The 72,089-nt window shown below is 40.9% G+C and overlaps 1 protein-coding gene across 2 annotated transcripts; it reads right to left on the reverse strand.

Moving 5' to 3' along the window:
- Positions 1-2,032: 2,032 nt before the first annotated feature.
- Positions 2,033-33,738, reverse strand: snphb (syntaphilin b). 2 transcript variants are annotated; one of them, XM_039801846.1, is made up of 6 exons: positions 33,557-33,738; positions 18,643-18,774; positions 6,900-7,079; positions 6,139-6,246; positions 5,066-5,215; positions 2,033-4,147 (listed from the first exon to the last, which is right to left on the reverse strand). In XM_039801846.1, the coding sequence occupies exons 2-6, from the start codon at positions 18,690-18,692 to the stop codon at positions 2,209-2,211; spliced, it is 2,427 nt and encodes an 808-aa protein (XP_039657780.1). In that variant the 5' UTR covers positions 18,693-18,774; positions 33,557-33,738; the 3' UTR covers positions 2,033-2,208. The 2 variants fall into 2 exon arrangements, with proteins under 2 accessions (XP_039657780.1, XP_039657781.1); XM_039801847.1 differs by lacking the exon at positions 6,900-7,079.
- Positions 33,739-72,089: the final 38,351 nt, after the last annotated feature.

Consider the following 72,089-nt stretch of genomic DNA (forward strand, 5'->3'; position numbering starts at 1 on the left):
ACACCAAGAGAGCACTAAGTTAGCAGAAATATACAGCACAGAGCACAGACTGAGCACAACCCGCTTCTTTCAGATCTACATCAAAGTGTCAAACTGAGCCAGTGAGTATCTACAGTACAAACAAGTGTCTGATCAGTATATGACTTTCCTATTAGATTTGATGAATTGAAGACATTCCCTACGTGTGTTATGTGAAATGAAAGCAACCCAAATCGAGTTCAATTATTTTCAATAACTCAATAGTTCAGCTGATTTGGCTTCGAATGCAAGCATGCAAGTATGACTGAGGACAGGGAAAAAAATCCACCTTAAAACAGAATGTCCATGTTGTTCATATTCTGAAACCCAAGAACAAAGACTTCCAGCACCTAACTCCACGTAAAACCACAACTTGTCGCTTACACTTAAGTTGTGTACGAATTACACAAGATTTAATTGAATTAGTGAGCTTTAGAGGTGCTGGTAGATGGATAGGACAGAGCCAGGCTAGCTGTTTCCCCTGCTTCTAGTCTTTATGTTAAGTTAAGCTAACCGCCTGCTGTTTGCAACTTCATAGCGTACAGGGACGACAGTGGTACTGATCTTCTCCTCTAACTCGCGGTAAGAAAGCAAATAAGTTTTCTCCGGCCAAATCTTTACCAGTCCAATCAGCGAACAGAGGGAGCGGCTGAGAATGATGACGTTGAGGTTGTGCGCTTGTTTGCGTTGTAGTTCCGTAGTGGCGGCGGAGAATGATGCGAGCGAAGCCATTCGGTTCGTTGTGGCAATGCTGCCGAATATCCAGAAGTTAAAGTCCGAGCAAGAACAATCTTTGCTGAGTTGTGTTGGTGGCCATGATGTCGTGGCACTCCTCCCCACGGGGTTCAGGAAAAGGTAGATTTTCCAGCTCGCTCCGTTAGTGGTGAAGGAGTTGGCTAAGGCTAACGCTAGCGATGCTAAGCCGACATAAGGCAGATCCAGAGTGGCTCTGGGCAGATCAAGGAAGTTAACACTTGTCAATGGAGAGAGGCCAGACTCTCTGTACAAATGAAATTTACGAGAGTCTGGTAGGACCAGGCTAGTGTTACTCATGTGGTCAAAAAGTACTGGTAAGTTAAGGCCATTTCAGGCACTGGATCTGCCCTCCAACAGCTGAGTGTTGAAAGTGTCTATGGTTCTTGGCAGCCTTGCTGTCGTGTGTTTCGGTGTGTTCTACCCTTAGAATCAACCTGATGTATGTGTCTACATTGTTGTTTCTTGATAGTAGATGAACTCCATGTTTTCAGTCTAGTAGATGTCGAAGACACAGTCAAAGGACTTCTGAATTAGGGTGGATTTTCCCTTAGTCACTGAGCAGTGTAGCTCATCCACTGCAGACAACGAGACCATTTGGGCACACATTGACTCACTCTTACATACACACACACACACACACACACACACACATACACATACACACACACACACACACACACACACACACACACACACACACACACACACACACACACACACACACACACCATATTTCTCGTACACATGCACCAAGACATGATCGTTAGAACACGTCAGAATTGAGACAGCCTGGTAGGTTGACAGATCAATGAACCTTTAACATTTCCCTGCATTTAAAAAGAAAAAAAAACAATCAGTGTTAAACATCCAAACGTAGATCATTAATTTCAATCAGCTCATTCAGTTTTGCACAAGTCAGTAGTGTTAGTAGACATCTTGGTATCAACAGCAAGGACCAGTGGGCGAGAGACAATAAGCAGCAGACAAAACAGAAGAAATTTTACTAGTCAGAGATCGTAGTCATAAATGCACATTTCCTGTTCCTGATGCTCCCCTCAGCTATTAACCTTGATGAGGAATGAAGGACAGGAAGTTTTTTTCGGGTTACACTTGGAGGTATCTACATAAGAGTGACATGACACTGTCATGAATGTGTCATAAACATTATAAATTATATAATTATAAACATGACATAACACTTCTTTTAGTAACTGTCATTCGGTTTTTGTCATGACAAGTTAGAGTTAGGGTTAGGGTTAGAGTTAGGGTTCGTGTCATGTTCATGACAGTGTCATGTCACTCTTATGTAGATACCTTTAAGTAATGTGTTACCGTTTTTTCTCTTCCTCTCCTCACACTACAGGTATCTTCCAACAAGCCAAGACCCATACAGGAGAGGCTAAGGACCACAGAGGTGCTAGACAGATTCTCCTGTTATATCTGTGATCCGCCCAGGTCACCCCCGCCTGCAGGGTAATGCCTCAACCCCCCTCCCCGGCGCAGCGAGTGCAGCGCCACAGTGCAACAGCCTCGCAACAGCGAGCCTATATGGTACATGGGCTGTCCGGCACGGATTGGGCCACGGCAGAACCACGCCACTGTTGGCACCACAGGGATGGCCACTGCCAGCAGATCAACCAGGAAGTGACGACTCCAGTAGCTTTTCTCAATTGTCCCAGAGCTGGTTGAATCTCCCTCCTCTGCTGCGGCGCCCCCTGTGGCGCCTTGCTCTTTAGTTTCATCTTCATCATCATCGTTCTCATCGTGCAACTCCACTACAGTGACACCAGCTATCTCCTCATGGGAAGAGGATCTCCTCGGCTGGGAGGTGTGAGGCTGTTCTACGTCTGGCGAGAATCCTGGGCTACTTGGGCTCAGCTGTGCTGTCTCTACCTGGGTCGATCGTACTGATAAACCAATGTCTCGCTGCCTGTCTTCCATGCTGAGGTTTTCCAGTGTCCCACCCTGTCTGCCTTCTCCACAGCATCCTCCAAACTGAAGCTCACCCTGTGTCCCTGCCGATGTCTCTGCAAAATCGCAGGGTTTTCCTGGTGCTACCTCCTCTTCTGCACTCTGAACTTCCACCTCCTTCCCTCCCTCTGAGCCCATTTGCATCCGCTGCTCTTCTTCTGCCAATCTAATCGCTGTCGTTTCCTCCTGTCCAGCTTCCTTCTCTCCCTTCTCTTTCTCCTGCTTTTCCTCTTCCTCTCCATATAGAGGACTTTCCATGGAACATGCCACAGTAGCGGACCGTGGTAAGGGAGGGACCAGAGGAGTCTTAGTAACCGGGATCGGCTCTGTGGCTGTACTCATCATCGTCGCTGTGGTTACTGAAGTTATGGTGGTGATGGAGTCCAGCTCCTCCTCCCCCTCATCAGACATCCAGGTAGAGGTGGGGCTGCAGGCCTGGGAGCGGAAAGTGCGTTGCTCCGCAATGGTATCCAGATCCGAGGGGTAAGCTGCCGTTGCAGGTATGGGGCAGCTTTCGGTCTGAATGCCTGTCTCCCGCAGGGGGTGCAGGTAGAGGTGGTGGTGGGATAGAGGGACAAGTGTTTTATGGATGGCGCGGGAGGGGGGGGGGGGGGGGCCTTGGGGGGGGGGGGTGGGGTGGGTGGGGGGGAAAGGGGAAGAATGAGGTAAGGTATGGGAGTAAGTGTGGGGCAGAGAGTGGGGCAGAGAATGGGGCAGAGAATGGGGTAGAGAATGGGGTAGAGAATGGGAAAAGGTCTGTGCGTAGGAGTTGAGTAAAGATGCTGTTTCCTCAGAGAGGAAGGCTGCCTCCAGCAGCAGGTCGGTCCGACTGGGGACGCTGCTCTCCCCACAGCACACAAAGCCGCTGTCCTGGGTGCCGTCCCCTGACAGACAAGGAAAGTCCAGGCCATTGCCGTTCCGGTCCGCAAGCGCCTGATCACTCAGCTTAGTGTAAGTGGAGCTCCGGGTCAGAGAACGGGCTGGCGAAGCATCGCAGGAGCAAGACCCCCTCCCTCCTACTGCCGGTTTGGGTATTCCCCCTGGACTTTCCCCTGATACCGATGCTGGTGCCGAACCTCCGACACGGGTCCGAAAGCCTGGAATGCCTTCCCCCTCCTTGGCTAATCCAGCCTGAGCTAGGTCCATACTCAGCAAAAGGTTCTCAAGCTTGTGGTTCTGAGTGTTGATGTCCTGAAAGTACTTCTGGACCCCTATGTCCCCGCTGAGCCCCCCAGCATCACTGAGACTGGCGCGAACAGTGTCCACAGCCTGTTTAAGCTGCTGGATCTCCTGACGCGCCTCCTTCAGGGCCAGCTGAGCCTCAACACGGTGACATTCCTCCTCAACCCAGTCCTCCTGCATCCTGTATAGCTGGCCTCTCAGCTCATCTATCTCTGTGTCCCTGAGAGGGGGGAAATGGAGAGGAGAAAGGGGAGAAAGAAGAGAAGAGAAGGGGAGAGAACAAAATAATTATGAGGATTCAGATATTAGGCCTAGTGTAAAACGGGATGTATGCTTCTGCGGAGGCGCCACACAGAGCTTTCACCATAGCCTACGTAAGTGGCCTGAAGTTTATACTTGTGCGTTGGTGGGTGCGTTATCTAGAGAATAGCAGAGCCGGCATGTGTGTGTGTATGCGTGGGGAGTGTGTGGTAGAGCGAATGAGAGAGTGACGGTGATCAGCTTCGGCACGAGTAGCGACTCTAGAGGCAAAGTGGGAGAAACAAAGTGTCTCCCCTGTGCTTTCTGATCATGGTAGGAAATCTGTAGCAGGAAAAGTTAACCTTCTCTCCTTGATTTCATGTTGTTTATGGAAAAGGAGAACCAGGAAATGAGTCGGGGGAAATGCAACGCTACCAAGCCACGGCCTAGCGGACAAATAACAGTTGTTGCGGTCTGCGTTGCCGCGACGTATAGTTATTTTTTTGAGAGGTGCACGTCAGGCTACGGCAAAGGATCCGACGTAGTGTCCGTATCTCCACGCACCGAGGTACGTACCCACAGCTTCGATTAAACGCAGAATCCTTGGCCCTAAGGGTTGGAGTTAAAACCTGGTACTTAACCCTTGTGTTGTCTTCCCGTCAACCTTGAAAAAAGGTTTTTGACGCCTTGTTTGTTTTCGCTTTTTCCATTGTTTTAAATTGTTAAATTTTTCTTCTACACATTTTCAGCACTTATTTCTACGTCCCATATTTTCTGATTAAAAAAGACTAAAACTGAAAACGGGTCAATGTGACCCGAAGTTAACACAAGGTTAAAGGAAAACCACATGACTTTCTGGCCAATATGGAAAATCTCTATTTCTATCGAAGTATCTCACCTGTCTTGTAGAGTGTTGATGGTTTCCTTCAGCCTGGCCCGCAGGTGTCGGATACACACCTCTTTCTGCTGCAGTGGTGTGAGGTACTGCTCTGGTGGAGGGGGCCGGATACCATGGTTGTCCGTACATGACGTGTACTTCTGATGACGTCTAGGACAATCATACGAAAGGAGTTTTTCCTAGTTCTTTTGAACGGATTACACTTGACCTTTAATTTATTTTGTTGATGTCTTTTAAGTAGGGCTGGTAATTGAAACTCAATACTTTTATATCCAGAGCCCTGATGATCGAAAAACTGTTGGTGCTGGTCAGGTATTAAAAGTTTACAGTGTTTTTTTTTAGAACTTGCTAAAACAGCTGCTTCCTGTCTCTGATGGGATAAGACTGGACTGTAAGACCAAAACAATGAGTTGGCTGATAATTCTCTGCGGGTTTGTCACTATGAGCAAGTCCTTTTACATAACGTATACTTGTTTGATCCACTATTATTATAAAATGATTTATCAGAGCAGCTTTAAAAGACTGAAAATGTACTTTCAATAAAACAGCTAGGGAATTGGAGGACTGAGCTCCTTCTGGACAGCTCTACTTGATGTCATCTCTTTTTGTTCTTCTGTTTCATCTCCTCTCTTCCCGTATCTCTATTAATTTGTCTAACTTTTGCACTTTTATCTTTTGATGTTGTGTGCCCTTACTGGTGTGTGGTTGTCAGTGTGCGAGGGTCTGTGTTGTTGTGTCCCCGTTTGTTTTGGACCCGAACTGGGTTGGTGTGTGGCTGAGTAGGGGAATTGAAGGGAAGTTACACACTGTTTTCACCATGGACTGTGCTGTACAGTATGTCACGTACTGTGAACATTTTAAATTTAAATAAAAAAAGTTGAAAAAAAAAAAAAAAGCTAGGGAATGTAAATACACGTTGTATTAGTTCTGCTTTTCACTGATGTGAGGAAAGTCTGCAAAGTTTTGATTTCTATTTGTAACTTTGGTTTGAAAGGAGTGCAATCAATCCTTCTATGGAGTATATTAGACAAGAGCACTTTACGGAACACACCATGCAGTGTCTAATGTCTTACCCTTTGGTGGGGCTGCAGTCGCTGCCTTTGCAAGAGCCTGAGTTGCTGCTGTTGCTAAGGGAGGTGTTGCCATGGGGATCTCTATTACTAGGCGCGGCCGGGGTCCGCCTGGTCCAAAGTAAGAGGAAACATGTTAACCTGTTCCCGCAACACCATGAAACCACACTCCAAACAACAAGGTGACAGTGGATTCTGTGAGCTGTTGAGCAAAACCATTATGAACAACTGTTCAAAATCACAAATCAAAGAAGACACGAATGGAGCACATGTCGATCCAGGTCCACTAACATGCCAAATACAACACCGAAATGCACAAATATACACAGACACATTATGAATACAGAGGCAAAAAGTTACTGCCAACAGACGACAGTTCTGCCTTAGAAACAAGGACACACACTCATTTGGGCAATGACAGTGATGTGGCAGTTTAAAAAAAAAAAAAAGGGAATGTGTTCTGCAAAGATGAAAAACCAAAGCAAGAATCCAAAGGAATTAGGAAGTCAATGATGTAACTGCAGGAAGCATTCCTCAAAAGAAATGACATGAGGATAGCGTTCACTAAAGGGTATAAAAAAAAAAGAGGCCAAACAAAGAGAAAAGAATAAGGGAGTAAGAGGTCAGGCTAGATATGATGCTGTGGAAACAATTCTGTCAGAAAAAAAAAAAAAACATTCAACACAGTGCAAAGGCTCTCATCATTCCCATGCTTGAAAAAGTCAACACTGATCGTGAGGAAAGAAGAGGGACTCAGAACAGACCGACAACGAGGGGTCGACGGAGAGTTCGTCGAACGGCTGTGGCGATCTGGAGACTTGGTGGAAGCGTATCCTTTAGTCGGCGACTTGTTCGATGCGTAGCCTTTAGTCGGGCGCATTGAGACCATATAGCCTGTCTCCATAGGAACGTAGTCTAGCTCTATGAACCTGCAGTAGTCAAACCTGACCAGGCAGAGACAACAAGGGTGTTAAATCACAGAGGACGGCAGAGGACCACGCCGGGCCGATGCAATGTGCATGCTTCAAACGTATGCACGCTATTGAGGTGAGACCAAGCTGTCTTAGGATTCTCCTAATTCATTCAGAGCATGAGATGCAGGTCGTCGCTAAATAGCAACAAGCACTCAAACACTGACCGGGGCCCAAGAGAGGTCTAAAAGCTTTACCAAAGGAAAGGAAGATAGCTCTGCTTTAATCGTTTTGGCTGCTCTCCTTGGCTTCCCATGTGAAACGTCTATGTGAAGTCTTTTGCAGCTACGAAGCGTTTACTGGCACAGAACACAAGCTAACACTCTGCATCCTGAAACACAATTCACAAGAGATAACAGTGTTCTGAGACTCTAATGATTAGAGAAGCAGCGGCAACAGCATTAGCATTAATTCACGAGAGCCTCATCATCCAGAGCATTTCACGCCAAACAAGCTTTCAGACAAGTGTCTCTACACACGGCCGATGTGCTTTGGAACATTGGGTAGATCTCAAAGACATACTCGAGCAGAAATTCAACCTCTGACACATCTGATACACAAATCCAAAGATTGTCAGAACGTTACAATATAATCTCTCTTATCACAACAAGTTAGATGTCCTTGCTAATATCTGGATAGATTTTTAGAAGGACAGAAAGGTTTGTTCAATTGTCTGAATGGTGTCAGATTTACCCAGCTGTGAATACCAATCCAACCCCTTTGGGCTATCCAACATCCCTGCTAGTCTCTCTCTCCACGCACCGCCAGGAAAGATTCTTCTTCTTCTGTAGAGTAACCGCTGCTAAAAATAACTACCCCCCTCCCCCATCAGCCCATAATATAAACAACATCATCCTGCACTATGAGGTCAGATTATAATCTATAATTTACAACAATTTGGAATATATGCTTATTTGCTCTTGTGCCAAGAGTGAGCGATTAAATGTAAAGCCAGAGCAAGGAGGTGATAAGCTTAGCTTAGCATAAAAACTGGAAGAAGTTAGCTTCACTCATTCCAAAGTGAGGTTGCCAGGCGACTTCAATTCAATTCAATTCAATTTATTTATAGTATCAATTCATAACAAGAGTTAATCTCAAGACACTTTACAGATAGAGTAGTTCTAGCTCACACTCTATAATTTACAAAGACCCAACAATTCCAGTAATTCCCCCAAGAGCAAGCATTCAGTGCGACTTGTGGAGAATCCAGGATGTCACCACAGCCCAGGAGAGACAGAAAGACCGAGCACTGTAGACGTTTGTAGACAGCAATGATTCCAGCTAAAATGTTGCTAAGGAATATTATGGATAACTTCGTTAAAATCACGAAGGTTTCAATGTCAAATAAAGTGCTGTAGTAGTTGCCAGTCAGAAATGCTCAATGAGGCGTTATTATGAAACCCATGCAACTTATTGGCAAGACTAGTGATGGTCAAATGAAGCTTCGCGAACCAGTGTCTTTACTTTCTGAGCTCACTAGATGGCGTCTCTGTTCAACAAAGAGTTTGAAAACCCATTGAATTGCCATTCATTTAACCTTTTTCTTTGAACAGAGAGCGGCATCTAGTGAGCTCAGAAAGTAAAGACACTGGTTCCCAAAGCTTCATTTGACCATCACTAGGCAAGACCCGCCCTTCGATAGCATTCACACACTACTTTTGGCCAGGCGTCCATGCTTTTGCAAAGTAACGTAACCTGATTTGTTCAGGTCCTATCCCCTGACCAATTGGCTATCCTAACCTTAACCACTCTAGGTCAATGCCTAACCCCAACCAATCGAGCTGCTTCGTAGGGCGGGACTTGCCTACAAGTTACGTAGGATCCATAATAACGCCTCAATGAGAGATTATATTGTGGAACAATGGCTAACCAGGATGTGATGTCAGGACTTTGTCCTTTCTAATGTTTCAACACTTAAGTAATTCCCCCATTTCTGTGTTCAGAAAGAGAGCTTTAGCAGTGCAGATGGATTTTCTAGCTTTTGAGTGAGCTGTTTCCCCGTGCCTACAGTCTTTATGCTAAGCTAAGCTAAGTAGCCCGCTGACTCAAGCTTCATGCTTGACGTTCAAACAAAAATAGAGTGGTATCGATCTTCTCATCGAACTCTTAGCAAGAGCATTTCCTAAAATGCCGAACTAATCCATGACAGGCAATGGACACTTTTGCAAAACTACCCTTAGAGACCAGGTAAAACCACACATATAAATAATAAGGTTAAAAAAAAAGTAAAATAAACATATTTTCACATTTAACCATTGCTACCATCCTGCTGTAGAAAATAAAGTTGAGTATCACAGAATAGTTACATCAGTAGTAGCCAGGAGAAGGAAGGGTGATCTGTGATGGGCAACTTCTAAAGAAATTAAAGAATTGTAAATGTTTTATAATCAGTGATATAATACAGTCACATAGCGAATGTTGTAATGACCTCTTATTTTAAAGAACATGACTGTTGCCCAATCACTGGCCTCCTCAGGGGGAGGAGGGGACAAGCAGGACCAATCGGAGCAGCCGTGAGGGATTTTCACACAGGACCCGATAACTCCACACCATCGTAGTGGCTACATTTGACTACATCTATTTATTTTTTGGGATACCCCAACCTCCCCAAGCTTCTAGCAAGAGTTGTGCCGAGTAAACGTGTCCTGTGTGATACAATAAGGGAGGAGGCCAGATATTGACTACTCGGTATTTCTTTGAAGATCAATATATGACAAAAGCCAAGACCAAACAGAAACAGGCAGAGGGAAGCAGCTGAAGCAGTGAGCCTGGAGTGGACAGTACAACAGTGTTTCAGGTCTGTCAGTTGGTCCCATCCATCTGCCGGGATGGAACCTGTGTCTGGGCTGTGGGTGCTGGGTGACAGTCTGCTGGAGGAACCTGTGTCTGGGCTGTGGGTGCTGGGTGACAGTCTGCTGGAGGAACCTATGTCTGGGCTGTGGGTGCTGGGTGACAGTCTGCTGGAGGAACCTATGTCTGGGCTGTGGGTGCTGGGTGACAGTCTGCTGGAGGAACCTATGTCTGGGCTGTGGGTGCTGGGTGACAGTCTGCAGGAGTCGAGTGTAGTGGGTGAAGTACATAAATAGTCCTTTATGCTGTGGTTTGTTCCTGGTAGAGACAGAGACGTCTTTTCAAGAAGCTGAAATCATTTTAGATTTCCAGCCATTTCTCCTTTTTCAATAAACCCAAAAGTACATTCCTATTTCTGGGAATGTCTGCGTCTCACCAACATTCTGCTGTCGAACTGGTTAGTGTTCGTAAACAAACAGGGTGCTGTTGATTTGAGCGGCTGTGGTGAACCAGTGATCGCATGTGATCACAGTTTGCTTCCAAAGCACAATGATAGCGCAATTTCTACCGTGCATGTAGCCTCTAAACACAACTTCATGCTACCAAAAATGACATGGAACGTGGACCAAATGATGTTACAAATTCTGGTGTTCAAATTTACCATAGACTGGAAAAATAGTGAACGTAGCAGCAGTGAATCAAAGGTTTTTATGCCTTTTTGCGACATACAATAATATGCCTTTTTTTCAACAAGTGCATTATAAATTAAATGTATTATTATTATTATTATTATTATTATTAGTGGTTAGCACTAATGAGTAGCATTACACAGTGAGTAGGCAATGCAAACTTTGACCCTTAGTTCAATTCCCAGCCTTTGTTGATTCTTTTTGTGTGGAATTTGCATATTCTTCTAGACTTTCTTTGACATAATATACTATAGCTTTATTATCACTTTTTACAGGACTTTTTTCGACATGCTATACTAGGACATGTTAGTGGCTTTTTTGACATACTACGCTATGATTGTTGTCAACCTATTTAATAGATGGTACAGTGAACTACAGGTTAGCGCTAAAGTAAATACCACTAGCAAGTAGACAGGGCAAACCTTGAACCTTGGTTCAATGTCTGGGCTGATTCTTTTTGTGTGGAGTTTGCATGTTCTTCTTGACTTTCTTTGACATACTATGCTAAGGCTTTATTATCACTTCTTTCGACATACTATACTATTACTTTTTTCGACATACTATACTATGACTTTTTTCAACATGCTATTCTATGATTTTTTGTATCACTTTTTTTCAATAAACTATACTATAACTTTTTCGACATGATATACCATGATTTTTTTATCACTTTTTTCGACATACTATATTTGACTTTTTTTCGACATGAATTACTAAGACTTTATTTTCACTCTTTTCGACATACTACACTATGACTTTTTAATGGCTTTTCGACATACTATGCTACGACTGTTTTTAATATTTTTAATAGCTGGTATGGTGGTCTTGTGGTTAGCACTGAAGCAAATACCAGCAGAAAGTATGCAGTGCAGACTTTGACTCCTGGTTCAATTCCCAGTCTGAGCTGATTCTTTTTGTGTGGAGTTTGCATGTTCTTATAGACTTTCTTTGACATAATATACTATGGCTTTACTATGACTTTTTTCGACATACTATACATTGACTTTTTTCGACCTACTACACTATGACTTTTTTATAACTTTTTTCGACATACTACACTATGACTTTTTTATAACTTTTTTCGACATACTATACTATGACTTTTTTCCACATACTATGCTATGACTTTTTTATGACTTTTTCAACATACTAGACAATGACTTGTTTTCGACAGACTATACTATGACTTTTTTCCACATACTATACTATGACTTTTTTCCATATACTATACTATGACTTTTTTCGACATACTATACTATGACTTTTTTAATAACTTTTTTCAACATACTATACCATGACATTTCAGTGTCTTTTTTCCACATACTACGCTACGACTGTTTTTAACAGATGGTACAGTGTTTATAGTCTGTCGACTTTTTTTCAACAGACTATACTATGACTTTTTTCCACAAACTATACTATGACTTTTTTCGACATATTATAGTATGACTTTTTTTCTCACTTTTTTTCAACATACTATACTATGACTTTTTTTCTCACTTTTTCCAAAAATAATATACAGACTTTTTGAGTATACTATACTTAGACTTTTGTCGACATCCTATAATATGATTTTTTACGACATGCTATTCTAAGACTTCTTTAACGTTTTTTTCGACATACTATACTATGACATTTTTTAATCACTTTTTTCAACATACTATACCATGACATTTCAGTGTCTTTTTTCCACATACTACGCTATGACTGTTTTTAATAGATGGTACAGTGTTTAGCACTAAAGCAAATATGAGCAGCCTGTAGGCAGGGTAAACTTTGACCCTTGGTTCAATACCCAGTCTGGGCTGATTATTTTTGCGTGGAGTTTGCGTGTCCTTCTGGACTTTCTTTGACATACTATGCTATGACTTTTTTATAACTTTTCTCGACATACTATTTTTGACTTTTTTCGACATGAAGTATTAAGACTTTATTTTCACTCTTTTCGACATACTACACTATGACTTTTTAATGGCTTTTCGACATACTATGCTAAGACTATTTTTAATATTTTTAATAGCTGGTACAGTAGTCTTGTGGTTAGCACTGAAGCAAATACCAGCAGCAAGTATGCAGTGCAGACTTTGACTCCTGGTTCAATTCCCAGTCTGAGCTGATTCTTTTTGTGTGGAGTTTGCATGTTCTTATAGACTTTCTTTAACATAATATACTATGGCTTTACTATGACTTTTTTCGACATACTATACTTTGACTTTTTTCGACCTACTATACTATGACTTTTTTATAACTTTTTTCGATATACTATACTATGACTTTTTTCCACATACTATGCTATGACTTTTTTATGACTTTTTCAACATACTATACAATGACTTTTTTTCGACAGACTATACTATGACTTTTTTCCACAAACTATACTATGACTTTTTTCGACATATTATACTATAACTTTTTTCTCACTTTTTTTCAACATACTATACTATGACTTTTTTTCTCACTTTTTCCAAAAATATTATACAGACTTTTTGAGTATACTATACTTAGACTTTTGTCGACATCCTATAATATGACTTTTTACGACATGCTATTCTAAGACTTCTTTAACGTTTTTTTCGACATACTATACTATGACTTTTTTATCACTTTTTTCAACATACTATACCATGACATTTCAGTGTCTTTTTTCCACATACTACACTACGATTAATGGATGGTACAGTGTACTAGTGGTTAACACTGAAGCAAATACCAGCAGCATGTAAGCAGGGCAAACTGTGACCCTTGGTTCAATACCCAGTCTGGGCTGATTCTTTTTGTGTGGAGTTTGCATGTCCTTCTCGACTTTCTTTGACTTACTATACTATGGCTCTTTTATCACATTTTTCAACATACTATACTATGACTTTTTTCAACATACTATACTATCACTTTTTTATCACTTTTTTTCGACATACTATACCATGACTTTTTTCACTTTCTCCATATAATATACTGACTTTTTGAGTATAATATACTTAGACTTTTTTCGACATCCTATAATATGACTTTTTTCAGTATACTATACTAAGACTTTTTTATCACTTTTTTCATTATACTATATAAAGACTTTTGTATCACTTTTTTTGACATACTATACTGTGACTTTTTTCGACGTACTATACTATGACACTATTTATCACTTTTTTGACATACTAGATAGAAAGAGTAGGTCTAGACCACACTATAATTTACAAAGACCCAACAATTCACCCAAGAGCGAGCATTTAGTGCAATACCTGTACTTAGAGCTGTCTACTTGTGATCCGGTCTCTCAAGATTTTAACACCAGGTCAAAACAGGGCTTCTCTCTACATTCTATAGGTCTATCGGTCGATCTCTGTCAATATGTCTGTCTGCTGTAAAGAAATAATGGCACAGATAGGCAAAACATTCGAACCCAATCATTTCTCACTTTTGTTTTGCATCCTTCATCCCTTTCCCACTTTTTTTTTTAGCTATTTATACTGCTTTAGCTGCTTTCCATGCTTAATCAAGTCTTATTTACGGATACATACTTAATTCAAGTCTAAAAATGTTCCACATCTTTCATTCATTAGGAGTTTTATATAAAGATATAATGCAGGTTGAAGGCACTTCCACATTGGCTTAACTTTGTAGACCCGGAAGCTTTGTCCATTATTTTTACAGTCTATTTTTGAGTCTATGAAATTTACCTACTGACTCTATTAATGTACACGTCAGTGATGCATTCAGTGCACACCCTTGTTTTTTTTCCTGCCATGGCATCAATAGACCTGAAGGTGATGTGACACAATTACACATTACACACACAAGTCTGTGCTGTTTGCTGTTGTTGATGCCAACATCTAAGCTGCATGTGAACACTGAGAGCTCCAGTTGGGATCTCAGTGTTGTTATCATGTTCATGAAGTTTCTTTCTTTTTTTTTTCTTTTCTTTTGAAAACCGTAAAAAGTTATAGTCAGGTAGCATCATCTTGCTCCAGTTCGTCGTTAATGCGTCTTAGCTTCAGTTTAGGAGGGCATTTATCTGTCTGTGACCGACACATAAATATATGGCTTGCAACATCTGGATGAGATTAAAACACTTTACCCACATTTAGTATAAATGGATTTTTGGCAATATGCAGTATATTTACCTATACTTAGCTGGTGATTCTTCAGATCAATATTAATGCCAAATTATCTCCATATTATTTAAGTGGTGACTGCGTAAAACTGGAGCACAGATGTAAATCAATGCAGAACAATCATATTGTATACATTAGGTATAAGACATACATCCTGTATACAACATTATTGCAGAGTTGAGAACATTTAGTCTGCGGCTTAATGGATGTGGAAAAAGTCTTCACTGGTCCCTGTGGACAACAGAACCTCAGGAACACGGGCCTTATCTTAACCTGTGTCCAGTAAACAGGCCACGGAAGCTGCTGGAGCTGTAGGAGAAAACATCAGTATCGTCAATAAGCTGTGATCAGGTTTCAGTGAACTAGCTGTTCACTGGTCAGTGTGCAGGAAGCAGCTGAACGCATGTAGCTTATTTGAAGTCCATCTTGTCACTAACACAACAAGCTCCTCCATCAGGAGCGTAATGAAAAAAAAGCACGGAAACAAATTGGGGTAATATGCTGACACGTTGAGTAAGAGTTGAGGGTACCACTGGCACGTTCTAAAATGGCACCTTTTACAGAGGGATTTTAGGTCGTAAATCATTATTTTATTAATGTTCAAAAACATAAATTCAAAGAACTTTTGGGTTGCCAGGTTGTGAAACCTCTCTCTGGCTTTTGAGTCATTAATAGTAAAGCCATTAATACAGTTGCTAATAAAGGATAAGGAGTATATCACATTTGTTTTATGTTTTTATGATTTATGATTATTTAATTAATTGTTGTTATTGTTTTTCTGAAAAGCAGATTGTAACCTTGTTAAGAAAAGTCCTATAGAAATAATTTTTCTTCTTCTTGTTCTTCTTCTTGTTCTTCTTCTTGTTCTTGTTCTTCTTCTTCTTCTTCTTCTTCTTCTTCTTCTTCTTTTTATTATTATAATAAGCCAAGCAGGCTGCAGATATAGATATTAATCCGTCATTAATATCAAGAGTCACAGGTTTCTTACTTTCTATACAGCCCACAGCAAAACATGTCTGTCATTAGTAATGTTATTAATTTGTTAGTAACTTTGCTCTATATGCTCTGGAAGGTCAGACTGCCTATTGGAGCAGTCTCCCTCATAAAGTAAAACGGTAAAGAGTCAAAGCAAGTGTCCTGCTGGAGGGGGATAAACACCAGCCAGGGAGATATTTCACAACCTGGCAACGCAACATTTGTTTTAATATATGGCTAATACCTGCTCAACACAGCTTTAGTAAATGCTTTGTTACCATTAATAAAGCAATTGGCTGCAGCTCATAAGCCCTTTATAACAGGCCCATAATTAGAAAGTGGAGTTGGGTAAGAGTTCTTAAAACAGCTGGTTCAACTGGAGGAAAGCTGTGCTCAGAAAGTGTTACAAATAATGATGCTGCACAAACATACACAGAGCACACAGTATTTTTGTCGTATACACACAAAATTATACTAATGCTATAAAGATCACGTCACAAGGTTTCATTTGTTAATCTGACAGGGAGCAACATAACAGAGCTACAGAAAACACGCACACACACACGCACGCACACAGACATAGACACAGGTTGATGAAAGGAAGAAAAAATGTAAATAAGGATAATATTAATAGAATAGAATAGAATAAGAATAAGGATGTATTAATACATGTGCGTCATTTGGGCAGCTCCAGCTGGGCCTTGCTGGAGAAAACATCCGGGCCTGTATTTATCAAGCGTCTCAGAATCCCTCCTAGGAATCCCGCTGAAAGTTCACCTACCACTCCTACTTTGGGGTGAGACTCTCAGTGAGTGTAATGTATGAAGCATCCTACGCTGACTTGCAGCAAGGGAAAGGACTCCTCCGAAGAGAGGGAGAGAGGGACACAGCTGTTTAACGACACACTCAGCCGCAAAAGAGAAATGATGATTATGTATTGTAGTTTTTATGTTTAAGATAGTAGACTTCCGAATGCAGAAAACATCAACATTTTATGTGTATGTGAGTTATGTGGACAGGTAAAAATGGGTTACTCAGTCAGTTAGTCTTAATGGTATTTCACACTTGTATTGTAGTCTGTATCTAAATAAAAAGCCACTCATATAGTTGAAGAAATGTATACAATTAAAAATAGCAGGCAACTTCACTTGGCTGCGTGACATATCCTCATGTTTTATAATATCTATATTAGTGCTGCATCTTGAATATATTGTGCAGTATAATTGTGCGTGCAGCAGGGATGTTGCAAAGCCTCTGTGCACTGCGAGGAACATGGAATCACTCTCTTTCACTATCCAATCCCTCTTTCAACAACACTACCTGTTAATGTTATTTCTGTAATGTTACTTAATATTAGGTAACAATATGAACTAGAGATGCACCGATAGACCGGCCGGTTTTCACGTGCTCGGCCATGACCGGCGACTGGCAGGTCAGTCTGACATATGCCAATTTCATGCAACATAAGTTATACGAGTTACAGTTCTCAAGGACGCACGCACACATGGAAGCGACAGCACAGTCTCTTTTCCTTTCTCTCAACTTTGTGTGTGGCGCGTACCCGCTCGCGGTGTGAAGCGCGTGTCCACGCTATTCTCGCACGTGTAGAGAACCTTGTGAATTAACCTGCAACATGTCAGCTGTTTGGAAATTCTTCAGCGTGTGTGCAGAAGATAACAAGTTTGCAATATGCAACACCTGCAAGGAGAAAGTAGGGCGTGGAGGGACGACACCAAAAACCAAAATCACATTTTTTTAGTTGGATATTGGATGTGAAAAGAAGGAAATGGTTCTAACTTTGCACTTTAGATGTGTGTGAATTTCCCACACCAGGAGTAATTTATAAAGTTCTATTTTATAGTGATCCATTATGTGTTGAAAAAATGTTCTATGTTCTGTGCAAAATGTTCTGTTAAAGAAAAGATAGAAAATAAATATTTGTGTGTGCTGTAAAAAAATCGGAATCGGCTAAAATCGGTATCGGCTGGCCTAACTCAATGAAAATCAGAATCGGCCTAGAAAGTTGTAATCGGTGCATCTCTAATATGAACAATATGAAGCAGCTTGTAGAAATGGAATGAATCTGTGTATTATGGATATATTAAGTTTGAATTTATTACTGCTGTAAATGTGGTTGTTACAGATCCAAATCATCACTGCTGCGAAACTACATTTTCTGTGTTGCTGTGAGTTTGGGAGGACATCTGGGTCCTCTTTTGCATTTTGCATGAGGTCAGTCGCAAAAATTATAATTTTTCAAGTTGTTGCCAAAACTATATCTGTCTATAAGCTCATTATTGAATGTCTCTCCTCCCTCTCCTCCCACTGAGCAGTGACTAGGGGTGGGGGAAAAAATCGATACAGCATAGTATCGCGATATTTTTCGTGGCAATACTGTATCGATACACAGACGCCAAGTATCGATCTTTTATTATATATGTGTTGGTCAGCCTGTCTGCTGACAATCCCCATTTTGCAGCAATACAATTGAAGTGAGATGAACAAACAGAGAAATGTATGTTTTTAGATAAAACAAATGTTGACAAAATTGTCCTTTGGGGACATCATTTGAAACTGGGAAAAATTTGAAGTTGGAAAAAAGGTAATAAATTGCAATATACCGCAGAATATTGCAATATGTTTCAAATCGCAATAATATTGTATCGTGAGGCCTCTGGTGATTCCCACCCCTAGCAGTGACTCCTAAATATCAGCAGAGATAGGAGTCATTTCCACAGTTTAGAAACTTGATAAAATGGTTTTACTCCTAGTCCCAAAAGTGGGACCAAAGTTGCATCACTCTAAGAATCTTTGGCCAGTTGGGAGTGATTTCCTACTCTGAGATGCTTTACCAAAAACAGGCCCTGGTCCCCTCCCGGAGGTTAACACTTTTCTTCCCTAGAGATGCTTCTTTTCAACTGTGGCTATCTTACTGAATACCCAAACAATGACAGGACCTTATTGGCTACCTACCGGCGAGAGCCCAACGCAGACCTCCGATTGGCTGGAGCAGGGGCAGACATGGGGCCAGACAGCCTCTTGTGCAACCTTCAGCTTGTTCTGTCCTCAGTTTGTCTCTCCGTTCTTCAGCTCAACACTGAGAGCCTGGAGGGAAACAAAGACATGACCAGTGAGTGACCACCAACCGCATGCGCACACACACACACCACACACACACACACACACACACACACACACACACACACACACACACACACACACACACACACACACACACACACACAAATCAGGGATGGGTTTTGCTGACAGCCTCTGCGTTCGGATCTGGATGCCTCAGCATGCAGCATGGTGCTGCTGACCCAAGCTGACACTTAGCTGGCAAAGACTGGACACGCAGCCAATCACCTCGTAGTCAGGTCGGAGGCTTAACCAATCATCACTTTTTTAAGTTCAATTCAATTAAATTTATTTATAGTATCAATTCATAACAAGAGTTATCTCAAGACACTTTACAGATAGAGTAGGTCTAGACCACACTCAATTTACAAAGACCCAACAATTCCAGTAATTCCCCCAAGAGCAAGCATTCAGTGGCGAGGAAAACCTCCCTGTCTCATCTCAGGCTGAATATTGGTTAGTGTTTGGTTTGTGTATGCGTGTAGGTGCCAGGCACCCGCTGTAAGTCACCTTCCTGCTGTAACACCTCTAAATGCTGCGTTGTCTCTGTGCCAACCATGACTGACACAATAAACCTCTCTCCCACTACAATCAGTGAATGAGGACAGGTGGATTAATGGAAATATAGCCTTATATTCTCATCTTTCTGCTGCCTCACTTAAACAGTTATTAATTCAAATGATGTGAATATAAAGCTACTTTCTGTATAACTTTATCCATATCTGAGCTCCACTTTAATGTATCTAGATTTCTTCCTCTGTTCTCTTTCAGTTCATGTTTTTAACAGCACTGCGTTACCTGTTTGCCCTAATTGGCTGAGCTGCAGCCCAGCGCTGGAGAAAGAGCCAAAATAAAATGTTCTTTCTTTTTTGCCATTGTGGCTGCAGCATTTCGATAAGCCGATCATTAGTAAAGTTAAATCAAACTAAATTGCTGTAGTCAAGTATGGGAATAAGCTATTTTCACCTATTTAACCAATGTGTTCACCATCCCAAATAAACCCAGGGAGTATCTGAAAGTCTACACTGCCAACTTCTACTTACAAGAAATATACCAATGTATTTTAAAACTACAACTCCCACTAGAGCTGCACCATAGAACATGATACGAAGATGGTATACTTGTAGTTCTTCCGGGGTGGCAGAATGTACCTGACGATATGTATTTGTGGCCCTGGAAAAATGAGTCCAGGGGTACGTATATCAGTGAGACCAGGTTGAAAACATCAGCGCCGCCTCTATCAGCAGGTTCAAACTTTTCTGACACGTTTCAGCTTAGATATGAGTCACTTCCTGTTTGGAGAGTTAATAAAATGTGTTTACTCTTTATCCTGAAAGAAGATAGAAGCATGCTGGGACTGATTTCCTCCTCTGAGGCGTTTCAATGAGTATGTCTTAATGACTCTTTCATGAAACAGAAAAACTCAAATGTCAAAGGTGGGATTTGAACTCACAACCTTCAGGATGTGGAGCAGTTTCTTTTCCAGCTGAGCTGTCAGAACTCTGAAAGCACCTCTCAATATTCTGATTAATTTTCAACTTCTTGGAGTCGCAGTGAAGCAGGTTTCAGTTTATTTAATGTATAGATAAATGTAGTGCACTATATTAAAGGGTTTAATTGTTAAATCACTTATGTCTTGGAAAGTGTTTAAAGCAAGGGTCTTCAACGTTTTTTAAGACAAGGACCGCTTAACTGAGAGAGATGGATCAGGTACCCCCTACTACACATATTGTATTAAATGAAGTTGTACAAACTGGGCCTACAATAATGTGTGGGTGGCCTTAAGCTGTTATATCTAACTTTTTAGTGCATAGAATACTAAGCTCATAAAATAATAGTTGTTGGCATGATTTAATAAATCATGTTTTAAACTGGCACAGTGGATCCTTAGGATCCAACTGAAATGTTGTCGCTCCGGAGAGCGGCAGACTCTTTTTTTCTTTTTCCCTTTTCTGCCGAGTGGCGCACGTGCCCGCGGCTATTCTCCGACATGCACTCTACAATCACAGCTGATAGACGGCTTTTTGTACACGCTCCGAAACGGACGTAAAAATATCACACTTTCTCTGTAGTCTAACCAAACGTAAAAGCGTAAAAGCATATTAACCATTCACTGCACGTGATCGCTAGTAAACATATTACACTTGCTCTGCTAGTCTATCGTTCAGGACAAGAGCCTGTAGCCTGGTGGTGGGGAAGCCGGGCAGCCTCCCCAAATTGTCTGCTCTTTCAGACTCCTGTGCAGGACCTGCCATAAGTCAGGAGAGGTGTTGTATATTGCCAGAGAAGGCAAATATGGTCATTTTTCTGCAAAAGAACTGCTAAAGTTTGAAGCTGGTTGGCATACCAACTCAACAACATTTATTTTGTTGTTACTTGTTAATAGTGTAACTGTTTTTTGTGAAATTATTGTAGTTATGTGTTAGGTAACTTAGGTTTACTTGTTATATATTTAAGTACTTTAAAACGTTAATATATTGTTAAATTTAAATCATTTTCAATTAAATTTTTTTTTTTCATTTTTCAGTTTTTCAAGAATCGGTTTAGGAATCGGAATCATTTTAAAAGTACCGGTTCGGCATCGGAATTGTAAAAATCCAAACGGTACCCAACCCTACATGGGAGCGTTTGTGATGATTGGATGTGGTTTCATTTGTATGAGTCAATCTTAACTTGCGGATTTACGAATTTCCAACATCGATTTCAACTTGAGAATTTCCAAATTTCCATAAAAAAAAATTGTTGTAATCACTTTATATTTCTTTTAATCTACAGAATAACATCACAGGTAACTACATTTTGTGTCATGTGACCTTCAACCGAAAGAGAGATGATTAATATTAAGAGACTTCCCCGATAAACGCTCCCTATATATCTATAGCTATATCTTTATACTGGTGGCTCCCTCGATTGTCCGTATAGTTATGATGGGAGCAAAGCAGGAAAATTCCTGTGTTACAAACATAGACAGTGAAAGAAATGGACACATCGACGCCATAGACTTCGACGGAGACCAGTGAAGTAATTAGAAGCACTTTTCCGGTGATGCGCAGCCTCAAACTGAGCTTGAAGACGTAGATGTGACGTGAGCAACCTGTCTGAAATTTGTGAGTCTTCTGGTAGCTGTGCCAAGAGAAATCTGTTTGTGGATAAAAGTTACAATTCACTTGCCAAATACCAAAGTATTTCCAATCCATCAAAACGTTGCAGAAATATTTTGTTCCGATGCTTTTCATGGACTCTCTATGGGCTTCTCCCTTGACTGTATTTGATTCAGAGGTTTTCAGGGGGTCCTAGGTGTCAAGACCCCTAGCCTAGAAATCTAGAGGCACCCTAGCGGCAGCAAATGTAATTTGCAGCCAGGGTCAGTCTAGCTACTCTCCGTTGGCTTGCGAGCTGGAAAAACCAAACTCTAGTCAGGCCAATCACAGCGTGCATAGAGTCGGTGGGCGGGCTTAACACAATGACGGCAGAGTTGCGACGGTTCCGTGTGAATTCCCTGCTACTTGAAAACAAAGAAGATGGCTGCTGCTGCTGCTGCTGCTGGCAGTCGGCGTGTCGACTTTGGCCGCGACTCTGGAAGACTTGGAGTTAAGCTTCTCTTTGAGAAAAGAACAAAGAACGGCACTGAAGTCATTCTTAAAAAAAGGAAGATGTGTTCAGAGTTTTGCCGACCGGATACGGCAAAAGTTTAATCTATCAACTAGCGTCGCTCTGGTTGGTTGTAGCGCTATCCTATTGCATGCAGAGAGAATTTGAAAGACAACCGGTTATCCCGCCCCTCAGATTGAGCCCTGCCAATGGTGAGTACCCAGACCCAACATCTTAATGTGGGTCTGGCTTGTCAGGCTACAAGACCCCCGAGACACTTCCCTATTTTGCACACGGTTTCAAAGCCTGACACTGGTGAGAACAAACACACCTGTGGTCTCATTTCTCATGATTGCCTTCTATATTTAGATCCATTTTCAGAATGATTAAAGGTCTAGGCACTGCTGTTTGATTACTGTACTATTATTAAAGTCCACGTCGGACTCAGTCTAGACTCACTATGAACAATCCGAGTAGTTATAGTTCAGAAACATTATCGACCCCAGACCAAGGTTATAATCGTTATAACGAAAACTAGGTGGGAAAAAAACATTGTCGTTACTAAGTATTTACTTAGTAAGTATGTTATGTACTGTATGTTTTGTTAATTTATGGTTGAATAAACGTATACATCTGTTTTGGTCAAACAAGGCTAAAGTCATGGAATTTATGAATGGGAACAAACCTGCAGCCATTACTTACATTTGATTGGCTGCTGGGACTGTTTAGATCAAAGCTACAGGGAGTATGATGGTTTCATGACGATTATGGAACAAATGAATAGCTTTCACATACGCACGCATATGGAAATGCGTACAAACAGACAAAGACAGAATAAAATCACGGTCATGCTTATTTTTTACTAGATTAAATGTACAAATCAAATGTACATTAATATGACTTGGAACATAATTATCATTTGATTATTATTATTTTTTTTTAAATGAATTGTGATTTTACAATTGTACTCTACACAGTGTGACATGCAGTAGGCTCGGGGAAGGCGGCATGTTCTCCAGCTCTGGCTGCTGTCACAACAGATGAAAGCCCATCACAGCACATCATACAGGATTTATTAAGTTAGACCTGTTATGTAACACCAGCCCCAGCCCCGGACAGCCTGAGTAAGGTAGACACGCAAAGCAGCTACTGTGCTGACAGGAAGGAAACACAGAGGTAAAAGAGATGAGGGGGTGAGAGAGGGGAGAAAGAGTGGTTTGAGGGAGAAAGAAGCGAAGAGAAGGAGAGGAGACAGAAGATAAGAGGAGAGGGAACAGGAGAGGAAACAGGAGAGGAGAGAGCCAATGAGATGAAAGGAGGAGGCGGCACATGTCAGGGACTTTGTGAAGGTGAGAAAGGAGAGAAAGACAGGTGGAGTAGGAGTAGATGAGGAAAGGATGTTAGATAGATGAAGATGGACAACAGCTTTTAATCTGGAAACACACGGAACTGTGGACAGACGTGATTTCACACACACACACACACACACACACACACACACACACACACACACACACACACACACACACACACGCGCGCACGCACGCACACACACTGTCTGCAGCAGAGGAGACACTGCGGTTTCTCTTATGAAAGAGTGCGTCCTTGCTGTCTATGATGATATGACCCTGACTAATCTCTGTATTGCTAAAACAACTGTTCTGCACAGTTGGAGCGTGTGTGTGTGTGTGTGTGTGTGTGTGTGTATGCATCAAAATCCATTTACAGTATATTGAAAGTAGAAAAAACAATCACAGGGTTGAATAGAGAGCACAATACTGGCTGTAGCAAAACATAATGCGAGAAAAGAGTACGATGCTGCCAGAGACACAAAGGTGTAACAAAGCTCCCCTCCTCGCCGGGACAGAGCAGACTGCAGTGGTAAAGAAACTCACGACGTGCACCCCATAGGTCGGACAGGGTGGGGGAGGGAGGGGTGTGTATCTGTGTGTGGGAAAGCGTGACTCACTCCTTGAATGCTCTGTGTAATCCCATTCGACAAAGAGGGAAATGCTGGCAAAGAGGTTTACAGCCCCGCAGTCTACAAGACTGAGTCACTGCTGTTAAACCAGGAGAGCCATTCACCACTGAGTGTGTGTATATATTTGTTTATATGTTTGTGTCTTGCGTGTTGCTCATCCAAAGCCCCTTTGGTCATTCCCAACACTTTCCCTATCTGAACGCTGATCTGTGAGGGGCACTGAATCATGGACAAACTCGATTTTCCTTACCTACTGTGTGTATTATCCTTTCATTTTTAGCGTTAACCTTTTTTTTATTCTTTATTTTAAACCCTTAAGCATTACAATTGTGCAAATAAACAGTAATACTCCTCTGTTTCATATTAAACACAGAGATCAGTTACAGATATGAGATGCATCTACTGTATTTGATGCTCTGTGGTTGAAAAATGTGTTTTAGAAAACAATAAAACATGGGCGCCCGGATAGCTCAGTTGGTAGAGCGGGCGCCCATAGATAGAGGTTTACTCGACGCAGCGGGCCTGGGTTTGACTCCGACCTGCGGCCCCTTTGTTGCATGTCGTTCCCCCCTCTCTCCCCTTTCATGTCTTCAGCTGTCCTGTCAAAATAAAGGCCGAAAAATTATCTTTCAAAATAAAACACATGGAACCACATACGTATCATGTTTCTTATCTTCCTCTCTTGGGGGTAAGAAATAATCAGACTATGCAAAATCTGGGAAATGTACAATCTTAACCATCATTCATTCTAATATTGTACACATGTACTTTTCCTACTGTGACGTGTCAAAAATGTCTTCTGTGGAAAAAGACCTATTGTGTCCACCACTCACAAGCTTTTTTGTGTTTGTGGTAGTGACCGCAGACTCAGCCCTAATAAATATATGTTTAAGGACCTGTTATCAACACTGATAAGAGCAAAGTGTTTAACCAGACTCCTCTTTTTCACTAGCAGAATAGCTTTCGGCCAGTGGAAACTCAGATATGATTGTGGCACAATAACGGTCTAATTGGTATCATCCTAAACACCGCATTTTAATCTCACTACTGGGTCGCACACATGTTTATTTTATAATTCACATTATCAAGTCATACTAATCCCAAAACAGATTAAAATGTGATGGGTTATATGAGGTTTAGGTTTTACCGATGGGAGCCCAAACTGTGCAGCGGACAGTAGGATGACAGAAACAGCTTGCGAGGAAGAGCCGACTGGTAGTATTTGAGCTCCAGCTGCATAACATTTCGGTGACTTTCACTGTCGACATACTGCAATGCACGTTGTGTTTGCATTTGTCAAGCGAGCAAAAACACTGGCTTGCAGTAGGCATCATAAAGAACTCATGCTGAAGCCCATACACATACTCACTCCACACACTGGGCCACTCTGTTTGCGTTTGAGCAGCTCATGTGCAATGCATTCTGGTATATGTAGACACTCACATTTAGACAGCCTTCACCGCAAATTGTTTTAATGGAAAACATAAACCACAAGTGCAGACTGGAGAGCAACACAATGAGCAGCTACACACTTTCCTTCCAGCCTCTGTTGCACCTAGACATGCAGGTAGGTTAAGAATGAAAAGTGCATAATTGTAAAAGCAGGGCATCGCTGGAGAAGGGTCAGGCATATACTCACACATTCATCAAATCTCTCCTCAGTAAACGCGAGATGGAAATAGCGTTCAGTAAAGAGCACAAACAGTGACTTTTTTTTTTTTTTTTTTACAGTGTATACAGATCAGGCCAATCCTGCAGAGTCACCCTACTGCTGCAGTGGATGCATACTAGCTTAGCTAAGATCCAGCAGAGCACAGCAATAAAACTACAGCACAGCTCTTACAGGACCATCAATCAGCACTTAACACAGAGGGCGAAAGCAAAAAAGGAGAGGCGAACGTAATGTCGCAAGTTCTACTAAAACTTGAACTTTTCTTGTTTATTTGTTCGATGTTAAGCCCGGCAAAGGGTTTCTTTTACAGTTTTCTTACACCATGGTCTCACAAGATTTGAACACGATTTAGCCCTCATTTGGCTGCAAGTTCTGGGTAGAAAAAAGGCACATGGCGTTACTTTAATCAGGTCAAACGCTCAAAATATCTTACACCATGGATTTGTCATTACTGAGCCAAGCAGCAGCGATTAAAAGCATGCCAGAGCGCTGCAGCCTAAGTGATCATGCTAATAGTCTGTGTGAACTAGAGGCAAGACAAGCAAAGAGCATATACAGTATAAAACAGGAGATCAATATTCACAATCATGTTAATGCTTTGTAATGAGGAGACCGAAGACTACACACAATGTCTTTCGCTCTCTCGGCTACATTTAGGATGAAGATGATATGATGCAATGATAGACTATGAAAGTCATTTTTAAAGTTTTAATCCTTTTCTTTGTGTTAAAAATAGCAATATATCCCTGTTATGTTATAGCAAACATGTAAGCCAACAGTTGCCTATTTACACATTCAGCTTTAGCATTTAAAGTTGTGTTTCGGTCCATTGGACAAATAGAAGACCAATATCCACTCTCCTTTTAGCTCTGTTTCGGTCTCGGTATAATACAGTGTTTATCAGAGCTTTTTTGTTGTTGCAAAAACAGTTGGAAATGAGGTTGAAGAAAATGGTAAGAAACCAAAACAGAAAAGTTGCGGACTGTCAAATCAAAACAATGAGCTCAAAAACACTAAAGTCACACACGTTGAATATTACAACTTTAAGAGAAAGGTTTTTAGCTGCTCTAACCAATATTTTTACAATAACAATGGATCACATTACCAGTGTTTTTTTGTTATATACAATACTAAATTATTGCTGTCTCTGTTTCAGAATTTTATGAAATGTCATGAAGTTGCAATCACAGACTCTCCACTTCCAAGCGCCACTGAACTCAAACGTACGGTCGTCTGCTGTCTCTCCACTTTGAGGATGAGCCACTGCAAGAGTGACGTCAATCACTTGCGAAGTCATGACAACCAAATGAAAAACAGCGCAATGAAGTACATAATTTTCTCCTCAGGCAGAGTGACAAACATGAACGAAAGTCTGGGCGGCTGCGGTCCCATGAAGACCGTGCTACACGGAACGCAAAATATGACAGCTACTGTAGCTTGAAAAATTGCGGTATGGAGCAAGTAATTAGATGCATTTACTGTTTATCAGACCACAAATGAGAAGAATTAGCTAGCATACGCCGGGGTCCCTCCGCCTCCCTCCCAGCTCCTAGGAGACAACTTCGGCAGGAGAACGGGCGGCAGCCTCGGAGAATGACCTTTAGTTAGCGGCGGTAGCAACTCAAATTCAGCCTGCAGCATGGGCCAGAGCGGGCCGTAGTCAGTGGTAGGGCTGGGTCTAACGGCAGCAACAGAAAGTTTTCTGATTCAGCAAGGAGTCATGGCGGTCCAGGATCCACACACTTTCTGTTATCCCTAACCCCTAACCCCTAACCCTAAAGCCACCTACAGTACACTTGATCAGAGGTAAAACCGTGAGGTAGGGCGCAGAGCCTCTGCTCCGCAAAGCATAGCTCAGGTATACATCATCATTGCTTCTGGCTTTGGTTGCGCCTTGAAAGGTCGGCAGAAACGAGGTCAAAGTTGAAATAATTTGAACTGATTAATTTGAGCGCAGCGCTCAGTGGCAATTTCAAGAAGTGCGCCCCGGCCACGCCAAGGGGCGCGCTTCCTCCGAGTTGTCCCCGCTGCTCTCCCCAAAGGAAAACAATGGCACAGCCAGCGCAGAGCGGTTTTACTGCGGATCATGTGTAGGTTTACATATCTTTATAGCAACTGTCAAGTTCATTGTTTTGATTTTCTGGCCTCCAACTTTAGTGTTTCGGTTCAGTCTTACTGTTCTACAGTAATTAGCCCCAGCAGGCAGATGTTTTCAGTGAAAAAGTACACTGTACGCTACCTTGTTTAGCGAACAAACAGACATACACAGTTAGCAACTAGCTGGTGAGCATTGGCAGTGAATGGCTGTCTGTCTCTACATCGCTAGAGACAGACAGCCATTCACACTCACAATCCTATAGTGATTAGGGTGACAATGAACCTGCATGTCTTTGGACTAAGGTAGTAATGCTTGCCTGGCTCCGCCCTCCTACGTACTTCCACTCAATTTTCATTTCCCTTCAGTACTCTGAGTTTGCGGTATATGTCGGTACACGATCCGTTCTGCCTGCACGATCCGTTCTCCGCATGCACAAGATAATACTGTTTTACCGAAGATACGACCTGCACGATCTGTTCCACGCTAGCCTATGGTTAGCCTCCACCGGGAAGCTAACGTTAGTTTAGCTAACAGCTAATTCGGCTAACCGCTAGCTGACAGCTAGATTCAGTCTAAAATAAGTCAAACTTAATGGGAAAAGCAGGCTACAGCGAAATTAAGACTTTACAGTAATAACAATAAAGACAAATATTGAGTGATTGTATTTTAAATGAGAAGAAGTAAAGTAGAACTGACGTAACAGCTGTTATATATGTTAACGCTTATTTTCAAGTTTTATTTTGAGGGTCTTTTAAAGTTATTACATGCTGTCTCAGCTAGCAGTTAGCCAAATTAGCTGTTAGCTAAACTAACGTTAGCTTGGCTGTCGACCAGAAGCGTGGAACAGATCGTGCAGTGTCGTAAATCCTCGTACAACAGCACATGCGCGAACATGTTGCGCATGTGCAGAACGGATCGTGCAGGCAGAACGGATCGTGGACCGACAGTATATTCTTGGGTTTTCTCCGGCCAAATATTTGGCGGTCCAATCAGCGAACAGAGGGAGTGGCTGAGAACGATGACGTTGAGGACGTGCGCTAGAAAGATGCGAGTGAAGCCATCCGGTCCGTTGTGGCAATGCTGCCCGAATATCCAGAAGTCAAAGCCCGAGCAAGAACAATCTTTGCTGAGTTGTGTTGGTGGCCATGATGTTGTGGCCCTCCTCCCGACGGGGTTCGGGAAACATTTTATTTTCCAGCTCGCTCTGTTAGGGGTGAAGGAGTTGGCTAAGGCTAACGCTAGCGATGCTAATGCTAAATATAAGCCAATAGTTGTTGTCGGTCTCCCCTCCTGTTGCACATGCACAAATGTTAGCGATTGGTTATGGCAGATCCAAAGTGGTTCTGGGCAGATCCAATAGTTTTAAACTTCAACAGAGTGGAGAGAGGCCAGACTCTCTGTACAAATGAAATGGACCAGAATCTGGTAGGACCAGGCTAGGATAATGCAGCACCTGGAAGAAACTCCACACAGAACGGCCCCATCCGGCATAAACCACTTAGATGGTTTAAATGTTTTTTAATACAAAGTATCACTGTGACATTTTCCTATTTCCTCCTTTTTATAATATGTAACCTTTTCTGATTTTATTATATGTTATGTTTCATCACTGTCTAAATTTACTGTATATATTTTATCACTGTCTGATTTAACTGCATGTTATGTTTTATCATTGTCTGATTTTACTGTATGTTATGTTTTACCATTGTCTGATTTTACTATATGTTATGTTTTATCATTGACTAAATTTACTGTATATATTTTATCACTGTCTGATTTAACTGCATGTTATGTTTTATCATTGTCTGATTTTACTTTATGTTATGTTTTACCATTGTCTGATTTTACTATATGTTATGTTTTATCATTAACTAAATTTACTGTATGTTATGTTCTATCAGAGCTGATTTTACAGTATGCTATGTTTTATTATTGTTCCTTGATGTAAAGCACTTTGGATGCTGGTTGCTGTAAAAGGCTATATAAATTAACGTTGATTGATTGATTGATTATATGGAAATGTGGTTTCCTCCCCTGCAGTAACAGAAACTAACAGAGTTAAATGGTGTGATTAGCACTAGAGCCAACAGTTCAGAGGAGACAAATGGGAGAATGAAAAATAACAAGCAGGAGCTTTTGGAGATTTTGCACAAATAAAGATCTGAAATTAACTGTTGCATGTAGTGCTGTGAGACCACTGCTGTTAGACTATTAAGGATCACTAGTTCTGTGTGTGGCTAGAGTTATCACAGGGAAAAAAATGCCACAATTAAAGATTTTCCCACCATGGGCACGTCTGAGCAAACACCATGCTGTGAAAACGATTGCCAAGTCACCATGGCGACGGTCAGTCCGCCACTTGTGTGGAACGTGAGCAGGAGGAGAGCTGCCATTGGCTGAGAACGCATGAGGAACAGGATGGAGGAGCCTGCAGCTGACAAGATGGCCATGCTGCACAGGACAACAGTGACCTGCTCCAAAGGACAGCACTGGAAACAAGGACACTTAAAAAAAAGTTAATAAAATAATGAATACAAGGTGTTTTTTACTTGTAGTAAATACATCTGCCAAGTGAAAATTCACTATATTAATAAATATTTTTTTAAATATGATCTTCAAACAATTTGATCCATCTTTTACAAATAACACAGCAGCTGTAAAACCTTATGAGATGTCCAAAAGCTTGTTTCATCTGAGATACGACTCAAAACAAGATGTTTTCAAGACTCTTTTACTTAAACCTACATTGTGTAATTTTTTGAGTTGATTCTTAAAAAAAAACCTTTGTTCTTTTACAAATATGCGCTCATTCATGTGTAATTACTTCCACCAACTAATCAAAGTATTCTCGTAAGTGCAGAATCTGCCATTCAGAATCATTCAGAATACATAGGAGCGACTCGCTCGAATGACGGCAGCCTCCATCTTTAAAATACATTAGCCAAAGAGGGACGTACCTCTGCATTTCGCCCTCTTACACCTATTGGCACCGTGACGAATGCCAGGGGGAGATTACTCGCCCAGGGAAGCGAAAAAAGAGAATTAAAACGATTAACAACGCAACAGGCAAAGCAACAAGACCAAAGTTAATATTGGAGTGGCTAGAACAGCTGCATGTAAACGATGGAGAGAGTAAATTTCGGGTTCGGCCACCGTAGGAGGAAGGGCTAGAAAGTAATATTCAGTTGGTTGTCATATATAATTTCACCGCTAGATGGGTGAAAGTCTTACACAATGTAGCTTTAACAAGATATTTAAGATGCATCATCTAGAAACATGTCCCTATATCTCACTGAAATATTACTTGTTAGGTGTTTGTGTCTTGTGTTTAGGGTTATTAGATATTCAGACTAGAAATTAGATGAATATACTAGATAAAGATTATAATCTAATTATAATCTAATATGATATAAAGATTTTGCTTTTTTGCAGCGAGTCAACAACACAGTGCTTTGTGCCCTCTGCCATCACTGCAATAAGCAAGGTAGCAATAATGCTCAATGGACTCATGTTCCTGTGAATGCATTGCGTTCCTTGTAGTCTGGCTCAATGGATGTACGCTGCTGGGATAAAGCCTGATACCGGCGTGTCTCTCACGTGCAGGATGTCCCTCTCCTCTCGCAATATCCGATAACGGGGCGTAGCGCTGCCCAGGACAGTTGTGATTGGTTTAAAGAAATAAAAAAACAAAACAAGCCAGGGCGTTTTTTTTGCCCTATCCCAAAATACATACGCGGTGTAGCCAGAACCATGCTGCAGCACTGACACAGCGCTGTGGAGATATGTATGGCAATGCGAGACTACGTTCCTTGCGGCTATGTTTTTGTGATTCATGTTCCTTATTGTTCTTATGTGTTTACATGCTGTGGAAACAAATCTTTCTATTCATCATAAAAATGATCTATCATAAATAAACTAGAAAATGCATTTCCTGCAGAAAATGCTTGTGAATGCTGAAGAGCTAAACTGCTAAAGCTTAACTGTATTAATAGCATAAATCCGTAAAAAGAAGTTGAAGTAGTGAGAATAGTTGGAAAAGTGGGAATGGTTTTAATAAGTCTGAATTTCATTGACAAGTTGAATTACACCACCAATGTAAAAAGATGTCAGCATTCACACAATAAAGGTTCATATGTATGGATGGATTACTGAACCGGCCTAAGGGCGCGGCCAGGGGCCAAAATGACTACAAAGTGACTAAAAAAACATAAGAAAGAGGTACAAAATGATTCCAAAGAGACTTGAAACACTACAAAAAGATGCAAACGACTAGAAAGAGAAAGAAAAAAATTATTACAAAGTTTATTCTGGGTGTCTTGGTCCAAGTTTGGAATGGGTTGGGGGGCCTTATACATATCTGTGCCCAAGGGCCCATTGTCCCAAAATCTGTCCATGTTAGTATTTATTTAAGAGTGGTTGCTTGTATGTGGTGCACTTTGCTGTGTGCAAATGCTTAACTCTGACAACATTTGAGCATTTTTGGGGCTACATAAGAAGACAATTATGAAACCATCAGTCAGTATTAGCTCTCAAAATAAAGCATGCGTTTTTGTGCCAAGGGTTTTTTTCAGGAAGATCTGACAGAAACTCCAACCAAACTTAGCTCTATATGTACACCATTTATTTCCGAGTGTGCGCTGTTCTGTTACATTAAGGAATAGGCTTTTATATTAAAGATGTGGAAGAGAAGTGGTAGTAAATTCAATGAACACTGAGCTAACTCCATACAGCCTCCTGGAAATTGGATAAACCGTTAATATTATTACAGTAATCCAGTGGCAACATATAAAAAAGGAGCTGTGCCTCTGTTATCTGTCAGGTGGGACCTGCTTTCCTGAAAAACAGAAATGCTGCAAGGTCAAACTGCAGCCAGACTTCCCTGCTACAAACATGGATGTCACCTACTTTGGGTTTAAGACACAGTGAGCAGTTTCTGCATGCAGAGCCGGGGAAGCAGTCAGGGACGTTTTCAATTCACCATGAAAAGTCCGATTTAATATCTAGTATATCCTGTAATGACGCTGACACCGGTGCACAACATGGACCTGACGCCCAAAGGCCCTGGGGACATGGGCGCACAGGATGACAAGACGCGCAAACATCTGTCGGAGCGCACTGCGCAGCAGCATCCTTCCATCAGCTGCACCAAAATAAACAGACACAGCTGAAAATAGCTTGAGACTCGCGGAATACGCCCGGCTCCAAAACAAAAAACAACAACAACAGCAACACCAACAAGCTCCACACATTTCCTGCACGGCTACTCCATTCTTAGATTATTTCTATTCTATTTCCTTGATGCACACAACGCTCTGGCTCTTCACTTCCCAATGCTCCGCAAAATGACAGCTGTGTCGCGGCTAACGGCACTGAGGAGTTCAATGACAAGCCTACAGGCCTCGCTTACCTGTGCCCCCTTTCCCGTAACACTGTTAGTCCTCTCGCGGTTCCATCGCCTCGGGTTTCACCGTTTCCCTGCGGTTCTCCGCTGCATGGAGCGGTGATCCTGGCTCACACACCCGGGGAGAGGGCAGGAGAGGAGAGGAGAGGAGAGGGGTGCGCTGGATGGATGACGCGTGAGGATGGACGCAAGGGTATATGGCTGGAGGCATATGCGTCACGTTACGTCGTGTTTTTTTTTTTTTAAAGGGAAACACACCGTAGTGAAGTTAGTTTTGAGTTGGATATTCGACAGGCATTCTCTCCGGACCATAGACTGTATATTAATGGACAGCGCATGTGTGACGTCACCCATTGGTTTTGTGGAGATCTGCTATGAGTATAGACAGTATATATATAATGGACCAACAGATCCCGTTGCTCTGGACGGAGACCAGTGAAGGATATTAGAAGCACTTTTCCGGTGAGCGCTGAGCGTTACTGCGCAGCCTCCAACTGAGAGAGATGACGTAAATGTGACGTGAGCAACCTGTCTGAAAGTTGGAAGTCTTCTGGTAGCTGTGCCAAGAGAAATCTCAATCATTCCCAATCTTGCAGAGATGGAGAGCGTAGGTATATGTAAGGAGATAACATGGACACAGGCTAATTATTGCTAACTAAAATGCTAGTTAACATTATTAAAGGTGCCCTGCCACACATATTTCATTACTTTGTGGTAATGTCTGAAGTTCTACCATGGACTCTGTAACATTTTTTTGTGGAAAAAATTCCTTGGTTACCTTGTTTCAAGCCATTCTAGCGTGGTATAGACAGCCTACAGGAAGACTCAGCTCGATTTCTGCCAGTTCTCATTAATAGTCAACAAGCTAAGCTGTTTGAATCTGATTGGCTAACAGCTAGCCAATGAGAGCCTGTCTGTCAGAATCCTTTACCCAGCCCAACTGGGCGAGCTAATGAATAGTAATGAGCTCAGGCAATATGATGTCAGACTGACTTTTGTAATTGGCCTGATTTCTCTGCTTATTTCTTTTCAGTGGCTAGAGCTGACAGAGGAGGTAGCAGTTCATTTTCACATTTACAACATAACACAAACACATATGGACCTAACATATTTAAAAAAATGCAAGTAAAAACGGTTTTGTATGGCAGGGCACCTTAATTTAACTTAAACAGCTAATGTAAGTCGAAACTGCCTGCGAGCTTCTCCTGTACTGTACGTTATTTTCTCTACTATGCGACAGTAAGGCGCTTGGTTATGACACAATCGTTAGCCTATTTTTATAAAAACGTCTGCTACAGAGCCATAACTCCTAATTTCCACCGGTTGCAGAACGGCTGCGGAATAGCTCCGCTGCGGAAAGGCTCCATGCTGTGCCGTCTGTCAATACCCACCAGGTCCGGATTTGTTGCGGAATGGCTGCGGCCATGACTGACAGCTGAAGTCACGAGGACCCACAAGATCTTGCAAATTCAGGTAGAATAGAACCACAAAACCAACAACAGGTTGTTTCCATCCAGAGGAGTAGAGGGGAAACAACTCTGTGCTGTGTTTTCAAGGTGTAGTGCAGGCAAATATGATCCGCCATGAGCACGGTGTATTTTATTTTGAAAATTAACCAGATGTTTTATTTTGTTTCTGTGCTCGACTTCCTGTCCCGCACAATCTGAATTGTGCTGAATTGCTGCGGAGCTCTCTGGCGGGCGGCAAAAATAGAAGCTCTGCGTATCCGTTCCGGCGTCGTTTCGGAGCCGTTCCGCAGCCGTCCCACAACCGGTGGAAATTGCCAGTAGCGTGAGTTACAAGGTAATGGAGCCTTTTATACATTGTCGTGTTTCTTTAGAAATAAACAATGGACAAATAAAATCTTTAAACGCTTCCGATGTAAAGTTATTCGCTGTCAAAGTGACCTCAAAATGAATGGTTACGTCGGGTGATCGTTTGGTAGCAACAAAATAGGAGGTTTGAGTTCTGAAGCGAAGCTTACCCCCTTGGCTATGAGTTGTCGAGTTTGCCGTTACGGGCGCAGCCATCCTGGTTGCGGATGTGACGATTTTAGATGAGAGGGAGGAGGGAGGGAAGAGCCACGTTACGTTACACACTTTCACTGGCAATCACATCATAGCCACGCCCTAAAACACCCCCTGCTTTATCCCCGATTTTAAAATCAACGACACCATAATTAAAAAAATTAACATCATGCTGTGTTGCAGAAGACTTAAAACTAGCGACTGAGACCATAAACCCATTATGAAAATGTTTACTGAGGTAATAAATCAAGTGAGAAGTGGGTCACTTTCTCATAGACTTCCACAGAAACCGACCTCCTTTTGCAACCACAAGTGTCGCCCCCTGCTGTAATTCAGATAGAATGCAGGTTTAAGGCACTTCCGCATTTGCAGCACTTCGCCAAACCTGGACGCGTTGTCCATTAATATTAACAGTCTATGCTCCGGACCCAGCAGGGCGGGTGTGATTCTAGGAGCAGACCTTTAAGGGGGCTCAGCACCTTGGTCCTAATGAGAATTTGACACGGATACAGTGCTTTGCAAAAGTGTTAATCCCCTTTCTAAATCAGTAATTTCACTGGATAACAATGAATATATTTATGTATTATTGTAACAGAGGATAAATGTCAAATATTGAACATTTGAAAAAAACTACGAAATTCCCTTTATGGACTACCAGAATCAAATGAAATGATAATTAGGTGTAAACAATAAATAAATAATTAAATAAAAAAAACTTTCCTTGACTGGGTTACAAGTGCATAGCATTAGCGACACAGGATGTTAAACCTGTTTCTTTGAACCTGTAATTGTTTGCCCTCTGTCACTAACAGACACGTTCGCAAACTCTAACTTGAAGCACTAAAATTGATTAATTGATTAAAATTGAGCCCCCCCTGAAAAGGATCTAAAATCACCACTGCAGCGGTGTCTTCAGTTTCACCCAGTGTTGGCAGCAGGAAAAAAAATACACGATACATCCATGAATTAATTTTCTCAAAAACCAACTCAGTTTGGTCAGAAATAATCCTACAGCTTCTTGTGAACTCCACTGCACAGTGAATAAAACCAATTTCGACCCGAAAGAACATTTTCTTCCACAAGAGGTAAGTATTTCAAAATAAAAACCAGACAAAATAAGATGCACAAAAATCAGGATGTTACAGCTTTAGTTAAAAAAAAAAAAAATCATTGAAAATGTGTAGGTAGGATACTGGTCCTGGCTTGTTTGATTTTGTCGTGCAAGCCCAAGCAGGCATACATATATATATAAATAATCAATTTATATAAATCAATTTTATTTCTATGTTTATATGACAAAATAATAAAAACTTTATTCATTCATTCATCATTTAAAAAGGCATAGCGAATGATGCATTTACTCTGCAGTTACTCTGTCACTGTGTGATGTCATACCCATGCCTGGATGTCTTCTTTTTCTTCTCGATGCTGCTCTCTAGGGAAAATATTACGGACTCAGCACTCTGCCGTGGACAATACATGTGGTGAAATATGTGTAAACATGTTAGAAATTAATAAATGACTACGAGTGACTGGCCTATACAAATGTTAGTATAAAGAAATGAAATGAGTAAGACATGGTATTGTGTATTTCTTGGCTTGTGGAATCATGCATCCAAATGGATGGGTTGGGGCTTTACTATATCTATTCTATAATATAGAGATTACATGTACTGTAGATCAAATATATGCTTTTTGGCTTTTTCTCTTTCCTTTATTGTGTTATTTATCTTTTTTTTGTGCACGTTATAGGTTTACAAAGTGAAAAAGCCCAAAGTCCACCCCAAAGGGACTTACCATCTCCAACAGAAAAACAATTTAACAAACTGCTCCAAACAGCTCTATTGTAGTCCAGCCTTTACTTCAGAGACAAACGTACGCCACTTTGTAACACACGTTATAATGCTCGCCTAGCTGCTAGCGTGGCACGCCCTCATACTCTGCCTCTGACTGGCTAGTAGTCCTTACCTAACTCTGTAGCTTTAACAGAGAGCTCAACACACAGGGTGAAAAGAAAAGCTGCAGCAATGTGCAGTACAACAAAAATATGGTGTTTTTTGAACATTAAACCATGTACACCTATTCTGATATAACCTCTAAATACAATTATGAACCTGAAAATGAACATAATATGAGCACTTTAATTCTTCAATGCCATTGACTGTAACACTAACTCTTTACCAGCAGAGGTCACTAACATATCACTTTCTCTAAATGGTCTCATCATGTCCACTTTATCAACTCAAGAGACATTTTTTCAAAAGCATAATTCATAAATACTTAATTTAAAACAAGTTAATCAGTTCAACAATTGTAGGGCCACTAACATCTATTCTTTGCAAATATATGGAAAGAGTTAAGCTTTTAACATCTGCTTTGCATATAAAATAAATCTAGGTAGCCTGCCGATGTTGCAACTTCAACCTATAGTTAACATTGTCACTGCATGTTCAACATCCTGCACAGTATGCTAGAATCTTATAAATTGATTTTAGTTCAACTTTTAATTCTATGGAACTACACATCTTTTTGTAAAGGCTGTTGGATTTAGGTGGACAATGGTGGTGTTATTTTGTGCATTAGAGATTTTCTGTCCAATTAATAGCCACAAAAAGTGAATGTGAAACGCGATGAGGTGATTACTCTAAATACAGAAGCAACACAAGGTGCCAATTCTATTACATTTGTGTTTTTCCCGCAACACACTGGACTCCTGACAAGCTGCAACCTTTGACATCATACCACATCAAGGGCGTAACTTTGGGTTTGACATTAGGGGGGGTTAAGATCTCCCCTTTTGAGCTTATCAATCACTTCATTTCCTGCATTCTGGTGAATGTTTATGCAACAATTTCTGGAGCAAATGTTATGTAAAGTAAATTAACTTACTTAATCAAATTGGGGGGTGGGGGGGGGGTGTTGTTGCACTGGCCAGTTTTCATTATTTGGGAGGGTTGTAACTGCCCCACCCCACCCCTCCGTAAATTACCCCTATGTATCACATTGTCAGTAGTTTTAAATGTGTTGAAAAGGTGATTGATGGCCACCTTAACCTCACAGAGAATATTCATAATAATATTAATAATAATTTATACTTTATTATATTCTGTAAGGGAAATTACAATATTTTCACTCTGTTGTTATTGTTGTACACATTACACACAGGCCTGAATTACACACACATGCTCATTACCTATACATGCACTAATGGAGAGATGTCAGAGTGAGGGGGCTGCCCATGGAAAGGCGTCCTGAGTAGTTGGGGGTTCGGTGCCTTGCTCAAGAGCACCTTGGCAGTGCCCAAGAGGTGAACTGGCACCTCTCCACCTCTTTTAACACATTGTTAAGATATTAACATAGGAAGATGGTCAAATCCTGGAAATGGTGTTTTATTGTTCAATATGGTCATGTGGTGTGGGGAATCTGGATGGTAAGAATAACCTGAAATAGCAGAGAACAGCAAATAGAGCTAGTGAAAGCTGCAACCAAGTCAGAAATAAGAAGCAAATACAAAGAGTAAATCTTTCCAGATCCTTCACACCCTTCTCTGCACTTTGAGCTTTTACCCTCGGGGAGGCACTGTACAAAAATAACAGCCACCGAAAAAGTATTCTCTTGCCAAATGGACTCACAATGCTGAATGCAAAGCCTTCCATCTAGCTTTTTTTTCTTCATTTTTTGATATATTAAAAATGTATTTCTATTTTCACTGTATTCATGCATTTTAAATCATGTTGTTTGTTACTGTTGGTCCTCATCTTTTTCCTGCATCGATTTAAACGCTAAGGAGTGTAACCCAAAGACGTAATGTTCCTAACTAACTAACTAAAGCCCCTTTCACACATGTACTGCAACCCTGAATTTATCTAGACATTAACCGGTGATGAAGATGAAGTTGTATGCGAATGAACAAATTGAAGTTCCTAGAATGAATTATAATGAACCATACTGGAAACACCTTCTTGTATTTGAAACAAAACAGTACTACAATTCTTATGTAGTCACGTATGTCGTCAGGTCTAGCTTCTTTCAGCTGAGAAATCTAGCTAAGGTAAAGGCCTATCTACGTCCTAATGACTTAGAGAGGTTGAGCAATCAGTACTGTACCTGGGGTGACAGAGCTTTCACCATTGCAGCCCCCTCCCTCTGGAACTCCCTACCTATACACATCCGTGACTGTACTGACCTGGACACATTCAAAAGACTAATCAAAACACACCTCTTCAGATTAGCTTTCCACATACAAGAGGCTTACATTTCTCACCTGATAGCTACTGGTTTTATTGTTTTTAATTGCTTTTAATATGCTTGTTTTATGTGTTGGTTTTATTGCTTATCTGTTTTTAATGTGCTATATGTGCTGGTTTTTACTGTAAAGTGTCTTTGAGTACCATGTAAAGTGCTATATAAATAAAATGTATTATTATTATTATTATTATTATTATCAATGCCTTCATACCTTCATGACTATTGTAATTCTTCAACACGGTCTCACGGCAGTTCGTGAAATGGTCACATTATTTTTAATCTATTGATTCGTGTACACGGACACGTTTATGTCGTTTATTTCGTGGTGTAATGGGAAGCATCTATACGGAGGTTGTGTTTAGGAAAAGAACGGGGAAAGGAAACACCACACGCGGGACACGATCCCCGCTCTCCGGGGGGAAAGTCCTGTGTTGTTTGACCCATCCACCACCCCAACCAACCTCCCTGCGCGGATTTTCGGCATTTCATACTTCTCGCTACCGTAGTCGTGCTGTGATCACGAAAGATGCTTCCCATTGAAATACATTAGTTTAAATAACGTGCTAGCCACCACGAAAAAAAAAGAGATAAACGTGTCCGTTGACACAAATCAATAGATTAAATAACTGCCGTGAGACTGTGGTTGAATTCTTTGTATATGGTTTTAGACCATTCATCTATTCAACGCCTGCAGCTAGTCCAAAACGCTGCTGCCCGCCTCCCGACAAGAAAAAAGAAGAGGGATCACATTACACCTGTGTTGCGCTCCCTCCACTGGCTACCTGTTCGCTATAGGATCGATTTTAAAAACCTTACTGTTAACTTTTAAATCTATCCAAGGATTGGGGCCGCCTTACCTGACCGAGTTCCTTCATGCTCATACTCCAGCAAGAGTGCTGAGATCAGCCAATCTGCTCCTCCGCGATGTGCCAAACAGCATGCCCATAACCAGAGGTGATGGCAGTGGCGGTTCTACATTGAATTACACCCAGGGGGAGACCCCCTATATTATAGTGTATATTTATTTTATAATATAACTTATATCTTAGTCTTATTTTGTGCAGAATTGTGTTCATTGTCTTTTGAAAATGTTGGAGGTGGAGATAGAAAAGTGTGTTTTCTGTTGTAATTTCAATAGTTAAATAACTGAATTCTCTTAAGTGTGTTTTTCAAATGTTCTAATGAAGGATTTGTGCAATTGAGAAATATAATTTTCTCTTTCACTTATGTTGTTATAATAAAATATATATATAAATGTACCAAAAAAATATACAATCAGATATATAAAAAATGTAACAAGAGCAGAGAGCAACAATAATATAAAATATTAAGAATAATATGCAAATAAAATATAGGATAAATATTCGAAATAGCACAAATCTTTCGTCACACAAAGGTGAAAACGCACTAAAGAGAATCTAATATTACACTACAGCACTAAGAACAGAAAACAGAAACTAAAACTAAAACCTGACCTTTCTGGTCTTCCTTGATGCAAAATCATCGCTGATGTAATCGTATGAAATCTGCTCCCCTATTGAATGATTGATGGAAAGGCCAGTGAGCTGTTCCTGGGACGTGGTTGACCTCAGGTATGACTTGATCAACTTTAGTTTTGAAAAGCTCCTCTCTGCTTGAGCCACAGTGACTGACAGATTAAGTCCAATCCTGAGAGCAGTCCAAAAGTTGGGGTAGATCTCCGATAGATCCTTATCATCACCCCCCCCCTTGTCCGGACCATTCCATTTGGGAGACCAAGCAACATAGGCGCCGATTTAAGGCTCTTATATACTAGACGCAGCCCAGCTGCTGCTTGCAAATGTGACGTCATGAGATCGCCGTGACCATTTATACCCGCGCTGGTGGTCGCGACACTAGTTGCAGTCTTCTCCTGAACAGAGGTGGCACTAATGAGCAAAGGCTACCGACATTGCTCTTTCTACGGACTAGAAGAAGAAGAAAAAGGTAAACAACGGCAGAACTGGCAGCAGCATTGACTACGTTTACAAGCTGTCAATTTTCGGGTTACGGTCGGGTTAAGGTCACTATTCGGGTTTCTGAAACATTCGGAATAACCCGTTTACATGCGTGAGCAGAGAGAGTTACTCCTACATGGATTTTGTAATCAATTAATATCCCGACGTAAACGGCGACGCATGGTTAGCGTCTGGACGTAGCCTACGGACAACCTTAAGATGCAATAACTTTTCGGTCACCTTCTTATAAATCTCACTATCTCGGTACTTTCTGCCGTCAACAAAAGACATTATATTCATGGTTTTCACCACACTAATGAAGAAATTGGTTTCCTCCTCGCTCCAAAAGTGTGGTGCTGTGCTGCGTCTCGCCATGTTTACCTCTACTTCTTGTTTACTTCCGGTATACAGGTTTTCTGCATTGACATATACATAACTATATTATTATAGTATATAATTATTATTATAACTATGTTTTCTGGCGCATACAAGAAGTTCCTCTACTCAAAAGACCAAGATTCCTTGCAAATAGAACATGCGCAGAACACAAATTAATGTTCCTTTTGATGGGGATATGCCAATAGGCGTTTACATGACCAAACTTTCAGGTTAGAAAAGGGGTAACCCAGGTAGCATATTCGGGTTTTTAAAAACCGGAATATGAGCATATTTGGGTTTTTGCCGGTGTTTACATGGCCGTGCGTGACCGGGTTATTGCTAATATTCCGGTTTTGAATGGGTTATTGGCTGCATGTAAACGTAGTCATTGCCGTCAATGCTTCGATTTGATTCGATTTGATTCGACCGGATGAAAAAATGCCCGATTCGCCCGTACCAAAAAATGCTACTGGGTGAGCCATTTCATATTAAAACCGCCCACTAGGCCTACTCTCGAACACTACAAATCACTGTTAGAAACGCATCTTTTTTCTTTGGCCTTAAAGTGATGGTTCGGAGTAATTCACCCTAGGGTCCTTTGCACCATGACCTCGAGCCAAACACCCCCCCAGAAGCTTTTTTCACCTGGGTCTAACATTGGGCGAGTTAGCGTAGAGTAGCGTTAGCCGCTGAATAGCTTAGCGCAGGGGCTAATGGACCCACGTTTGTATCTCTTAAATGACCCCACTAATAATGCCCGAAATGATACCAAAGGTCTACACTAGTATATATAGGTTATGCTCTCATAAAACGATGGATTGGAAAGTTTGTAAGTACACCAGAAGTTTATGTAAATAACACTTGCCTGCTGGCTTCTGCTCTCTGCTGTTGTTGCTGCTGTGAGACGAGTGCTTAGGGACATCTACAAATTACAACACCGAAAAGAGATGCAACAAAAATATTTTTTTATTTAACTTATTTTTTAAAGTAAGTGCTAATAACTAGCGGCAAGGGAACAAGTATAATTGAGGTAAAGTTTGGAGACATTACCTTATTTAATAATAAATTAATACATATTTTTTGTTTTATTTCTTTTGCTTGTAGTTAATTGGTGTAGGCCTAAGACTTTATCGTCTAACTGCAGGTAGCAGCAGCAGCAGCAGCAACAGAGAGCAGAAGAGAGCAGGCAAGTGTTCATAAACTTCTGGTGTACTTACAAACTTTCCAATCCATCATTTTATGAGAGCATAACCTATATATACTAGTGTAGACGTTTGGTATCATTTCGGGCATTATTAGTGGGGTCATTTAAGAGATACAAACGTGGGTCCAGTAGCCCCTCGCTAAGCTACTCAGCGGCTAACGCTACTCTACGCTAACTCGCCCAATGTTAGACCCAGGTGAAAAAAGCTTCTGGGGGGGTGTTTGGCTCAAGGTCATGGTGCAAAGGACCCTAGGGTAAATTACTCCGAACCATCACTTTAAGGAAAGACATTATTCACTTTTATTTGTTTATTAATTTTCCTTTGTACTTTGTTCTTTGTACACTGTATTCAATTGTTGTATTATTGTTGTTGTTTTTACCTTGTAAAGCACTTTGGTCAACCCAGTCGCTTTTAAACGTGCTATATAAATAAATTGACATTGACACTGACGTTATGGACAGGGCAAATGGGATTCTAATTGTATTAAGACTGGAAAATCTTTCTAAAATAGCCCATTTTGATTGATTTTTAAAAACACACTTTTTAAATTGACTTCATCTCCTGCTGAGGTCTATTGGTTTCCTGATTATTCTGTCATATGTGGCATTCATCAACAGTGTTTTACATCTAAAATGCATTTTGTGGTTATTCATCTCTTTTGTCTGGCATGCCACTTAAAGGCAAATTTGCTAACACGCATCTCTTTCAAACATCATGAACATGACTCCTTCTATTGAAAAACCCATAATTGGCAATAAAACATTAAAATGGAGTCATTAACAACTCCAAAGCAGAAGTGTTTTCATGTTCAATAAAGACAACGAGGTGTTTTTTTGTATAACGTGACAAGTCTCACTTATTTTACTGCCTGATTATGCTTTGCTCCTTCCTGTTGTTTTCTTATTACAATACAGTGGTAGCAGCTCTGCTTTAATGGATCACTTTTCTCTTGGGGGAGGGTCTTTGTGCTTTCCAGATGTTAGAAAAGTTCTGCTTACTTTTCTTTTAGTGTTAAACTATTTGCATGAAGTCCGTGTGCAAACTATTTCTGCCTCTCATGAGATAATCATGAGAGCCACCGACCCTGTGAACAGCACAGAATGCCCCTGAGGGCAGAGTGGAGGAGACGCCAGGCCTGACCAGAGATACAGACAGTATCTCTTTTAACGTGCTATACTCCCCGATTGTTATGAAAAGACACTGCTGTCATTTTTCTGTGCTTACTCTGAAGTGCTGTAAAACTGACTCTACTTGCAAGTAAAAACGAACTTTGAGAGAACTCCAGTGATCTTTGTCCATTCTTTGATAAATAATTATCCTAACACCAGAGCATGAACTGCTGCTTGGATCACTGGGGAGCACTCTGAGGAGAACAGCTTTTTGGATCATGCGACAAAAAAAGTCCTGCATTCTCGGACAGAAAACAGTTTTTTTTAGATTAGATTTTAGATTTCATGCAGCACAGAGGCACTTGCAGCAGCCAAGTGGTAAGAAAAAGGACAGCACTATATAGTATTTGTTCACACCATTGCACATATTATATATATATATATCAATATTATAGCACACCCTTCTATAAACTGTATAGCCTTCCTTCTTTTTCCGTTCTAAAACAATTATATTGTACATATTTGTTATCTTACTCTATCTATCTAACTCTGTATTTATGTTCCTGACTGTAGTAGTACTTTGTCTTATTTTAGTTCCCTTTTTAATATGTATATTGTATGCACCAAATACACCAAGGCGGATTTCTTGAAGTAAAAACTTACTTTGATCATAAATATGACTCTGAAATTAACCCTCTGAGGACAAAAGACGCGAGTCCAAGCAATGTTTGACAACACTCCTACTCAAAAAGCTATATTACAAAATTTCTTTTAGACATTTATTTACTATTTCATTCATGTGTTACGCTACTTTTGTGAAGCCAATGCTTTTGTAAACTCATTTCAAGCACCAAAGCAATTAAGTGAAGGTATGTTTTCACAAGAGATTTGAGAAATTTTAAAAAGCGACCAACAACTTTTTAGCTTTAGGGCCAAATTATCTCTTTGTACATTGCTCTGGAACAAATTTGGGCATCACTGTTCAGAAAGCTGAGTTTGTTCTGAACATTTTGATAAACACATGGTATCAGGTTAAATGCAAATACCCTTCAAAGGAGAATTCAAGAAGATAGATAGATAGATAGATAGATTTTTTTATTGATTCCAAAAAAATGGGAAATTCCAGTGTTGCAGCACTAAAATATCAGACACACGGCACACATACAGAATAAACATGAAATAATAGGATACAATATACATGAAATAATAATAGGATACAATATAAGAACAAATAATTTAAAATATATACAAGTTGAGAATATAAATGTACAACTGTTTAACTAGTATTGATAAAGCTGTAGATAAACCTATTGTGCAAGGTGCACTTAGTGCAGTTGTGATGTATATGAGTCTTATCTAACTCAGTGATGAAGTGTTAAAAAGTCGTATTGCCTGTGTTAGGAATGATTTCTTGTAGCGGTCCGTGCGACATCGAAGCTGTCGGAGCCTCTTAGAGGAGGTGCTCCTCTGTTGGACCAGTGTGGGGGGGTGGAGAGGGTGGTCGGGGTTATCCGTGATAGATACCAATTTGTTCAGTGCCCTCTTCTCCACCACAGCTTCAAACGTGTCCTATTTGCAGCCAATGACGGAGCCAGACTTCCTGATCAGTTTGTTCAGTCTGTTATATATGTATGTATATGTAAAAATAAAAATGGGTTAATATCATTCTGATCCTGACCTAACAAAAAACAGAAAATACAATTATTTTAACATCTGCTGCCACTATGTGTGAACAATTCAAATTAATATATTTTTTGACAACATGTTACAGGTTAAGGATAAGGCCGGTGATATGCTATAGTCGTTATTGTCAACAAATCCCATTAAAGGCTAAAACCAAGTGTCGCAGTGCTAACCTGTGCTCTGTAAGGCATATCAAACGCTCCAGTCTCTATGTTATTAATTCATTCCATTTTTGCTGGTGACTTGTGGTGTTATGTGTGATACCGAGGCTCAGAAGCGTGTCGGGTACTTACAGCAGTTTCTGCTGAAGCTTCGCATCGAGGCTCATTTTCAGAGAATCATGTAATCAACGACAAACGAGGCCTCTTGAATACAGGATCGCCTTAATTACTGGAACAAACTAAAACATGTTTATCCTCATCTCTGTCAGTTGGCACTAGAGTTCTTGTATTCACCAGCCTTCTCTGTCCCTTGTGAGTCTTCCCCAAGGCAGGAGAGGTAATATGATAAATGCCTAAACACAGGGAAGACATACTTCCCCTTCCTTTTCTCCCCCCACACACTAATGATTATACATGCACTCTCAATCCCCAGATGCATAAGCACTTGCCAAATGAACTCCCTTTATTTAAAGCTCCTGTTTTCCCCAAACCTACAACATGGTCACTCAATATACACCCAGAAGTATAAAGACTTACAAGAATACTTACTGGTTACAGCGGTATCATTTTTTCATCGATACAACGCATTTTCATGAACGGGTCCGTATGATATCGTACTTAAAAAGTATGCACACCAAAACGTATGATATCCTCGAAATTAGGAGACTGCCTGCTGGTCACCTGACGCCGGGTGGTCACATGACGCCGGGTGGTCACGTGATGGCGGCTGGCTACGAGCTCCATGATGCCGAGCGGCAGTTGCTAGTTTTTTAAGCCGCCACAGAGCTTTGCGACGTGGACTCGGTCGTATCAGTGGCAGTTAGTAGTTAGTGATTAGCCAAAAATGGGTGACTTTGGGCCGGATACAGAAGATACACCCATCCACCCCTACCTCCTCCCTATGCGGCCAGACTCGTTCTTATAGAGCGCCACTCCACGTGGTGCATACAGCAAAAATAAGAATGCTTACGAAATTACAGTGCTTAACTTTTCATACCTTTTTGAATGAATGGTTCATGAGAACAGGCTGATCAATATTAAGGACAATATTTGCGTTGAGTTGCTCTCATTTAGTTTTGCCAGTAAGTGTCACGAGTGAAATCTGTGCTGATAAATAAGGCTTTTGGCAAGACTAGAGCCGCTTAGCTGCATGTCTCTGTAGCTCTAATGGGAGCGATGAAAACAGAGCATCTGCACTTGTTGTCCCTGTCCCTATCTCCGATTCATTAAGAATGTTGTCTTGGGATAAATCCCAGAATTGTTGCATCTGGTACCTGTCACTTAAAGTTTTACCACATTAATAATATTTATGCAGCTTCTTGCAACTTCTTGTCTTAAAAACAATTGGAGCTTCGCCTCAAACCACATGCACCATACTATACGCCATACATGGCTTTGCTGAAAGTCTTGAGTAATGTATCATATAGTGGCACTTTATAGTGGAAAAACACCCTTAAGTTTTGTAAGGAATTCAAAAACATTTACTTAGTTAAAAGTACATGCCTTAATCATTAAAAGTTTTTAGTGTGTGCTAACACCACACTAGGGTGACCAGATTTCCTGGGACTAAAACCGGGACACTTTTCGCGTGACCGTAGTGCTCGTGCACCAGACTGATCTCATGAATTGGCGTATGACACGCCAATTTGTATTCCGTTTTTGCGTGTTATGAAGACGCATAATCGCATTTTTGCGTGTATATCAACGCAAATCGCCCGCCATTGGCCTATATTGCGAGTCCATTTCCGCCGTAGCGAGTGGTATAAAGGAGGTAGGTTGGGGTGGGTAAAACACAGGACTTTCACCTGGGAGAGCCGCGTGTGGCGATTTTTCGGGCGTTTTTTCGTTTTTTGTTTTTAATTTTTTGTTTTTAATAAGCCTTACCCAATGTTTCTTTCCTAAACCCAACCATTTGTTGTTGTCGTAAGCGTGTTTTAGTCGTTATTTTCCGTGTTTTTGTCACTGTTTTGTTACTAAAGCCTTTCCCTGTGTTCTTTTCCTAAACTCAACCATTTTTTTTTTTCTTGACAGGCGTGTGACGTTCGCGATAGTACGTCGCGTTCTCGCGATAACGTGCAACGTGGCGAGGCCACGTGGTGGGTCTGTTTACATCAGCTGTTTCCAGCGTGTATCATACACGTGGATAGCTGAAAATGGCGTAAAATAACACGCCATTTGGCTTTCTGAAAGTGGCGTATATATTTACGCAAAGTCATGATGCCTTGTTGCGTGCACACACACGCTTTTTAACGTGAACATGTGCCAGCCCAGGTCAGACATAGACACAGACATATTAGACACAATTTTGCCAACAGCGCAGGTAGGCCTACTGCTCACAACATAATGGGGTAGCCTATCTCAGTTAATATTCATGAATTTACTTAAGAAATAATATTAAAAGACCCCACTGAACTTGTGAAAAACTTTGTGAAAAGGTATTTTTCATTGCATGGCACTAAACAAATTATTTGGAACTGCTGCCACAGGCTTGAACTAAAGTTATGGTAACACTTTACGGTAAGAGTAAATGAATTATGAATTCATGCATGAATTAGGCTACTTCATGATTGTTGTGTTCAAGTTGTGTTCAGATCAGAATTTGCGCAGTGATGACCACATTTTTTATGATTGACTGTCTCACACACACACACACACACACACACACACACACACACACACACACACACACACACACACACACACACACACACACACACACACACATTGTTAAAATCATACGCTGGGCGCTTTATTAGTCTTTCTACATGGGTTTAGTTAATGATCGGGCTACAATAAGACCATGTCGGCTATGTAATCGCTGACAACCGGGACAATTTCATACTGGTTGGTGTAAACAGGGACATTTCAGCGTCCTGACAGGCTTTTGTCGGGACTCGGGACACGCAACTCAAAATCGGGAGTGTTCCGGTCAAACAGGGACGTCTGGTCACCCTACACCACACCAAATTCCATTCTGAAATTTAACACTTTTCTTTCACTTTTAACATAAGCTTCTTACTACATTAAAGTCTCTATCCACTACACAGCACGTAAAGAAAACTCACATTCAGAGCTGGTTCACCTGTTACTCTCGTTATTTCCTTCTTCCAAAACAGTGGTGAAGAAGACCAGGAGCACGCCAGGAGTTGAATTTTCATTAAAACAAAATTATGACTGCTGTGTTAACTTCACGCCAAATTAATCACAGCAAACACAGCAAACTTGCTTATGACCTCATAAGGAGAAGATTCCAGATCGGCCCATCTGAGCTTTCATTTTCTCAAAGCCAGAGCAGGATACCCAGGGCTCGGTTTACACCTATCACCATTTCTAGCCACTGGGGGACCATAGGCAGGCTGGGGGAACTCATATTAATGTTAAAAAACTCATAAAGTGAAATTTTCATGCCATGGGACCTTTAAGGATTCACTGTGCCTTTCACGTGATGTATAAATATATATAAATAAATAATATATTAATATCCATTTATTTTCATCTATCTGGCCCAGTTTAACATGCAACCTAATTTTATACTATATATGTAGGGGGTCCCTACTCCCTAGTCTCTCTTTCAGCTAAGGGGTCCTTAGCCTAAAAAACGTTGAAGACCCCTGGTCTAGAAGACAAACCATCTATTGGGTCTAGACCCACAAAAGAAACAAAAAAAACTCAGAAACAGTCTGAGGTAAAATACTACAGTGAGGCCGAGAGGACCCTAAATATTGAAGAGGGGACCGTCCATCCTCTCCCTTCTCATTTTATCTTCTAGGGTTTAATAAGATGTCAGTGCATCAGTGTATGGGTGTGTGCATTCAAGCTGGAGCATCTGACAATTCCAAGGTTTCTTTTCATCCTTGCACACCTTTAAGATGCATCTGCAATGTGATGGCAGGATTCAATTTCACGGCTGATGTGTTGGAAAAGAGTCTGAGGAACAATTCTGTGATCATACCTCTGTGTATGGGGTTAAAGGGGCTACTAAAGGTGTAATGAAAACAGTGAAACCATTACAACAGATAGACCCAGGTTTTCCTACACAGTGTCTATTAACTTCTTCAAATCCACTTCATTAGTCGGAAAGGCCTTGAGGGAACTGAGCTGGCAGCATGAAAGCAACAAGAGTGTCTAAATTCTTTACTTCCAACCATTTTCTAAATGTTTTCTTCTTCTCACTGGCTTTGTTGTTGCGGAAATACCATCAGAATACCACTTATATTTATTCTGTTAAATGACTTAGAGAAATTAATTTACAAAGACCAGATGTACACTGATCTACACACGAACAATAGCAAGTGATTTTAAGCATTTATATGTAATGAAATTAAATATAAATATTTATATAATTCTTTGGACTACTAAATCAATTCATGGGTAAAGTATATATAAATCCACTTACTTTAACATGGACAATATATTTCAATTTGCTGCTTGTTTAGTTTCTCTCTTTTACCCAGAATGTTGTGTGTTATTGGGAAAGGGATGGTGTTTTATCAAAAAAAAGAAGAAGAAATTGTTCGGTTTATTTAAAATGAAAAAATACTTCATTTCTGCAGCATTTATACTGCAAACAGTAACTTAACTAACTTCCCTCTGTTTAAACTAAGAACCCTCCAACATCATTATAGCTGCAATAATGAGAACAATTATAACGTATCAGTGGGATGCAGGTGTACAACACTGGCCATGTGGGATTAAGAAAAGACAAATGAGCTGCTAATTAAAGTAGGCATAAACATAAAACCGTCATTTACTTGTGTCATGTTGAAACACTGCTTGTTTGTACTAGTCTCGCTTTGCCAGACCCTCCTACACAGCGTTGCGGAGGAAGGTCTGGCTAGTCCACACAGCATTCCCGGATGGGAGAAAAATGTGCTCTGGTTTATTGGCATTTCTTTAAACCAATCACAATCGTCATGGGCGGGCGGCGCTGCAAAATAGCCTCGGGAAGGAACTTGTTTTGGTGGAACATGTGTACGGTCAAAAGTAGTTTTAGCCGTGCGACAGAAAACTCAGATTGGACAGATAGTCTAGCTAGGTGTCTGGATTTACCCTGCAGAGATCTGAGGAGCAGTTAAACATAGTCCTCATAAATCCACCGGAGTTTAAAATTCCAACATAAAGAAAGCGGAAGGAAATGGACATCGGCGAAAAGGCAAGCATCCGGCTGAATTTCCTGCGGCACCGGAGCAATTTCGTAGGTGGAACGTCGAGGATATAGACTAGTTTGTACAGAAAGAGGCTGTAGGGAAAATTCATGATTTCAGTTCTAAAAGTAAAAACAAAGCAAGTCAGTTGACTTAAGTGCTTAACAGACCATATTTCATTTATTGCATTTCAAAAGTCAATCTTCTGAAATAAAGCCCCAATTCCAAAAAGCATTGGTCATCTTTTGGCTTCAAAACAGACACATGTATCTCAGTTGTGTAGTCTGAGGTTAAGCCGCTAACAGAAACCCTCTGTCATCGTGTTTGCAATGTCATCTTTCCATGTGGCAGTCTCTGCTGGAAACAGACTAAAATGGTTGAAAGAAAACTATTGACTTTGTAATACAAACAAGCACCAAGAAAGAATGGGTGCAAGTTCAGTGCGCTGTGCAAGCATCCAGATGGCCTATGAGTTGCTGGTGTTTAGTTCCAATAAATATAGTTGGTATTGACTGACCTCTTTCTTTGTGCATGCAATGTGTCCTCCTCAGTCAATGTTTACAGAGAGAGAGAGAGAGAGAGAGAGAGAGAGAGAGGGAGGGAGGGAGGGAAAGAATGTGTGTGAACGTGATGTAGCAAAGAATAACAAATCTTGCATGTTGTCAGAACACATTTGATTTGTATGGAACGGGTGTTAAATGCTGTGACGCACAACTTCAATTGCAAAGATCTTTTTAACATGAGGACATTTCTTTTCCAAAATTGGGATCGTAAAACAATATCCTATGGGATTTTTGCATCTTTGAGTATTTAAGTCCAGAAAATTGGTATTCTGTGAATGAAAAGAATAAACATGTACATTACTCAGATGGAGAGCAACTAAAAAAAACGATGAAGAGGATTAGATACTGGCCTTTTCCACAGCACACATCAACATGAGGACTTCACCTGAAGAGCAACCTTTTCCAAAGATATAATGGAGAGGGGTTTGGGGGGGGGGGTGAGGCTGGTGAGGCAAAATTTTGGTGACCTCTCTGGCCTTCTGTCTGGTCATCCCGTGCAGGAGAGAGCTGTTTGTGCCTGTTTGAGGTAGAGGCAGACAATGAGGCTGTGACAGGGGATGGGTTTAATGCAAGGGGGGTAAGCGAGCATCCGCAAAGCGTACCTCCTATGGAGACATTTTGATGCTAACAAGCCATCACCTGCTGTTAGCATTCCATTGACTGCCATTCATTTTGGCGTCACTTTGACAGCAAATAACTTTACATCTGAAGCGTTTAAAGACTCTATTTGTCCATTGTTTATTTCTAAAGAAACATGACAATGTATAAAAGGCTCCATTACCGTGTATCTCACGTTATGGCTCCGTAGCAGACGGTTTTGTAAAAATAGGCTAACGATTGTGTCATAACCACGCGACTTACTGTCACATAGTAGAGGAATTACCGTATAGTACAGGAGAAGCTCGCAGGCAGTTTTGACTTACATTAGCTGTTTAAGTTTAATTACTGATGTTAACTAGCATTTTAGTTAGCAAGAATTAGCCTGTGCCCATGTTATCTCCATACATATACCTACGCTCTCCGTCTCTGCAAGATTGGGAATGATTGAGATGTCGCGTAGGGAGGAGGTCAGGTTTAATGGGTGGGTCATAAAACCCAGCGCAGTCAAGCAGGAAATGTGTTCTTCTGGAGTGTTTTAATCTAAACCTTTTTCCTAAACTTAGCTAGTCATTTTGGTGCCTAAACATATAACTTACTTTTTGTCGGCTAAACTCAACTGCCATGGCCCCTGAAAGGCGGTGGCTGTATCCGGCTAAGAATGTGGTCCATATAATCAGTGATAAGAGGCTGCTGAACCTGTTGATGTAGGCAGTGGTCCAATTCCAGTTTGTCCAGGCAGTTAAAAAGTTCAATGAAATCCTGCTTTGGCACTTCTGACTGCTCTTTGCAAATATCATTGGCCCCACAGTTAAAAATAATATTTATTTTTTTGGGGGGGGGCTTATTTATCAGTTAAGGAACTATCTCTTTTGTCACAGACCATAGCATCTGGAATGCAGCATTTTTTAATTTCCTTTCCATCTCCGCAACTAGTTAGGCCTACAGCATTGCATTATGGATGTAGCTGTTGTGAACATGTTACATTCCATTCTGTAAAAACTGAACAAAGCCTCTCTCATCTGTTTCAATGGGTATCATAAAGTTGTATCATAAATTGGAACCCTGATTTCTTTCCTGAAGATTTATCTGCGTGAACCTACCTTGAACCAATGCTCCTTTCCTATGGAGCATCTTTCTTATCTTTCTACTCTCACATAACCTTGAACTGTCTATTATTCTTTTTAAAAGTGTTCTTTTCTTACCTACTGTTGCGTAGGGATCTGTATTTTGTCTATTGTGTGAATGATTGCTGAGTAAGTACCCCTGTGCTCACTCTGCTCCCTGGATAAAGGAGGGAGAAGACCCCATAACTTTCTGTTCCGCAGGTTTGTGTAGGTTTTACTCCTTCATCTTTATCTTGTTCTTTGGTTTTGTTAGTAATTTAGTCTTTGCTTTAGTCATTTACTAACGCTGTTGTTCTGTCTCACTGTAGATGGGCCTCTGCTCGCTTTGGTTTTGGTTTTCATCTTCGTTGGAGCAGTGTCGCACATTTTCTGTTGCCTTATTAATAAATTGAACGGATAATTTTACTACAAGCGCCTCCCATCTTTCCTTCAACTCATTCAACATCAATGGTTAATCCCTGATGTCCATTGGGACGTAACACCTACACTGTACAGGTTTGTATACAAGAAATTGTTTTTTATTGGGGTATACGTGCAGTTTAGTGTCCCAAATTTCCCATACAATGTCCTTAATTAATTATGAACCATGACCACGCCTTCACAAGGTCAGTTCGACATAAGTCGTCCTCACGGGAAGTCAGATAAGCCTGAAACATCTGGTTATATTGATGTATATGTGGAGTAAAGTCTTCCAACAGGACCAAATTATGAGGGAGTTGGGGATGGCGAGCACCAGCAGGCACACGGTCGTGGACTGCTGCAATTTTCTAAGAGAGGTGTGTGAGCAATACCTGGAGGAAAACCCCCAGCAGCTGGGGAGGGGGGGTGTTCATGAGGATGGGACCTCCATAGTTGTGGAAATAGGTGAATCTAAATATTTCCATCGCAAATACCATCGTGGGCAGTGGAGGCAAGGTCACTGGGTGTTCGGCGCCATAGAACGCCACAGTGGGAGGTGCTGCGTGGTGGAAGTACCGGACCGGACGCGAGAAACACTTACACCAATCATTCAGGAGTGGATCCTGCCGGGAAGCCGAATCATTTCGGATGGATGGGCGGCCTACGCTCACATAGACGAGATAAATGATGGCATATACATCCACGACGTCATTGTCCATCAGCGCAACTCTGTAGACCCCGATGACCCCATAGTACACACGCAAAACATCGAGAACACATGGATGCGCGCAAAGAAGAAGCTCAGATGGCAGCACGTAACAACAGCTGAGCTATTTCAGTCTTACCTGGCAGAGTTCTTGTATGAAACAGAATGGGGTCAAATGTTTTCCCGGCACTAATACACACAGTTGCCACAATTTACAGTGTAGCCTAAAGAAATCATGATAGGCCTACTTGCCTAAGCCCCACCCCTCAAAACTTGTTATATAAACACTACGGCACTTGTCTGGCCGCATCCCACCCAGTCACAAACGGCTCTGCTCACCCGGACCCGAGGACCCGTCTGGGAGGGATTCTGATTTAGAGGCGTCCAGTCATAATCCCGCAGATGGTAGCTTTATTGTAGTTTATGGACACTCAGTTTTTGGAAAATAATAAACTAACCTGTCTCAAATAAGACCCACATCATTTCGAACACTCAGTTTTTGGAAAATAATTTGGGACACTAAACTGCACGTATACCTTTTTATTGTTTTAAAAATACCTGATGTTTTTATGACTGGCCTGTTTTTTGTTTTGTGAAGCACTTCATAACTTGGAGTTTGAAAAGTGCGCTATAAATAAGCTGTTGCTATGCTGTTCGAATATGGAGCTAGATTTGTTTCTTTATTACATGCGAGAAAATAAATGATCTGAGAGGAAAAAAAAAGTTTGAGAGCAAAAGTTATCACACTGATAGCAAAAAAGCATTTTATGAGAGAAAAAAAAATATTTGAGAGAAAAATGTTCCATACCAACGCAAAAATAATAATATTTGAGACAAAAAAGTTTTGAGAGAAAGTATTTTCTCATAGAACATAAAAAATATAAATTTGAAATTTTTTAAATTATTTCTGAGAAAAGAAAATCTCTCTCAAAATACATTTTTAAACTCTCAAATATATATTTTTGCTATCAGTGTGAAAACATTTTCTCTCAAAAAAATGTGTTTCTCTCAAAACGTTTTTCTTCTTGCTCTCAAAACCTAAGTCTTTGCTCTCGATGCAATTTCTTGCTCTCGTGTCAGGATTTTGCTCTCGCTGTGAAAATAATGTCATGGGCGGGGCCACGTTCCTATTGGCCAGTCGGGTGAGCACCGTCTTGTCTTGGGAGTCTCAGCATCACTGAAGATTAAACATTAAATAGGCTAACCCTAAATGTAAGCTAGTTTGCCATTACTGATGCGTTTGTCAGATTGACATGGACAAAGAATAGCACTCATATTCATGAATGTGTATTATATTATTAGCATGCTAATTGCTAGAAAAGCTAATCGCTAATTAGCCATCATGCTAGGTAAACTTGCTAACTCACCTGGTTTGTACCATTTTTAAATCAAATGCCTAATGAATATGTTGATTTAGATAGTTTCTCCTTATTTAGTGAGCTAGTTTCTACCTTTGCCCTTGCTAGCCTCAAAGCACCTGAAGAGTAACTGCTTGTTCATCATATACAACCTCCTGTACAACTTTCAGCTAGTCTGCATGGAAGGTGGCAACCCTAACTAGCCAACGTTAGATAGTGATTGATATACCGTTTGGAAGTGTCCCACCTAGTTTTGTGTAAAAATAGTCTTTGTATGGTTGTTGCACTACACGTTTAGCTACATTGCATGTGTAGCTTGCAAACTCAGCTACACAGGGTTTATTCTAAATATTTTTACCATCTAGCCGAGGTCTAGAGCTGACAAAGTAAATTGCAGATCTAGAACTAAGGCTGAATCTCAATTCTCATCTTACCTCTTCCCCTTTGTCTCACCCCTAGCCCTTGTCCTTCGAAACGGTAAGGGCTAGAGGTGAAAACATACTCCTATGAAATGAGACGCCACTTGGGTACATGATCATATATACTTAGGTCTGTTTGCAATCAATATTTCTATACACTGCATAGTGTGTTGTATATCTGTTTCAGTTATCACTGTTTTGAATGTCATTGATGTTCAGAAACACTTTTTGTTAACAAAAATGTCTTTATTTCCCAAAAAAATAAACATAACATGCAAAAACATTATAGAAAAATGTAGAGAACCATTATCAACTATTAGAACAATAACTTACATGTCACACTAAAAAAGGCACTCAAATGTATAAAACTAAAAGACACACAAGACCACAAACAAACAAAACTACAGCTATTCTGAAATTCCAGACCATAGTGTGTTGCCTGTTGGCCAGTAACCTTTCCCTCAACACCCCATTTCTTTCATTAGTGTCCTGTATCTTTACCAACAACAATGTACAGGTACATGAACAGGAATGAATTACACATGATTACTGCTCGTTTTCAGCCAGAAAGTGGATCAGCTGCTGGGTTTCCTCGGCGTCCCTGTGTGATACAAGACGGTATATGTAAAGCATGTGTCTCCAAAGCAAGTAGTGTTATGCACTGATATCAAACGAATTTCGCTGCTAATGGAGTTTAGTTAACAATGTAGACATGCATGCAGTCAAGGCAGAGAAATGCGCGAGTTGTTGTGCAAATCAGCAATGTAACACGTTAACGTTAAGGTTAGCGTTAGCATAGCAAGCTAGCGTTTTTTTAAAACGTTTCAGTTACAAATATAGTTGTAAATATCTATGTACAGGATTGTGTAGAGCACAAAACAAGACTGTCGTAATTTTAAATCAATTCTTTAAGCCGAAAATACTTACATTTATGGGTCTCTCTTGGCGACCTGGCAGCCGTTGTTCCTTGTTGCGGAAGGTATCTGGATACCCCTGGCTGGCATTGCTCAGCCAGTGTAATGATTCAGTTCGACTCCCAAGACAAGACGGTGCTCACCCGACTGGCCAATAGGAACGTGGCCCCGCCCATGACATTATTTTCACAGCGAGAGCAAAATCCTGACACGAGAGCAAGAAATTGCATCGAGAGCTAAGACTTAGGTTTTGAGAGCAAGAAGAAAAACGTTTTGAGAGAAACACATTTTTTTTTGAGAGAAACACATTTTTTTTTGAGAGAAAATGTTTTCACACTGATAGCAAAAAATATATATTTGAGAGTTTAAAAATGTATTTTGAGAGAGATTTTTTTTTCTCAGAAATAATTTAAAAAATTTCAAATTTATATTTTTTTATGTTCTATGAGAAAATACTTTCTCTCAAAACTTTTTTTTGTCTCAAATATTATTATTTTTTGCTGTTGGTAGGAAAACTTTTTCTCTCAAATATTTTTTTTTCTCTCATAAAATGCTTTTTTGCTATCAGTGTGATAACTTTTGCTCTCAAACTTTTTTTTCCCTCTCAGATCATTTATTTTCTCGCATGTAATAAAGAAACAAATCTAGCTCCATATTCGAACTCATGTATGCCCTGAACTTCAACTACGCTGCTGACTGCTACATCTCTGAGGTAGTCCAAAGGATTTTCATGGAACTGGATGGAGGAAAAACTTTCTAACATAGCTCTCACTCTAAAAAACTGGCTCTTCCAGTGAAAGGGTCAGAGGAGTGCGCTGTCAGAAAAAAAGACCAAAAAAAAGATGTTTGGTTGTCATTACCGGCCTCTTTTGTATTGCTCTAGCATTTGGACTACTTTTTCATTTTCTGTTGTGAATTCAAGTCGAAAAGATTTTCATTGAACTGGATGAAGGTAAACCTTTGCAAACAAAGCACTCACTCTAAAAAAACAGGCTCTTTTAGTGAAGACTAGGCTGCCAGTGATAAACCACATTTGACTGTCCTTAAAGGCATATGGATGGAAATTAAGCATTGTCCGTTAGCCACAAAAAGTCACTGGGGCCACCAAATATGACCAGTACGTGGCCCCCTGTGGCTACCAAATCTTTATCAGAGTGTCTATTTGCACCCCTGGTACGAATAGGTCACACACCTGAGCTATTCACATCCTGTGACGTAACAAAAAACATGTTGCTCACGTGCACCAAAATCATGCCGACATTCATCTTCCTTGACAGCAGAAACTGGCATATTAAGAAAGTTTTGTCTCTAAAGTTTATAACAATTGGATTTCTAGCGGAAAATGGATACTACAGTCGCGCTGTCTTCAGTGAAAGCATACAACCATCAGTTTGTTAGTTAGTACCAAGGGGGTAAGCTTCTCGAACCTCCTATGGCGCCATTTTTATGTACAAAGCGATCACCTCCCGTTAGCATTCCACTGACTGCCATTCATTTTGACGTCACTTTGACAGTGAATAACTTTACATCTGAAGCGTTTAAAGACTCTATTTGTCCATTGTTTATTTCTAAAGAAACACGACAATGTATAAAAGGCTCCATTACCTTGTACCTCACGTTATGGCTCCGTAGCAGACGTTTTTGTAAAAATACGTCATAACATAATTGTCATAACCAAGCGACTTACTGTCGCATAGTAGAAGAATTACCGTATAGCAGGATAAGCTTGCAGGCATTTTCGACTTACATTAGCTGTTTAAGTTTAATTACTAATGTTAACTAGCATTTTAGTTAGCAATAATTAGCTTGTGCCCATGTTATCTCCTTACATACTGTATACCTACGCTCTCCGTCTCTGCAAGATTGGGAATGATTGAGATTTCTCTTGGCACAGCTACCAGAAGACTTCACACTTTCAGACACGTTGCTCACATCACATCTACGTCGTCTCTCTCAGTTGGAGGCTGCGCAGTAACGCTCAGCGCTCACCGGAAAAGTGCTTCTAATATCCTTCACTGGTCTCTGTCCAGAGCAACGGGATCTGTTGGTCCAGTTTATATACTGTCTATGGTTAGTACCTCTTTTTTGTATACAGTATGGTTACCTAGCAACCAAGGCTTAAAGACACCAAGTGGTCAACGGTTGTACTACGCTCCACAAGAACTGCAAGATGAGTGGTTAGAACAGTGAGCTATGCCCTGGGAGTCTGGGGTTTGATTCCCCAGTGAAGAGATCTTATTTCTTTCCTTTTGGATTGGATAATTTGCATGTCATTGCGCAAGTCAAGGCCCGCCCCCCATGTCGAGAACCACTTGAAGAAAGTGTAATACATGAGTAGTATGGATAGGCATGGATATGCCAGGGTAAATGCACAGGGGTGCAAATAGCATACATTGATATTTGTACCAGATGGGGTATTAAGAGAACACTTTGCTGTGTGCCCCGGGGTACGAATAGCATACACTGCTAATTGTACCAGGGGTGCAAATAGCCTCACCCAATTTTTATCAGGTCCTTCTTGAGGAAGAGACTGCATGTCTCAATGAGATTGACCTGTCTAAATAAAGGTTAAATAAATAAAAGAAAACAACACACAACCTATTTTCTTTAACAAGTTTTTACTTTTCGGTCTTACGGTGCAATACAATAAATACCTAATATTCCCCTACTGTATAATTATGAATGTTAAATGTACATAATTTTGTTGTGTTTTTAGTAGAAATCTCCTTTTAAAACCACCTTAAAAGGCGGAGGAAAAAAACGTGTTGTTATTGCTGCCTACCTGAACTTGAGCATAACCTTGACAGGCTTTTTATTAGATTCATCATGAATGAGCAATGGACAACTCTAAAGTGAACAGCAACACTAATTCCTGCCATGCAACAGGAAAGTAAATAATGGAAATGCAATAGTAATTCTAACGATGAAAAATAAAACCTCATGTGATGCTGTAACCATGCTAACCTTCAAAATGATTGTGATCAATGTGTCGTCTTCTGTCTGACTCTCTATCTTTAGTGTCTTGTCACAAAAAACATGTTCATTTTGATTAAAAGGTCTGACGACTTTATCAGTTTCCATGGCAACGTTAAAAATGTTTTTATTTCCCTGTGTCCTTCAACACGCCTAACCATTGGGCTTAATTGCTAATGAGAAGTGAAAGTAGAGCTTAATGGTGAACAGATGTGTATATTACAGTAATCTGCATGTATGTGCTGTGTGTGTGTGTGTGTGTGTGTGTGTGTGTGTGAGAGGGAGAGAGAGCTTAAACAGAGGGCTCATGTAAGCATAAAGGCCTCATTCAAGAGAACAGGTTATGTGTATAGTCCCAGCAAAGTGATAATCACCCCCTGTCTTTTCTCTAAACGCTCATCTCTTTTCTCCACCTCTCAATTGCTTAGGCAGCACAGAAGTTCATTCGTCTCAGGTTTTCTGTTGTGTGTGTGTGTGTGTGTGTGTATGTGTGTGTGTGTGCGTGTGTGTGTGTCTGCCTGTATCTACTTCCTTAAAGTTGCTGTGCAGGCACATTTGACATCGCGGTCTGTATGTTGGGTGTTTATGTCACCTGTGTAGACTGAGAACATTATTTTCTATGGAGGATATATTTATTCATAAAAAGGAAACTGAAAAAGCAAAGTTGAAATGTAAAATGATCATTTTAAAACGTAAAGTGACAATGTAAAAAGTCAAATTTAAAATGCAAAGCTTAAATATAATGCTCAAAATGAAATCTTAAATTAAAATAAAATAATTTCACTTTATAATTGTTAAACTTTATCATTTGAATTTTACATTTAGCAATTGCCAGTTGACATTCACGTTTTCCATTTTGATTTAGCGTTTGGCATTTCAAATGCGTATGTAAATGAGGAGGCGTGGCCCAAAGGCTGGTTATAGGGTCTGAAATGGAACAGGTGCAGAGGCACCTAAAACGTGGGGTATAATGTCGAGCGCCAGTGTGACATCATGGGAGCGCCGTAACTGTTTATACTCGCACGTGGTGGTCGCGACACTAGCTGCAGTCTTCTCCTGAACAGAGGTGGTGCTAATGAGGAAAGGCTTCCGACTTTGCTATTTCTACGGACTAGAAGAAGAAGAAAAAGGTAAACAACGGCAGAACTGGCAGCAGCATTGCCGTCAATGCTTCGATTTGATTCGATGACCTACTTCGTCGGATCACGCCTTTCATTCGCCATAAAAGAACTCATCTTAACCCAGTAAGTTTACAAGAGAGACAAAATAGAGTGAAAAAATAAATAAATAGAGTGGTGCGTGTGCTCTGGTCGTGCACTCAAAATCCTGGCACGCCAGTGACATCTCCGTCATTTTTTAGGGAGCAGGGTTGTAGGATTATTTATAAGGCAATGGCTTCAACTTGATGGTGAAAGTGTTTTTACATGTCTGCTCATGTGGCCTCACACGCAAAATCACCAGGACTAAAAAGGAGTGTTAACAACTCCACCTCAGTTCCCTATGGGTCTGATGGCGAGGAAGCGGCAGACAGTAACATTACAGCAGGTAAGAGGCTGCCTTTTGTGACTAGCTAACGTTATATTAGCTGTTATGTGCTGGCACGGATTAAATCGATACTGCATCAACTTGCAGACCAGAACACAGGCAGTGTCAAGTCAAACATTTAATAGTGTGTTGATGGTAGAAGCATTTTAGCTTGCAGAACAGCACCATATTCATCAAAAATGCTATTGATTCCCGCTACGGTAGGCCATCTCGAAAAGGCAACATAACTCAAAAGAACAGGGGCACTATCGTTAACTGTTAGCAGGATGTCGCCTGTTCAGGGATCATGTTGGCCTTGTGAGGATAGCTATTTCCAGATTAATTTACTTTTATGTGACCACTTTATCCTATTGGTACACCTATCTAATGCCATTTCTTTTTTAAACTGTACAATTGTCTGTGTTTACCTTCTTGCAAATGTGTTGTAAAACTGGATGGTGAAATTCTGTCACGTAGCTTGACATGTTCATGCAGCGTTATTGAAATAATGATGGCAATGATTGCCTACCAGAAGCACAACCCTGTATGTCACCAGTCAGACAGAACTGTTTAACCTTGAGGCCCCAACCTCAATCATGCTAACTTTTATGTATATAATATGTGTTTGTTTAAAATTGGCTTTTCGCGTCTTTTAGGAGTGTGTATGTGACCTTGACTTGAGAAAGATGGTCTCTGTGTCTATGGATGGACCCAATGTCAATTGGCGTTTTTTTGAGATGCTGCAGCAGGAGCATGCAGACCATTTTGGGGGTGCTCAGCTGGCAGTGGGGGGAGTTGTGGCCTGCATACTCTCCATAATGCTGTCGAATGTGGATTCACCGATTGGCATGTGGAGAAGTACCTAAGAGCTCTGCATACAATTTTCCACAACGTGCCAGCAAGAAGGGAGGATTTCTGTAATCTCACAAAGTCCAAAATCTTTGCTTTGCCTTTTTGTGGTCACCGCTGGGTCGAGAACCTCCCAGTGACGGAGAGGGCCCTTTTCATCAGCCCAGACATGATGAAATATGTTGAGGCTGTTAGCACCAAAAAGCTTTCTAACCCTGGGACGTCCTCCTATGATACCATTGTCGCGCCAACCAAAGACCCTCTCATTCTAGCAAAGCTTCACTTTTTCATAGCAGTGTGTCGAAGTGTAACCCCTTTCCTCACCAAATACCAGACTGGTGAGCCTGTGCTGCCTTTTATTGGTAATGACTTGGCTGAACTGCTGAAGGTGAGGTGAATCTTCTCATTTTATTGTCATAGTGATTTTAAAATCTCTCATTCACAGTTACGCTGAGACTAGAGCTAAGACTAAATTAATTTAAAATGCAAATATTTGGAATAGTCAGATAAATTAGATTCATTGAATAATACTGAAGAAAAGAAACATTGTAAAGTCAGAGTGCTTATTTTCATTGTTACAGTGATATGTATTGTAAAATATTTTTTATTCTCAAATATGTATATTTTTGTCTTTTCATAGAGTTTGCGGAGGCGATTCATCAAACGGGAACTTCTCAATGATGCCACACCTCAGCATTTGGTCCGGCTTGATGTTAGTGACACACAGTCCAGGGTTCATCTAAGAGCTATTGATATTGGCATTGGAGCTGAAGCTGCAATAAAGGTATTTAGGAAATACATCATGTCTGACCAGATTGTTCCTGGTGTCCCTGTTGTTAGTCTGGTGTACTCAGCCCCTCACTGGATTAGCTAGAAGGAAAGAGGAGGTAGAAGAAGCTATTTACTTAATTTAGTCCCCATTCACCCTTAGGAACGTCAGCGGGAGAGAAGATCCACCGAGGAGCTACGCGTCCTCCAGTTCAGAATGCATGGAGGAGAGTCTGTCCAAAATTGTGAAGAAGAGTCAAGAGAAGAGCCCTATGAAATTCCCAACTGTAAGACAAATAACTTGTCTTAATCCAGCTATGATGTATTCCGATCTTGAATTGTGTGAGGGCCAGATGAAGTGTCTAGTCAAAAGGTTTCTACAAGACAAGCATTTTGACGGGGTTGCTATAGGTACATAAGATTAAGTCCTGATGTTAGGCATACAATTTACAAAAGAAACACATGTACATGTGATTGGATTATTATATATATATATATATATATATATGTGAGTGCTTTTTCATTAACTCTTTCTATAGGTGATCTGATCATTCAACAATTTTCACAATTCTTGTCCCCAGATGTGAGATATGAGAAGTTCCTGTCCTTCAAGCCCCTCGAGAAGAGGCTGGATGTGTTTCTCCATCCTTATATAAGTTAGCCCTACCCACAGCTCTGGGCTTTCATCAGACATCTTCTGCTACTCTCCCGTGGGCAGACTACGGTGGAGAGAGGCTTTTCTGTTAACAAACAAGTCGAAACTTGTAACATCCAAGAGGACACCGTCATTGCACAAAGAGTTGTGTGCGATTACGTGTCCATGCATGGAGATGTTACCAAGGTGCCGCTCACACAAGAGCTCCTGTCTTCAGTCACATTAGCAAGGGTGAGATACAAGATGCATCTCGAAAGTGAACGAAACAAAAAAGAATGTCAAGCATATAGTCAAAGAAGAATAATGGTTGAGGAGGAGTTGGAGCAACTAAAAAAAGTCAAGACAGACCATCCAGAAAGTTGCGGAGCATATGAAGAGGGATTCAGACAAGATGGCAGAGGAGGCTGAGGGCAAACAAGCCAACAAAATGGCAGAGATAATTGCCAAGTCAAACGCATTGAGAAGAATCCACAAGCAGAAGTTGACAGAACTTGTGAGCCTGGGTGAAAAATTGCAACCAAGGCAGCAGAGCTTTGAAGGCTGTAGTCTTCAACATCTTTAAGTTCAAATCTATTTGTTTATTTGTAGAAGTCACACATTGTTGTATTTTTAGGCGTTGTGGGCCGGGGGAAGCAGGGAACCTGTCTGAGCAGTGTGCAAAAACGTCCTGAGAAATTGGCGCAACCGCTGGTGTTATCTCCTGTTAAAATACGTAGATTCCTCTCCGTGGTTAAGATTAAGGCTTGAGTTGGTTTCAGGTATCGGGGAATGGATCTCGATGGGTAAAGAGCTCGATACAACCGGCAACAAAACAACATGCACAAGAGCCCCAACCTGTAACACATGTTGCAGCACGGCTCGCATTTATTGTAGTGCGGTAACAAAATCTTTAATGTATATTATGTGAAAGATTCATGCAGTAATTCTTGTTTTCTTCTGGGGCATCTGATCAGGGTGTAATGGAAGAGGTAGGGTGGTTATGCCAATTTTCCTGCTTATAATCTGTGTAAAATATTTTTTATGAATAAACATATTAAAGCAAATTCATTACAGTGTTTCCCACAGGTTGAGAATTTACTTGTGGTGGTGGGTGGCGCGGGATGTGAGGGCACCGCATGTGATGGATGGGTTCTGTCGTAAACTAGTCAAATGAAGGTTTATGAACTATTTATTGAAAAAAAAAAATGACTACATAAGATGATTTAGAAATAAATAACTATTTACATATCAAACAAACAGACTAGAAGATTATACAGATGAAGTGTAGCTTGGCTTTGTCAACTAAATCTGGTTGCTTTGTCAAAATAAATATATTGTTGAGCAGATAAAATACCTGCGTTAATAATAACGTTACCCAGAGCTGAAATGTATTAACAACTTAGATTTATAATTGCATGTGACTTAAAGTTACATGTTAGGAAATACTACACTACCCACAATCCTAAGCATGACAACAACGTCTCTGATTGGTCCAACTCGCTGTTACCATAAAACCGTTTACCGTACCCGAGAACCATGAATGGCTAGAGTGAGCTTCTGCCATTGAAGTTTATGATAGTTTCTGTACACGGTGTCGTACATTTGGCTTTATTGCCATTTTCAAATTTTTTTTTTTTTGTGCCAAATCAAATGTTTTATGCTCATCATTTATCTCGTAGCTGGTTGGCCTGGTTCCACATTTAAAACTCTTTATATAAGCACTTTTTGAAACGTCAATGAAACAACTGAATGGGAAAAAACACTTCCCGAACCAGAGCAGTTAAAAAAGTGGGCGGTAACTGTTGGGCGAATGAGCTCCATCGTATCAGCGGCAGTTGATAGTTTCGATTCTGGTGCCTCATTTCAGTGCCTCATAAATGTCCGCTGCTCTCTGATGCTCCGAAACAGACGTTAACAGCGACAGAAGCATCGCTGCATGTTACGGTAGGTAACACTAACGCTACACTTGACAGCAGGTAACATGGATGTCAGCCCATCGTTAGCTCGTAGCTGGATTACACACGGTTAAAAATGCTGACAGCTAAACGGTGTAAAAGTGTGACTGTATTTCACTCTAGAGTGTTGTCTTAAATGTTGTAGTGTTTTCTGAAATGCTTTTGTGTTTTGATTATTTCTTTTCATCGTAGACAACACCAAATTCAACCGCTAAAATCATAGCATGATGTTCACAAGTGCAAACAACGTTATATCAACGAGAACATTCTCTTGCACCACTAATTTGTGCTGCTCGTCCTGTTAATCTTAGTTTTCCAGCTTGTTTCTCTTTTTGGAGAATAAAACGGTTTGCTCAGTTCAGTTTCTGTGTCCTGCCTTACTGCTGCCCTGCCTGCTTTTGGGTCTAAACCTGCACCAACCGTGACACAGTGCAGGCTTACCTCCTCTTCAGACCTCAGGTCTTAAAGCATGTGTATTATACTAAACATCTCAGCTGGAATCACAGTTTTTGGAGGTATGTGGTTGCACGAACATGAAAAATAGAAATGATAATCACCCTCCACCCGAGCCCTCTGCCCCAACACATACTCCCATTTAATAGTAGTGAAAGTGATCATGATCTATGGTGGCTCCATGAAGCAGACATACATCGGATCCATTAGATGCGATATATACCAGCTTGAAGCTCTGTCAAGAAAACAAACAAACAATGCATGTATCAAAGCTGACATCTACATAATAGATTTTTGCTGTTGAATGTTTATTTGTGTGGACTGAAGCTTCCGCCTTAAAGGGGGGGGTATGTAAACATTTTCTCAAACCATATTTTGTCTAGAATTCACTGTGGCTTGAGACACACACAAACATACTGCACCATGGTAAAAGTCCCTTCATAAGCAATAGTTATCCTTGTAAAACTGTCAAACTCAGTGGGAAGCATGGATTTTCCTGTGTCTGTGCCAGACTAATGCAGGTCTTTCTTTCTTTATTTCATTCTTTCATTCATTCTTTCTTTCTTTCTTTCTTTCTTTCTTTCTTGATGTTGTGTCACACAGTTTTGAAGGTTAATGGAGAGCTTTGTCTGTCTCAAATAGTCACCCTGCTGTTTTCTTGGGATTTAACCTTTTTTTGTTATAATGGGGATATTTGTGCACAACCAGGGCCGTATGCAGCATTTTAGAATGTCTGAGGTCCAATAACTGAGCTTGCTTTGGGGGGTATGGCCGGCAAATACATTTTTGTATTGTGTTAAAATATGTGCATTTTAACACATTTGGAGAGCACATATTTAATGACAATAGCTTTAAAACTATGTCAGTGGGCAGTAACATAAATGATCTGTTAAGCAGATACACGGGAATCAGGCTAGATGTTGCAATGAATGATCCACACCATAGGTGCCAATTTATGTTTTCCCCCGTGGGTGCTCACGGGCGCACGCACTTTAAAAAGAAAAAAAGTAGTCAAAAAATGTTTGCATTTCAGAACCTTAGGAAATGGACAGCGGCCGACACAAACACACATGCCTATTAACTCAATAATAAAGCCGTAAAGTAGGCTTTCAACTGAGGACAGTGCCACTTCTCACAAATACAGATAGGATTGGAGATGAAAAGTTTAACTGAAAACGTAACTGCGATCAGCTTCGGGTTGTTATCTGCACCGGTGGTGGATGTCGATGCACTTGCATCATTAGGTTTTGCTTTTTTAATAACAAATCTGTCCATTTTAGTCTCACTCTGATGACCTCCAAGAGATGCTGTGATTGGTTGATAGGATATGGAGCAGGGGACTGACAGCGACATAACCAGTCACACTATGAAAGACGCTCCACTTAGCACCAACTACAATGTTTAATTTTAAATGAATGTAGCCTACTGGCAGTCTGGCACACGTGGGTGCTCAGTATCGGCGCCTATGATCCACACTACAATCTGTAAATACAGAAGATACTAAATTAATCATGGAACATCTGAACATGAATGCTGATCATTTTTAATTTTGTCAAAGTAAAGGGAAAGTCACATACAGACTACCAGATAAACAAAGGTAACCATAACAAATAGGTTGATTTGTGTGTGTGTGTGTGTGTGTCTAATCTATCAGTCTCTTGTTTCCTTTGACAACAACTCCTGCAGGTGTTTATACACAGTGAAAAGATCTGATTCATTTAGACATTTCTTAAGCAACGTTGGTTTGGTTTTGAAACAATAATTTAATTTGCAGACTCGCATCGTCTGCCTCAGTGCCAGCAAGAACATTCAGAAGGCACAACAAGGTGGAATTCAGAAATGCACTAGATTTGGGTACACGACTGGATATGGCTGTCATTAGGTCTAGAATCTTCTTAGAAAATATGTTTTCCATTTCTGAAGTGGCCCTGTCAAGGATGTTATAGAGATTCTGATGATCTCACCATCACCCCCCTGTCACAAGATCCCTGCTCAACTCACGGTTTAGAGCACAACCCTTTCATCAAGGTGTTTACTCCATGTTCTTCTCTTTGGAGCAGGTGAATCATCCTCCTAATAATACACCACCTAATGCTCTTGACATTATATCGGTTCTTTTCAAGCTGTATTTTACCTGCCAGCATACAGTTGATGATTTCCCCTGTTGCCTCCCTTCATTTGTGCCCAGACAGGGTGGCTGCAGCTGTACATGACTGTGGCTGGATGTATGCTTCTGTAAGCCCTTCAAGCTAAAGCCCACCCCCCAGCCTCAGTTGTGGGGTTGAATGCATAGTCTTGTTTGAGATTAATTGCAGTTTACCTTGAAGGTAGATGAGAGTAGCCAATTGCAGTCAGTTTGCTCTGCTATGCATTTACTTTACTCTGTTCAGTAAGCCCCCTGGCACAAACTACCACTACCTATGAAAACTCAACCATCAACATAATCACAATTTAAGAGAGATTTTTCTGCTACGAACTATTTGGAAGGAAACTACCTGAAAAGGTATGGTTATGAAAACATCTGTGTTTTGCAGACAGTCACAGATGTTAGATATGAATGAATATGTTTCTTTAATTCAAATAAATTCCATTTAAATTCATAGGGCCCTATCTTGCACCCGGCGCAGCGCAAAGCCTGATGCAAGTGTCTTTGCTAGTTTAAGACCGACACAGTTGTCAATTTCCCGTCCAGCTGCCACGTCGTTTCAATAACAAATGCACCTGCGCCCATCTGTGCGCCCATGGGCGTGCTGGTCTTACAGGGAGGTGTGTTGAGGTGCATTCTTGGCGTATTGTTATCTTGAGGCAGCGGAAAGTGATCGTGCCATTGACCAACAAAAACCTGGTCTGAAGTCAATAACGCAGCATTTCATTGTTATTTTAACAACGCATTAGTAAAATGCGCCTACGCTCGTGCACAGCGCGCGCACACTATGCTTGTTACACACACAGGGAAGCGCAGCAGCACACAAACATGCACAAGATTACAAATTTAAATATTACAATGTGAAATAGTATTATGATATGATCTGCTCACGCGCTTTCATTTCACGCACGAGCAGATCAGTTTCTTCTCCACCTATTATCTGCCATCATAACAGCAATGCGCCAAGGTACAAACATGCCTGGCTTTTAAAAGGGAATGGGAGATGACACTCTGATTGGTTTATTGCATGTTACGTCCAAAGCACACCTATGATTAATTAAGACACTAACCGTGCGTTCATGGACATCGGAAAAACGATTTTCCATTCACGTCACCATTCACGTAACGTCCTGTGGGAATCAGAGGTGGGAAACTCGGGCTGGATTTTGATACCCGAGTTCTCCAGTTGGTGACGCGTTGTTGACAACTGACGTTTGATGTTGGCGACTTTGGTTCACTGAACATATTTCAATGACAATAAACTGTTTATTGTGGACAAATGCCTCTGCCAAGAAACATACACAGACATAATATGTTTAATATTATTCATAAATAGGCCTATGTATAAAAAAAGTGTCTTTTCGCATTTGTTGTCCTGCAGATAACACAAAAAAACACCTGGCGATGTGCTGTTTGGATGCTCGCATAAGAAAACAGCAGAGAATCTTCTGTTATTGTGGCCTCCATGTTTTTACACACCTGATGGTCTAGGTTACGGCCAACCGTTGGTGGCAGTCATGCAAAAAGTTGTTATGCCAAACGCCAATAAAACAGAAGAAGAAGAACACGCATCCACGATGAACGCTGCCAGTCGAAAAAACAACGTAACCATGGGGGCGGTCACTGTTATTCCGAGGTGGCATGAACGCAGCATAAGTACAACCCTATTGAAACATGCGCCTGGTGCAAGGACCCTTTCTTCCGCCATGCACTTAGATCGTTAAAATAGGGCCCACAGTGTCAAATCACAAGAGTTATCTCAGGACACTTTACAGATAGAGTAGGTCTAGACCACACTCTATAATTTACAAAGACCCAACAATTTCCCATGAGCAAACATTTGGTGCAACAATGGCGAGGTAAAACTTTCTTTTTACTGACACAGAGACACTGATGCAGATATACAGAAATACAGAGACACAGATATACTGTAGATACACAGATATGGAGAAATAAAATCCATTATAATTATAGCAGTTGGTATGATGAACAGTGGCAATTATAGTACCAATAAAGATAATAGAAGTTTGGAAGTATTTACAATATTTACAGTTACAGTCAGTGGCGACTGGTAATTAGGGGCAGGTGGGGCTGACAGCAAGTAGCCCCACGACTGCGTCATTTAATGTCTCAGATATGATTGGCTGTCTTGCGCGGCGCCAACAGACGGCAAAAAGAGCGAAGAGGGTGAGAGATTGTGTCATCGTCGCTATCTAACTTGAAAAATGATCGAAGTGGATTTTACACTTGAACATAGGTTTGAACCCTTTTGGCGAGAAACTGGAATTAAAATGCCTTGGTGCCCACCAGCCTCGAGATATTGTCATCAATCAAACTGATGGTAAAGGTAACCACGGTTAAACGTGGAGTGGTTAGCTTACAAGATATGGCAAGTTTGCCCAGAGGAAGAACCTGTGTTGCCTTTGTGGTGCTGGTCCGTATATTGATCATGTTGTGTTGGATCGATTGATATTAGCTACGTTAGATGGTGACAAGTGTGTACATGCTCGATTGTTGTTATAGAATGGATCTGTATGCATCACCACATGACGTTAACTTTGTCTGGCTAAACTCTAATGTTACTACCATGGCCCCTAAAAGCACCATCATCTGGCGAGGCCTGTAGCCAGGCTTGCAGTCACCTATTGATGGCTAAACTGGCGCTGGTAGTCACATTGCACTGTTCACTTTACAACGGCGTCTGTTTTGTGACATGTTAAAGGTGCAGTAGGTAATCCTCATAAAACTAACTTTCTGTCATATTTGCTGAAACTGACCCTATGTTCAAGTAGGACTACATGAAGCAGGTAATTTAAAAAAAACCATCTGGCTCCTCTGGGACCACCTACAGGCTGTATTGCGAATTGCAAAAAAACCTGTTCAGATGCACCAATCAGGGCCGGAGTCGTCTAACTGCGCGTGTCAATCACTGCTCACGCACACACATTCATTCTCCCTTGTGCGGGGAGGGCCTTAGGAGACCGTTTTGGGCTTTAGCGGAAAGGGGGGAGGGACTGAGAAGTTGTCTATGTTACAAAATGTTGGCTTAGTCCAGGATCTTAGCATATCCTCCCTACGGCACCTTTAACAGAGTGAGATACAGAGTATTATAGTTTTACTGGTATGTAGCCCATCTTTTAAAATTGTGCCCCACCAATTTTTTAGATATAAAAACGCCACTGGTTACAGTACATGTTATTTGTTTGCTGTAAACATTTCATAT

Source organism: Perca fluviatilis, chromosome 5 (assembly GCF_010015445.1).
Source record: "Perca fluviatilis chromosome 5, GENO_Pfluv_1.0, whole genome shotgun sequence".
In the NCBI taxonomy this organism is placed as follows: domain Eukaryota; kingdom Metazoa; phylum Chordata; class Actinopteri; order Perciformes; family Percidae; genus Perca; species Perca fluviatilis.

Bases quoted from the DNA above. Each gene is read 5' to 3' on its own strand.
- snphb (XM_039801846.1), bottom strand. From the start codon at position 18,692: ATGTCTGCCCCTGCTCCAGCCAATCGGAGGTCTGCGTTGGGCTCTCGC. The intron at 5,216-6,138 runs GTAAGACATTAG...TGATTGTCCTAG, and splicing joins GACTGCAGCCCCACCAAAGG to ACGTCATCAGAAGTACACGT. The intron at 4,148-5,065 runs GTGAGATACTTC...CCCCCCTCTCAG, and splicing joins ATCAACACTCTACAAGACAG to GGACACAGAGATAGATGAGC.